Source organism: Nicotiana tomentosiformis, chromosome 7, assembly GCF_000390325.3.
Source record: "Nicotiana tomentosiformis chromosome 7, ASM39032v3, whole genome shotgun sequence".
Lineage (NCBI taxonomy): Eukaryota > Viridiplantae > Streptophyta > Magnoliopsida > Solanales > Solanaceae > Nicotiana > Nicotiana tomentosiformis.
Window position 1 is genome coordinate 40809662 of NC_090818.1, and position 72089 is coordinate 40881750.

The window sequence follows — 72089 nt, forward strand, 5'->3', positions numbered from 1 at the left end:
CCAAGGGGGAGTGTTATAAGAAAAATCAAGTTATGGTGGATGTCTACTCTTCCTCCATGATCTTCTCAAATGCTTAATGACATATTCAATGACATATTTTTCTTCAAAATTCATGCCTATATAAAGGCCTTGTAATAGATAGGAAAAAACACACAATTGAAGAAGAAATAAGAATCCCTCCTCTCTTTCTCTCTATATCTCTTAGCTTATTTTTCCTTGTTCTATATTGTTACTTTGAGTTATATTTCATAACAATTAGTACTATTTTAGTGGAGAAGAGTAAATGGGTTAGTCCATTAACCATGGAGTTTCGAGCCGTGCTTCACTAATGCTCACTAATTTCTAACTTCTCCAAAAAGAAATATTTTTTTGCAAGTTTCAAGAATTGAATCTATCAAATTAAAAAAACATTGAAATGATACTGTTTTGTTAACACTTTTTCAAGTATTTCATTTCTAATCTCTTCAAATACTAATCATATATTATAAAGTGAAACTAGCATATTAATGAATTCCAAGTATGGTCGGAAAAAAAGTAGTCCATGCATCACCACAAAAATAAACCTTCCAATATGCTCTTTGAGTTTATTATTTTTTTAAAATATAATTATATTGAAAGCGTTCTATCATTATTATTTTTTCAATCTGGTAATCTCTTATGAATATTAACTTGAGCATAAGAATAAACTCCGATTTGGAGGCTTATTGCTAATGATGTGATGACCCAAAATGTCATCTTAAAAATTTAATAAGTAATTCTATGTTCTAAGACCTCGAAAATTACCATTTATCATTTCTCGACTTGCGTGCACAGTCCGTAAAAATTTTCGGAAAGTATTCATGTGAAAAATGGAATAAAATGTGAAATAGAGCTTAAAAACTCAACTGAGTTGACTTTGGTCAACATTTTTAGCAAACGGACTCGGACTAGTATTTTGACAGTTCCGGTAGCTCCGTATCGTGATTTGGGACTTGAGCGTATGCCCGAAATTTAATTTGGAGGCCCCTAGCTCAAGTTATGACCATTTAACGGAACTAGCAATTTAAAGGCTAAAGACTTCCAAGTTTGACCACGGGGTTGACTTTTTGATATCGGAGCCGGAATCCGATTCTGGAAATTTGAATAGCTCTGTTATGTCATTTATGACTTGTGTGCCAAATTTGAAGTCATTCCGGATTCATTTAATATATTTTGGCAAAAGATTTGCAAATTAAAAAGTTTAAAACTTAAAAGTTTGAATCGAGGTGTGAATTATAATTTTGATGTTGTTTGACGGGAATTGAAACCCCGAGTAAGTCCGTATTATGTTTCTTGACTTGTTGGTATATTCAGACGGGGTCTCGAGTACCCCGAGTGTGATTCAGATCGAAATCGGATCGAATTGTGAACTTAAGCCAATTCTGGAAATTTCTGCTTCAGATGTAATCGCACCTGCGAGGGTCTTGGCTGCAGGTGCGGTGGAATTGAGCAGATGTGGGACTGGGCTGGCCTGGGGTCTTCGCAGGTGCGGCTATTTTGCGCAGAAGCGGATGTCGCAGGTGCGACAGGAATGTCCGCAGATGCGGAACTTCACCTGGTAGCCTGGCATTGCAAATGCGAGCCTTGTCTCGCAAATGCGAGTCCGCAAATACGGAATTTTTGCCCGCATATGCGAAAATGACTGTGCAGAGCCCATAAATTCGGAAGTCGCTTTTTTTACTCATTTTTGAGTTTCAAGTCTCGGATTTAGGCAATTTCAAGGTGGATTTTCACAACTTTGAATTGGGTAAGTATTCTATAATCAAAAGTGATTATATTTCACAAATCCATGTCTATATTCATCATTTATTTTGGATTTAGATGGAAGAAATTGAAATTTTTGTAAAACTTTCCAAAAAACGAAAATGTAGATTTGAAGGTACATTTGACATCGGAATTGGATAATTTTTGTATGGTTGAACTCGTAGAGGAACGCGTGTTCAGATTTCGCGAGTTTTTCCAAGATTTGAGGTGTGGGTCCCACAGTCGAATATTTTAATAAATTTCAAATTTTTATCCGAAAAATTAGTAAATTCATATGGAATTAATTCCTATGATTCGTATTGAGTATATTAAATTGTTTATGAATAGATTTGAAGCTTTTGGAGACGAATTTAAAAGGAAAAGCTGTGGTTGAGTAAGTGATTGGAATTTGCAAAGCGAGGTAAGTGTCGTGGTTAACCTTGACTTGAGGGAATAGAACCCTTAAATTATTTATTTTGTGAAATGCATGTGAACAACGTATAGGCGGGGTGACGAGTGTCTATACGTCGTCAAATTAATTGTTTGCCTGCTTACTTGAAAAATCATAAATTATTTTAAATCATAAATTAATTATTATAATAATTATTTCTCTCCTATTCTTTGTCAAATATTAATTCTTGAATTTCTGCATTAATTGTTACATGCTATTTGAATTAGGTGTTTTAATTGTTATTTGACATTTAGCATATTAAATATTAAACTGCCTATTTTCTCCCTGATTTCCATAATAATTTGTTATTTGTCATTGTTTGTTTCATAATTAAATCATAATTATTATATGCTTATTGTCTTATAATTTTATATTAATTGTTGCATTTATTGAAAAAGTTTCTTCTATAAGAATTGGTAAATGGATATATTAGAGGATCGGGTTACACGCCGCAACAGACTTATTAAAAGTCAATATTGGGGGATCGGATTGCATGCCGCAACAGACTTATTAAAAAGTCTATATATACTTGATTGAAATAAATATACAACAGACTTATTAAAAGTCAATATTGGGGGATCGGATTGCACGCCGCAACAGACTTATTAAAAAGTCTATATATACTTGATTGAAATAAATATACAACAGACTTATTAAAAGTCAATATTGGGGGATCGGATTGCACACCGCAACAGAATTGATGGAAATGATAATTGGTTATGACTGCTGAGTTGGCTTCAATTATTATAAATGAGTTATCTGATTTATTTCTATTATTGTTGTTGTTACTAATATTGCGTACAGGTAATGTAAGTGACCCGCCTTAGCCTCGTCACTACTTCGTCGAAGTTATGCTCAGCACTTACCAGTACATGGGGTCGGTTGTACTGATACTACACTCTGCACTTCTTGTGCAGATTTCAGAGTTGATCCCAGCGGCGTGCCATAGACTTGCTCGGATTTCAGGTACTCGGAGGAGACTTGAGGTATAACTGCATGGCGTCCGCAGTTCTGAAGTCCCTATCTATTTTACTTTAGCTGTGTGTTTATTTCCAAATAACTTTATTTTATTCAGACCTTTATTTGTATAATTCTAGAAGCTCGTGCACGTGTGACACCAATTCTGGGATGGTATTTAGACATCGTTATTTTTATGGATTATTCACTATATTTCAGACTTTACTTCCGCATTTGTTCTTTGATTAATAATAAATTTAAAAATTATTTTAAAAATAGATAATATTATTCTAATGTTGGCTTGCTTAGCAAGTGAAATGTTAGGCTCTATCACGGTCCGAAGGTGGGAATTTTGGATCGTGACAAATGATTATTTCTATTTTGCAATGGACATTTCATTTGATATATATCTTCACCGTTCAAGAAGGGGAATGAGATATTCATTTGGGATCTTTACGTATGTTTACCCCCAAAATCGGATAATAATTGAATTTATACGCAGTTTTAAGGATATGTAATATAATTTGATACAAAGCGGGAAATCATATTTAATATGGAAGAATAAGTAGAAAAATAAATGCAAACCATGCAGATTGAACAACTTAAAACTCGCAAGGTTAACTTCCTTCGAATTTAGATGTGATCTTATTGAAGCCAGAATAATATGAACAAAGCTGGAAAAAAATAGTATCTTGTTCTTTTAAGTATGTTACAATGTGTCTAATGAATTACTCAGTTCCCTTTATATATCCACGGAGATGAAGCCTTTAAGACATTATTTTATAAGAAATTATGCTGACCGTTGATTCCCTTTTTGACTTAATCCCGTGATTTCTGCCATAATGATAGGTTAATGGCGAGAATCACGGATCTTTGTCGGATAAGTTGGCAAAGCTTTTCTTCGAGGCCGTTAGAAGCAGAGTCGGTCGTTCCCTCGATAAACTCGAGGGCAAATCTGATGATCCTGTTCAAACTTCGATCCTTGATATCGAGCTCGGTTACATCTGTAACTTCGATCTCTTACGTATGTGCCGAACCTTGACCTATTGTTCCAGATGCTCGATCAAGTGTCAAGCTCGGTTCTACCCGTATACAGATAGTCCCCTTATTTTTTGGAGAGTAAGCGATGGAAAATGATATGAACCTTCGGTCCTCACTTCAATAAATCATGATGATGGGTACATGACGTAGGTGATAAGAATAGTGGAAATGTCCCGTCAGTCCGGTCTTCGAAGCATTAAATGCGTGTCAGTTGACGGTCGGCTACCTCGGGAGATGAACCGTTGTTTGAGAAACCTATAAATACCCTTTAATCCATTTGTTAGAACTTTTACGCTTAAATCCCATTGTGTTCTAAGAAAACTTCACCTTCTTCATCTTTTGGTTTTCTCATTGTTAACCTCAAAGCTTCCCTTTATCAACTATTTCTTTCCTTCGTTTTTTTATAAAAATAGCAAAGACTTCAAAGTCTGTTCCTAAAAAAGAAGCACCTTCTTCTTTAAAGCCTTCTGAAAACGTTTCTCATGCTGCTACTAAAGAACCTCCTCTGAGATCATATATCCCTACTGGATGCCCTACTGTGGCTGACTTCAAGGTTGAGAATACGCACATGGTACCGGTTCGATGTGAACCGGTCTCGAGGTACATATGTACGATTACGAACAACGTCCTCGATAAAGTTAAAGAGGACTGCAACTGGGTAGGCAAACTCGTAGTGGTTCCTACCCCTGAAGAATCAATCACCACATATGTGGAGGGTTTCTTAAGTGTTTACACTTACCCTTTCACGATGGGTCCTCTAGACCCGGTCATCATAGTCTTTTGCAAAAGGTATGATGTAACGCTCGAGCAGATACATCCTTCATTTTGGAGGATCGTTATTCTGCTTTGATTCTTTGTGAGCAAGGTCGAAGGATGTCCATTCACCATCGACCATCTCATGCGCCTATACACCCCTCGACTTTACCGAGGAGGGTTGATTAAGCTTGTACGCCGAGCCACCAAAACCTTGTTCTCGAGTGTCGACGAGGATCGAGACCGGGGCTGGTTCGGTCGATTTGTTCGAGTGAGGACCTCGGACTTAATCCCGGTTGCGGACATGCCATTTCCTGAGAAATGGAACATGAAACGTAAGTTTAGCTTTGCCTTCGGTATACCTTTTATTGCTTTTCATTCAGTTGATTTCTCCTCGATGTTATGTGATACAGTTGTCGCCCAAATGGCGAACCCCATTTCTGGACTTAAAGAGTGGGTCGAGGGCATCGCGACACATAGATCTTACTCCGAGCGTTTATAGCGTGAGCTCTCGAAGGGCCGATGGGAGGCACGTAATCATGGTAAGAGTTTTTCCCTAATAATATATCTGATCTCATTTTTTCATCATCGGTCTCTGATCCATTGTATTTTTATTTTGCAAGTTTACCAAAGGACGTTGAGATGAGGCCTGCATCAGCTGATGATGATATACACACTGATTTCCTTGCTTCGAAATAGGTCAAAGAGAAGAAGAAGAAGAAGAAGAAAAGAAAAGACTCGAGTCCCTCGGACCCTGAAAAGAAAAAACCGAGGAAGCGGCCGGCGTATAAACCTAAGAAAGCTGGAGCCTGAGAACTCTCATCGCACTTACTCAACCGGTTGGGGATGAGTCCGGGGAAGAAGAAAATTCTGAGTTGGTGGCTCGCGTGAGAAGCGGCTCCGAAATGCCTCGAGCCATGGAGGTCGTAGAAGAAACAGTGGTTGAAGTCTCTGAAAGGGTCGAGACCAATTTGGCCCGAGCCGATGAGGTCGAAAAAGAAAATGTGACAGGTACATCTCGGTCAGAATATAATGTACCCAAAGAGGCTCTTGGGGTGATTGACCTTTCTGGGTCGCCTTCATTTACAAATTCTATGATAAACGAGGCTCGGGCGTTAAAAAGGTAACTTCTGTAAAGGGGCCCAAGGAGCAGCCGATTCTTTCCATAATTTTTTTGATGGCCAGGACTCTACTGCTTCGGAGGATGTTACCGGTTTGGGAGACTTACCGGTGCCAAGGAAGACCCAGTCCCTGGGAGCTGGCGGGTCCTCCTCGAGCCCGACCGAAATTAGTGAACCGGTTCCCTGCTCCAAGTGTTGATCCTACTAGGAGACGTACAGTTTTTATGTCCATTCCGGAAGATGCCCGGGTTCTTTCTGCCCCGGTGGGAATTGCTAGTTACCTTCGGTGCTTGGTGACCGAAGAGGATTAAATCAAAATGAACAAGGTAGAGGCGACCTGCCTTTTCAACGAAGCTCAACATGCGTTGAATTGGGTAATTTCGCATATCCCTTCACTATATACTTAGATTCAATAGTGAATAATCGTAATATCTTCTTTTGTGTTTGCAGGCCTTGGTGCTTCATCACGAGGCCTTTCTCCGATACCGAGAGGAGTCCAAGCATTATGAGGTTGAGACTCGGGAGCCTGCCGAGAAGAAAGATACTTACAAGCTTCTTAGTGAGAAACTCCAGGTCGAGTTAGAAGCGGCTCGGAAGGAGCATGCCGGTTTGGTCGAGTAGGTAATACGAATATTCAATCTTAGTGATGACGATTTAGACACTTTGGCTAATGACCCGAAACTACAGGCTCAAAAGAGACTTGACCAGGTCGGGAAGCTCCAGGTAGAGGTGAACGCGGTGAAGGCTGAGGCCAAATAATGGAAGAAAAATATGGATCGTCTGGCCTCAGAAAAAAAAAATTGCCCAGACACAGTTGGCTTCTGCTAAGGTTCAGCTTTGGGTTGCAAAGGAGAAGAACTTGGCGCAAAAGTCGAGGTGCGGAAAAGGTTCGAACCTTGCCTTTAACGAACTTTTCCTTTGCTTTATTATTTGTTCTTGCAAAAGGTCGAGATGCCTTAGCATGAGATGCCTTAGCATGAGATAATTAGGTTGTGTTCGAAGGTTCGAACAAACCTTACTTTTATCACCTTTCTGGGTTAAGGCTTTGTAGGGGTTCGGTGTTACCGATAATTTTCTCAAAATATATTAGGTTTATAGCTTTGTCGAGGGCAGCCTTTAGAACCGGTTATAAGAGTTTTAAAGGCCTTGTTTTTGTTATGAGCCTCAGACGTCTCCGAGTCGTGTTAATATGGCCATGGCCTTTACAGTTCGGGCGCTGCAAAATAAGCTTTTATGCCCTCGAGTGTTTATAACTCAGAGCGGCCTTAGCCTTTAAATTCGGGAAATGCCAAATAAGCTTTTATGCCCTCCAGTTATTTTAACTCGGAATGGCCTTAGCCTTTAAATTTGGGCAATGCCAATTAAGCTTTATGCCCTCAAGTTTTATTAACTTGGAGCGGCCTTAGCCTTAAACCTCTGCAATTTCAGAATCTCCCTGTTGAATGGCCTGTTCTCCCCGGCCGGAATAGGTAGTTCAATTCCTTCCCTTAGAACCGTACTTGAGAATTTCTTACCTCATACGGCTCAGCAGTCAATTCTTTTGGTGTCCCATTTTGATCTATACCATATCTAATAAAATCTAATGAGATTTCTCATGGATCTATCCCAGTTTTAAGGTTAACCAAAAGAAAAATAGGTTAATTACACTTTTTTATGGAGATTTACCCATCACAGAGATGCACAGAGGAAGAGAACGAACTTCATATATCCCTTTTCTACTCAATCCAGAAACAAGATCGGACGTTATCCCGGTTCGTCTCCATTTTTGTGAAACTATTCCTCAAGCAAGGCTTTAACTCGGAGTGGCCTTAGCCTTTAAATTAGGGCAATGCCAAATAAGTTTTATACCCTCGAGTTTTATTAGCTCGGAGCGGCCTTAGCCTTTAAATTCGGGCAATGCCAAATAAGTTTTATGCCCTCGAATTTTATTAACTCGGAGCGGCCTTAGCCTTAAAATTCGGGCAATGCCAACTAAGCTTTATGCCCTCGAATTTTATTAACTTGGAGTGGCCTTAGACTTTAGATTCGGGCAATGCCAGATAAGCTTTTATGCCCTCTAGTGTTTTTAACTTGGAACGGCCTTAGCCTTTAAATTCGGGCAATGACAATTAAGCTTTATGCCCTCGAGTTTTATTAACTCGGAGCGGCCTTAGCCTTTAAATTCGGGCAATACCAAATAAGCTTTATTCCCTCGAATTTTATTAACTCGAAGCGGCCTTAGCTTTAAAATTCGAGCAATGCCAAATAAGCTTTATGCCCTCAAATTTTATTAACTCGAAGCGGCCTTAGCCTTAAAATTTGGGCAATGCCAAATAAGCTTTATTCCCTCAAATTTTATTAACTCGGAGCGGCCTTAGACTTTAGATTCGGGCAATGCCATATAAGATTTTATGCCCTCGAGTGTTTTTAACTCGGAACGACCTTAGCCTTTAAATTCGGGCAATGCCAAATAAGCTTTATGCCCTCGAGTTTTATTAACTCGGAGTGGCCTTAGCCTTTAAATTCGGGCAATGCCAAATAAGCTTTATGCCTTTGTAATCTGGTATTTCGGAACGTCCGAGATTGTTTTTTGATCGGCAATCCCAGAGTGAATGTTCGAACTCGGATTTTAAGATTGCCCTTAGGCTCGATGTCTAGTCCCCGAGTGAATGTTCGAACTCGGATTAAGGTTGCCCTTAGGCTTGATATCTTTAGCTGTAAGGAATTCCTTGAAAATGCAAGAAACATTTTTTGAGAACGAGATATTTATATGCAAAGGAGGCTCTTATATTCTTGCACATAATAGTTGTACATGTATATATGTTTAGTGCCAAGGGTCGATTGCTTTGAGCGGCCACGGTTCTTTTGACTGTTTGGCCCTTACAATAAATCCTGTTGATCGAGCCCCTTTAATCTCGAAATTGAAATGCCATGTTAAATTCGATATCCCCGAGGATCTTGCCCCCCAGTGTTTGAGGTTGACCGAAGAAAGGCCTCGAATGTTGTTATGATCATTGCAACCGGTTCATAGCTGGCCTTCGATTCTAAGTTAGCACGATTTACTAGTTGCCTCGTTAAAACCCTTGCCAAAAAACCTATTTAGGACAAAATCAGTCACAGGAAAAAAGAGTGCAACGCATGCTTTCAGACCCAGTATCTTGTATTATCCTTTATAGGTTGCCTGCAAGTGTCAGTTTGGAATGTAAACAAAATGGAAAAAAGAATTGGGGTCGTACCTTAGCAATAATATCGATTTAAGTTAGTTATATTCCAGTTGTTCTATAATTGGTCGCCGTTCATTGTTCCGAGCTTGTAGGATCCCTTTCCGGTGATCTTGATAATTTGGTACGGTCCTTCCCAATTTGGGCCCAATTTCCCTTCGTTCAGGGTTCAGGTGCTTAGCGTGACTTTTCTTAGTACCAAATCCCCGACATTAAAGTATAGAAGGTTAGACCTTCGATTGTAATACCTCTCGATCCGCTACTTTTGGGCAGCCAATCGAACAAGGGTGACTTCACGCCTTTCATCCAATAGCTCCAGGTTTGTATTCATGGCCTCGTCATTTGATTCTTTTGTTGCATATCAGAATCTGATACTTGGCTCCCCGAGCTCGATCGGTATTAAAGCTTCGGTGCCATAAACTAAAGAGAACGGGGTGGCCCCGCTACTAGATTTCGAAGTTGTGCGGTATGCCCATAGGACCTCAGGTAGCATTTCCTTCTATTTTCCTTTTGCGTCGATTAACCTCTTTTTAAGGCTTTGGAGTATGGTTTTGTTGGTAGACTCAGCTTGTCCATTCCCACTAGGATGATAGGGAGTGGATAATATTCTTTTGATCTTATGATCTTCGAGAAACTTACTTACTTTGCTGCCAATAAATTATTTCCCAGTGTCGCACACAATCTCAGCCGATATCCCAAATCGGCATACGATGTGGTCCTAGATAAAATCAATGACTTCTTTTTTCTTGATTTTCTCATATGCATATGCTTCCACCCATTTAGAAAAATAGTCAATCATAAATAAAATAAACTGAACCTTACCAGGTGCCCGAGGGAGGGGACCGGCGATGTCCATCCCCCATTTCATTAAAGGCCATGGTGACAAAACCGAATGCAGCGGCTCCCCAGGTCGATGGATCATCGAAGCGTGCCTTTGGCATTCATCACATCTTCGAACGAACTCCTTTGCATCTTTTTCCATGTCGATCAAGTAATAACCGACTCTAGTTATTTTTTGAACCAGTGATTCGACGTCCAAATGATTTCCACAAGTACCCTCATGGATTTCCCTCAGAATGTACTCAGTATCCCCCGACCCTAGACATTTTGCAAGTGGACCATCGAATGTTCTTCTGAATAAGGTTTCGTCTTCGGCCAGGCTAAATCGGGCTGCTTTTGTACGCAGGGCCCTCGATTCTTTTAGGTCCGATGGCAAACTTTCGGTCCTGAGATACTCCACGTACTTGTTCCTCCAGTCCCAATTTAGGCTCATCGAGTTGATCTCAGCATGGCCTTCTTTCACCACCGATCTCATAAGTTACATGACTTCTCCTGAATTGAACTCGTTATCTTGGACCGATGATCCCAAGTTAGCGAGGGCATTGGCTTCGCTGTTTTGATCCCGAGGTACGTGTTGCAAAGTCCATTCTTTGAACCGATGTAATGTTACCTGTAACTTGTCTAAGTATCTCTACATTTGCTCTTCTCTGACCTCAAATATTCCGTTAACTTGGTTTACCACAAGGAGGGAGTCGCACTTGGCTTCGATCACCTCTGCTCCCAAGCTTTTGGCTAATTCAAGGCCTGCAATCATGGCCTCATATTTGGCCTCGTTGTTAGTCAATTTCACAATCTTAATAGATTGTCTAATTATATTACCTGTTGATGGCTTTAGTACGATACCAAGTCTGGAACCTTTGGCGTTCGAGGCCCCGTCTGTAAAGAGGGTCTAGATTCCCGAAGATGTCCCTGAGTTAACCAATAACTCTTTTTCGACCTCAGGTATTAGGGCCGGTGTAAAGTCGGCCATGAAGTATGCCACTATTTAGGACTTAATGGCGGTCCAAGGTCGATATTCAATATCGTACCCACTTACTTCCACGGCCCATTTGGCCAATCGTCCCGAGAGTTCGGGTTTATGCATAACGTTCCTTAACGGGTAAGTATTTACGACACATATGGGGTGACATTGGAAGTATGGTTTTAGCTTCCTCGAGGCACTTAGCAAAGAGAGCGCCAATTTTTCTAGGTGGGGGTATCTAGTTTCGGCCTCACCCAAGGTCTGGCTAACATAATAAATCGGAAGTTGCGTACCTTGTTCTTTCCGGACTAGGACTCCACTTACCGCTATCTCCGATACTTCCAAATACAAGTATAGTTGTTTGTCTGCCCTTGGTGTGTGAAGCAGTGGCGTGCTCGATAAATACCGCTTAAATTCTTCTAGGGCCCGTTGGCACTCCGGGGTCCATGTGAAGTTGTTTTTCTTCTTCAGCAACGAGAAAAATTGATGACTCTTATCGAAGGACCTTGAGATGAATCACCCTAGGGCGGCAATGCGCTCGGTTAGCCTTTGTACGGCCTTCAGGTTGTCCACTATTGTGATATCTTCGATAGCTTTGATCTTGTCGGGGTTGATCTCGATTCCTCGGTTGGATACCATGAACCTGAGAAATTTTCCTGATCCGACTCCGAACGTGCATTTTTTTGGATTCAGCTTCATGTTGTATTTCTTCAATATACTGAAAGTTTCCTGCAAATGCTTTAAATGGTCCTCTGCTCGCAGGGATTTAATCAACATATCGTCAATGTAAACTTTCATCGATTTTCCTATTTGTTCTTCGAACATCCGATTTACTAGGCGTTGGTATGTGGCACCAGTATTTTTTAATCCAAACGGCATTACATTATAATAATATGTGCCGTTTTTAGTGATGAATGAGGTTTTTTCCTGATCACCCCGGGTCCATCTGTATTTGGTTGTACCCGGAATAGGCATTGACAAAACTGAGGGTCTCGTGGTCGGCCGTGGCATCGATCATATGATCGATGTTGGGCAAAGGAAAAGAGTCTTTGGGGTATACTTTATTCAAATCTTTATAATCTACACACATTCTTACTTTATTCCCTTTTTTAGGGACTACCACTACGTTTGCTAACAAATCCGGGTATTTAACCTCTCGAATGGACCCTATTTTTAGGAGTTTAGATACCTCGTCCTTGATGAAGGCATGTTTGACCTCGGACTAGGGCCTCCTCTTCTGCTTGACCGTATTAAGTTTTGGGTCCATGCTTAGTTTGTGAGTGGTTACTTCTGGTGGGATCCTTGTCATATCAAGATGGGACCAAGCAAAAGAATCTATGTTAACTATAAGAAATTGAATAAATTTTTTTCTGACCTCGGGAGTTAGTCCCATGCCCAAGTATACCTTTCGATCGGACAAATGCTCGATTAATACAACCTGTTCCAGCTCTTCGACCGTCGATTTGGTCGCGTCAGAGTAATCGGGGATTATAAAAGATCGGGGAATCCCGTAATCATCATCTTCGTAGGTCTTTTGCTCATATGATTGGATCGTTACCGGAATCGGTAATTGCTATTTGGCCTCTGGGTCAGCTCTAAAATTCGGTTCCTTCGGTGTTGTGAACGTTGATACCGGAACCACTTCTTCGATGTCAAATATCTCTTTTGCGGCCGGTTGTTCCCCGTAGATTGTCTTGATTCCCCCGGGACTGGGAATTTTAACACTTGGTGAAGAGTTGAGGGTACTGCCCTTATGTGGTTGATCCATGGCCTTCCGAGAAGGGCATTTTACCTCATGTCCCCCTCGATTACATAAAACTTGGCCTCTCGTACGATTCCGACGGTATTGACCGGTAATGTTATTTCCCCTTTGGTGGTTTCACATGCCTTGTTGAACCCGTTTAGGATTCGGACTGCTAGCACGATCCTGTCTTGTAGACTGAGCTGTTCTACGACCTTCGATCGAATAATGTTGGCCGAGCTACCTGGATCAATTAACACACGTTTGATTATAGTTTTATTTATGAGTACATATATTACCAGTGCATCATTGTGAGGTTGTATGATCCCTTTCGTGTCCTCGTCGTTGAAGGATAAGGCTCCTTCAGGTATGTAGTCTCGAGTTCGTTTCTCCCTGGTGACAGAGATTTTGGTGCGTTTCAACATTAGCCCTTGTGGGATGTCGACTCCACCGATGATCATATTTATGACGTGTTGAGGTTCGGTATCTTCTTGTCCTGTCTGTTTATTAAAATCCCTGTTTCTAAAGTGGTTCTTGGCTCGTTCGCTCAAGAATTCTCGAAGGTGCCCATTGTTGAATAAGCGGGCTACTTCTTCTCTTAGCTGTCGACAATATTTCGTTCTATGACCGTGAGTGCCATGATATTTGCACATATGGTTAGGGTCCCTTTGCGCTGGATCGAATTGTAAAGGTCGAGGACATTTTGTATCACTGATGGCGGTATCATTGATATTAAAGTTGTATTTTGATAGCCTCGGTGCTTCTTTAGGCCCGATGGACCTGTCGAAGCCATTTTTGGTCATGAGTCCCCGGTTGCTTCGACCTTGATCACTTCTCCTGTCATTTCTTACGGGGTTCCGCCCCAACCCACTGCTCTTTTGATCTCTATTATAGGGCCTATATCGATCCCCGTTTGATCCTGGTTCATGATCGATGCCCCTCTTGGCTCTATCGAGAGTCCTGGCAGGATATATAAACTTCGAAGGTGCCTCGCGTTGATCATCTTCGACTCTGATTTTCGATTAATACCGATTGTGTACATCGGTCCAGGTAATGGCAAGGGATTCTATCAGGCTTTGCTTTAATTGTTGTGAAGCCACCGGGCTTTGAATATTGAGTCCTTGAGTGAAAGCCTGAATAACTCAATCATCAGCGACCGGCGGCAGATCCATTCATTCCATTTGAAAACGGGACACGAACTCCCTGAGCATCTCGTTCTCATTCTGTTTGACTTTGAAAAGGTCTGATTTCCTGGTTTCGACCTTGATGGCGCCGGCATGTGCTAACGAAAGAGTTCGCAAGCATAGCAAATGAGTCAATAGAATTAGCAGGTAAGTTGTGATACCATATCATGACTCCCTTTGATAGGGTCTTCCCAAATTTTTTCAGCAAAACAGACTCGATTTCATCGTCTTCTAATTCGTTCACTTTAATGGCACATGTATAAGAGGTTGCATGCTCGTTTGGATCGGTCGTTCCGTTGTACTTAGGTATTTCGGGCATACAAAATTTCTTGGGGATCAATTTTGGGGCCGCGCTCGGAGGAAAAGGTTTTTGCACGAACTTCTTGGAATCCAGTTCCTTCAATATCGGGGGTGCTCCTGGGATTTGATCTGCCCTAGAATTATAGGTTTCAACCTTTTTATCATTCACTTCGATCTTCTTTTCCCCTGACTCTATCCGCTTTGTCAACTCCTTGAGCATTTTTATAATTTCGGGGTTAGTCCTTGATTCTTGTTCCTTCGACCTTACCACGCCCGATTCCGTTCTGCAGGTGACTTCTTGAGTCGGATCGGGTTTAACCCTACTCGGTGCCTGAGTTTGGCTCTGAACTGAGTTATCGCCACCTGTTGAGCTTGTATCATTTCGAAGATCATGCGCAGGCTAATCCCGTCTTCTTTAATTTTTTGTGTGTTTCGAGCTGTAGATCGGGCTCCACCACGGACGCTATTTTCAGGGTCGGTACGCAAGTTCTCGTCGATGGCCACATGTGAATTTATATCAATTAGATCCGCATTTTGAATTCCAACGACATCAGTGGGTGGCCCCGCATTAGCGGGCACCGTGTTGTTATTCTCACCTTAATGACCGGCCTCGTTGTTGATTTGTAGAGGTGCTAATAGAGAGTTTGTCATTTTTGGCCTGAAATCAAAGATACTTCAAAGAGCAAGTGTAAAGTAGTGTGTGTTATGAAAATTTGTATCAAATAACCACTATTGTCCTTAGCCCTATGGTGGGCGTCAAACTGTTTACCCCAAAATCGGATAACAATTGAATTTATACGCGGTTTTAAGGATATGTGATCTAATTTGATACAAAACGAGAAATCGGATTTAATATGGAAGAATAAGTAGAAAAATAAATGCAAACCATGCAGATTGTATATGGGTAGAGCCGAGCTCGACGCTTGATCGAGCATCTGGAACAATAGGTCAAGGCTCGGCACATACGTAAGAGATCGAAGTTACAGATGTAACAAAGCTCGATATCGAGGATCGAAGTTCGAACAGGATCATCAGATTTGCCCTCGAGTTTATCGAGGACACGACCGACCCTACTTCTAATGGCCTCAAAAAAAAGCTTTGCCAACTCATCCGACAAGGATACGTGATTCTCGCCATTAACCTATCATTATGGCAAGAATCACAAGATTAAGTAAAAAAGGGAGCCAACGGTCTGCATAATTTCTTATAAAATAATATCTTAAAGGCTTCATCTCCCTGGATATATAAAGGGAAATGAGTAATTCATTAGACACATTGTAACATACTTAAAAGAACAAGATACTATTTTTTCCAACTTTGTTCATATTATTCTGGTTTCAATAAGATCACATCTAAATTCGAAGGAAGTTAACCTTGCGAGTCTTAAGTTGTTCAATCTGCATGGTTTGCATTTATTTTTCTACTTATTCTTCCATACTAAATCTGATTTTCCGCTTTGTATCAAATTAGATCACATATCCTTAAAACCGCGTACAAATTCAATTGTTATCCGATTTTGGGGTAAACAACATAAATAGCCGATCATATTCATTATTTACTTTTTCTAGCCATATACATAGTTTATACATTGATTATACATAATTATACATATATAATACATAAATTATGCATATATTATACCTCCACCGGCTATTTTTAGTTTAAGCGATTGTGTGCGCTGCTATTTAGGTTAATTCTTTTATTCATTTTTTGTTCCACTATTTTTGACTAGTCTAGAATTTCAATTCAAGTATCACCTTTTTCCTTTTCTTTTTTTCAATAAATTTTAATATCATTTTGAAATTATCATAATTACTTGCAATGATAATGCATTGTGTGTTCCTCCTTTAATGAAACTTTAAAAAAGAAAAGTTCAATGCTTAAGGTTTTTCGCGTTTATACAATATTCAGGAAAGAAACGCTCCCTAAAAAAATAATGTAAATAATCTATCCTAATACAAATATTAATGACTGACTTATCGTACCGTGTGAATCTTATGCAACACTATCCCAAATTATTTAATGTTCCACTACAAATATTAAACACAACAAAAATACAATGCATTGTCTTGTCACGTGACACGCGCCGTGGAAAACGTTTGTTGGAAGAACAGGCAGTTTGAGATGAGATGATGCAAATAGGCGCATGAATAATGTGCCTTTTTTAAAGTAGATTCCTTTTATATGCCTAACTAGTAACCACCTACCATTCCTTTATTTGAATTTGGGCAATTTTATTGCACAAAATTCAGATTCCATACATTAATAAACCCTAATCATAGTGTTAATTATTTTATCCTCCCATTTATACGGTACTAATGTCAGTTACATTTGACTTAATAATGAAGTTAAATTTGATTAGATTTTTTTAATAATATATTAATTTATAAATCAACTTCATATTTACGCAAGTGAACACAGATCATCATATCAATTTCATTTTCCTAGTATTTATTTTTGGAAACAAATATCAAATTACGGAGGTACTCCCTATTTCTATGTTACTTGAATCATTAATTTTATTTATTTCACTTAGAACCGTAACATTTTAATAATTGAGTCATTAATTATTTCTCTAGTAATACTACATAAAGCAACACGAGTGAAAGCTTCAGCATCCCAATTGACTATGAGCGGAGCTCTGAAAATGGCGACTGACTCTCAAGCATACTTAGAAGGTGACAAGGTTAAAGAAACCAAGTCCTTAATCGCCGAACTCTGCCGTCATTTTTACAACCAGGGCTGGGTTGGGGGCACCGGCGGCAGCATCACCATTAAAGTCCACGATGAATCTATTCCCAAAGCCCAACAACTTATCGTCATGTCCCCTTCCGGTAAGAACCCATTTATTTACGATTTAACCTTACTTTCTATCTATTTTTGTGTTCTATTTTTTTCTCGTTTGTTTGATTTTTTTTAAAAATGGTTTTGATTAGGGGTGCAAAAGGAAAGGATGGTGGAAGAGGATATGTATGTGATGTCATCAGATGGGTCTATTTTAACTGCGCCGGTGGCTAAACCTCCTCCCCACAAATTTCCCAAGTGTTCTGATTGTGCTCCTCTTTTTATGAAGGTACAATAGGTCATCAGTGTTATAGTTATAGTTGAAGAGGAAAATAGGTTGTTGTTTTTATCATGGGACAATTGTTTTGCAATCATGTCTATTTGAAATACTGGAATTGATTGTAGTATGTTCTTTGATAGTCTAATCGTTTTGTTGTAATTAAGTAAATACAAGTGTACTCTCTCTAATAGCTTAAGCTTTTAGATGAGATAAGCTTTTAGATGAGATGCTCAAACATTTCAACAATCCAAGCCTGTAGTCTCTTCTTTGTTTCTGGTCAAATTAGCAAACTTTTGCATATTTCATTTCTATCGGGTTCACCTCAGGATCGTTTACTATTTCTCTGCTGCTATCTGTTAAATTTGTTCTCTCTCTCTCTCTTCCTCTCTCAATATTCTAGTAACAGCCAGGATTGTTAGTTGTACACTGTTGTCAAAGGTGCGCGTAAGTCCTGAAGCGAGCCGTAAAACATGTTGAGAGCTTCGCCTCGCTTAGCGGACGCGTCAGTGTCGTCATCAAGGTTCTAAGCATACTTTTTCTTGCCAATGAGCGTAATCGTGAAGAGGCGGCATTAAACAATTGAGATTTCACTTTGTCTTTTTTTTTTTTTTTTTTAATTTCTTTGTCCATCTATTTGTTATTCTAGCTTATAATTATATAGTCTTGGACTATACATACATATTAATATGTATTTTTTCTCCATTTGCGCCTTTCTTCATTAAACTTCGCATTGCGCTTTGCACTTAAAGCTCTAATGGACCTTAGAGCTTTTTTTGCGCTTTTCGCCTTTGATAACACTGATTTATACTTGAATTCTCTTAGTTCTTTTTGATTCTGTATTCTATTTTGGGGATTGTAAGTTATTTCCTTTTTGTTTTTCCTTAGGCATATGAGATGCGTAATGCTGGTGCCGTTATCCACAGTCATGGAATGGAATCCTGCCTTGTAACAATGCTTAATCCACTAGCAAAAGAATTTCGGGTAAATATTGCTACAAGCTTTTGTAAAGTTACCACCATCTTGGTGTGCATTAAAACAAAAAAGGGGAACTTGGTAATGCTGAGGTCCAAACATTCGACATAGTCCGTATAATGCTGACTATAGATTTGTTTCCCCATTGACTATAGATATTTTGGATTTTTATTTGAGAATCAATTTTCCTTCTAATAAAGATACTTGTACTTTTCCTATATTATATGAAGTCCAATCCTAACGCTTCTTCTCTTTGCCCATAATTGTATATAGGCTAGTTATTTCATATAGCAGAGACAATTAGTTTTGGACTGAGGCATAGTTGATTGATCTCTGAAGAGTATATGCATTTGAAACTTTCTATTTTACCAATGTAATAAGTTACTACTTTCTCTATCTCCTCTGCCAAATTGCCCTAGCCCAACTGATAAAATTTTAAAACACATCTAATTCCGCATTGTAAAATACTGAAACCTATTGTTCTTTTTCATCTCATCTACTATTCGTTGTTGCTTTGATTGACAGATCACTCATATGGAAATGATAAAAGGAATTCAAGGGCATGGTTACTATGACGAACTTGTGGTTCCTATCATAGAGAACACTGCATATGAGAGAGAACTCACAGAATCTCTTACTGAAGCTGTATGCATCTCCATCTTCTAAAAGTCACACCCTTCCTTTGCATGATCTCATGTCTACCACGATCTGTTCGTTTGTGTATCTGCACTTATTTTGTTCTTTTTTCTTCTCTGCTTTAAGTCATTAGTTTTAGATGGTTTAACTGGAACTGCTATAATCAAATTATTGTTAAGTAAGTCAATGTTATTCCTGTTTTTTCTTGGCTGTGACCACCAAACAGGGTGACAGTTTTTCACTTGCAAAGTAACAAAAATACATTGCTGTTGCTCAATCATTCAACTGCTAAATTTGTTTGTTACAACTTGCTGTTGCTGTCGGCAATTCTGCTTCACTGCTGAATTTGTTCAGCAGTTATAACAATACATGGAAGAAAGTAGACTGGTTTGTTTTATTTTTTTTAAGTAAAATTTTGCTTAAAGCATTGATTGCACTTGATACCCTGTCCCTTGAAGAAGGGAAAATCATGGAATAGTTTGTCGCATTCATAGAGCAGTTCTAAATTCTAATAATACATGAAAAATTGACTAGGTTCCTTTGTTATCATTTTGGCCAGTCTCACAAAATGGGTAGCCATTAAGGGAAGCGGCTGGCAGATATTTATTTTTAACAAGTGATGTCGAGCTAAATAGAATTGACTGCACGACGTACCCTATCCATAAAAGACAAGATGAAGTTATAAACTACTACTTCTTCCATTCATCTTTGGAAACTAACGGTTGATAAGCAGATTGGGAACACTTCTTGCATGATGATGCTTTTATATTTCCACTTTACTGTAGTCTTTTATCTGCTCTGACAAGTTACTTTTTTCTTTTGGTGGATTACATGCTATTATGTCTCTCTAGCTGGTAAACGAAGTGTAAAGCTATCTTGTTAGCTGGTAAACGAAGTGTAAAGCTATCTTGTTACGGTAAGCAAATATAAACTAAACTAATCACATGTGTAAAGAGATGTTTACCTCGCACAGAGAGCTCATGCCTACTGGCTCTGCCCTTGAGGTGCTACCCACTACTTTGGGTCAGTAGGAGCACCCTGAGCTAGTTTCAAATTCCTGGTTTCCAATGGAAATTCTAGATGGTTTTTACTGGCTTCAGTGTCATGTCTGTCCTTAACTAATCATTTCTGCCTTTAACATTGACCTGGCATTGTGCTTTGCTATCGTAGCCATACAGGTTAATAATTAACCAACAAGAAATGGTTCTAGTAACAATTTGTTGAGAATTGAAGTGGATCTTTTGTAGTAAGAAGAATTACATAGCTCAAGTCACAAGATGTATGCTACAGCTCCCTTAATTACCACGAAGGAGTCTGCTATAGCAGTTTAAATTTTAGAAGTCAAGATTTACTCTATATCACATACAGAATAAACTACGCACATGTGAAGCTAGGTACCAAGAAACATAAAAAACTGTTTCCAGGTCCATTGAAGGAACTAGAGGAGTGATGCAAGTCAACCTCCCCCCTCTCTCGTGGATGAGTGGGGGGTTATGCAGGAGAAATTCTATATCAGCTCTAATATAGAAGATCGAAATAAATTTAGTTGTATAAATGGTTTTCCTCAAAAGATAAAAGCTAGAGCATAAGGATGACATTCCACCCAAAATTATTTGTCACGAAAGTCGAAACACAAAGTTCTATAATTACTCACTCTTTCGAGTAACCAAATTTGAGTAGCCCAGTGTTTTACAGTAAACTTGATAGGTTATATTTTATGCAGGGATTAGGGTATAGAAGTCTTGCCTGTAGGTTGGCTGTTAGCATAAAAATAGTCAAACTAGGATGTATTCTCCGAATGACAATAGAAGGGTTCGTATAGCCGGCCACCTAGTTTAGAATTGATGCCTAATTTGTTACAGTATTGTTTATAGCTTAATTGTTGGAAGGGAATAGGGAATTTTTTACCATTTAAGGATAGAGGTCCAGATTTTGCAACGGAAGAGAGGAGAAATAAGTCATTTATGAAATATGAGGATAGAGGGAATATTCTCAAAGAGTCATCTGCATATTATGAAGACTAACTGTATATCAAGGTTAGGTATCCAATAATATCCATAGCTGTCTCCTAAATTAGTACACTTCTTATTATGCTTCCCCAAGGTTTAGGATCATATTTAATGCTCTACTATTTACACGAAGCTTGATAATCTGCCTAAACAAGGTTTTTATTTGATTCATGCATATTTGGAGACATCTGTTTTTGGTTTGAGTAGCATGTAAATTTTTTCCGTTATTTTCTCGTGAGAAAAATATAGTAGATGCCTGATGCCATTACTCACCTTTGAAAGAAGACTTAACTGAAGAAGTGAAGATTTTCAGCCTTTTTCTAGTGATGGTCCTATCTATTGAGTGACACAGTATTAAATTTTTTTCCATGTTGAACAGATCAAAGCTTACCCAAAAGCAACAGCCGTGCTGGTCCGCAACCATGGTATATATGTGTGGGGAGATTCTTGGATCAGTGCTAAAACACAGGTTTGCATCATGAACCATATGGTCTAGTACTTCCAATATGGGTTTAGTAGCTACTAATAGTTATCTTGCTTCTAGTGTATTTTGTTACACCCTACTCTGCAAAAATCATTGATTGATTTAACACTATCCTTTTTTGTTTGGGGTGACATGGTTAGGTAGAAGATAGATTTAATAATATTGATTTAATATGTGCTAGTAAGTTAAGGATGACCTCTGTAGGATTTTCTATGTACATCTTTTAATCTATTTAAGAATGTAAGTATCGAAACAGTCCTCAGATCAATAAGTTTGATGTATCTGAGAATTTACGTTTCATTTGGCACTCTTCTAATTGACATGCTATCTTCCAGGCTGAGTGCTACCACTACCTCTTTGATGCTGCTATTAAACTTCATCAATTAGGACTTGACTGGACAACACCAGCTCATGGTCCCATTCATAACCCCAATGGTCCTTTTGTTGGCATCCAGAATGCCAAAATATCTGCAAAAGCAGGTACTCTTGCTTCAAATGGCAGCAGCATTGAACCATCAAGGGTAAGCATTTGAAAATTTTAGACCATCCTCTGATTTGAAATTCAACGGTTTAGGTCTTTGTCTTAGGTATTTCCATTGAGTTGTTATTGTTGTCTCCATTGTGATATTTATAATTTTTCGCAGCGGTGCATCATTTTGGATATAGAAGGAACCACTACCCCAATAACATTTGTTACTGATGTTCTGTTCCCTTATGCACGTGATAATGTGGGGAGACATTTGGATGCTACATATGGCTCAGCAGAAACTCAACAGGATATTAAGTTATTACGTGCTCAAGTAAGTAAACTTACTGAGAAATAGCTTTGTGAAAAAGGTCTTCAAAAGAGTTGAGCCTTTTTCTTGGAAAGATTTGTGGTGAGGTGATATTATTGTCATAATGGTGTTTTGCATGTCAGTTTCTGGAGGACACTTGGGAAAAATTAACAAAACTTTTGGGTGTAACTAACTTGAAAAGTTAATGAGAAATCCAAACCTGGATTGACTAAAAGTTATGCCAAACTCTCATTACAACTTTGTCACGACCCAAAGTACCTCCTAGCCATGATTGACACCTAATGAGCACCTACCAGCTAGGCGAACCAGATTTCTATCACATGTATTCCAACCGCTAACCAAACAGCAAAACGTTAAGTATAAAGTAGGGCAATCTCCAATATCAGCACAAACAGAAATACAAAGTGTAACTCGCAATACAACCCATAATCTAAGTCATGGAGTGTCTAAGACACAAATCCAAATACCAAATGCCTGGTCTGAGCCCTACAAATGTTGTAAAAGCATAAACCAAATGATAGGCGGCAACCTTCATAGACTGCATATATCGAGAAGCCATGGCCGTCCCTGCTCAAATTCTCGACATTCCCCACTTGCTGAAAGTAATATTGAAAAGTGTAAACAAATGTGCTGATTTTTGAATCTTGCCTCTGCCATCTTCTTTCAGGTGCAACAAGACCTAGAAAATGGTGTTGCTGGTGCTGTGCATATCCCGTCTGAAGATGCTGGGAAGATGGAAGTACTTGCAGCTTTGGTTGCTAATGTAGAGGCAATGATTAAAGCGGACCGAAAGATTATTGCATTGAAGGAGTTACAGGTGAGAACAGTGGTACCTAGGTCCCTCAAATATTATAAAGTTTCATAATTTAGTTGCTTACAACTTGTGCTTTTTTTTTTTTTTCATATTCTCATACTCAGGGACATATATGGCAAACTGGGTTTGAGAATAATGAGTTAGAGGGACTTGTTTTTGATGATGTGCCTCAAGCTCTTGAGAAATGGACCTCTTTAGGCTTCAAGGTTTCTTTCATCTTTCCTTGTTTCAGTACTCTCTGCATTCCTCCCTTTTCCGTAAGCTCTAGTGCTATCCAAATTTTGTTGCAAATGCAAACCATTATGACCATCAAAGAAGTTGCTCTGATTCTTTTTGAAAGGCTTCAGCATGCTGCATGGTTTAAGTGTGTTCTTGTTCATTATCATGACGAGGTAATGCCTTGGTCTATAATCTCCATCTGCTAGTCATATTAATTAGTTTTTGTACCTTAGGTATACATATACTCAAGTGGCAGCAGATTGGCACAGAGACTTTTGTTTGGTCACACAAAACATGGAGACCTGAGAAATTATCTCTGTGGATTTTTCGATACAACAGTGGGGTAAATTTCTACCTTTCAGCGGGTTTTCATATTTTGATACTTTTGTCAGTTGAAGTAATTCATCTTTCTCCTTTTCTGCTGTAGAAACAAGAGAGAAACAAAAAGTTACCAAGAAATTACAGCATCGTTGGGAGTAGATAATCCATCAGAGATATTGTTTTTGACAGATGTCTATCAAGAAGCAACAGCTGCAAAGGCAGCAGGTAATGTCCTGCTCATTTTGTATGAAACAACTCTGTGAATTTGCTAGCTCTTCCGCTCTTCCTTGAAAGCAGATACTAGCTGAAAAAGTAGCTTGGTCAACAATTGTGTTGCCTATTTAGGATGTTAGTACTTTTATTGTTGGTGTGATTCCTCTTTTAACTCCAACAGCTAGCAGTTTATCTAGACACGACTTGTGTGAGCCTGTGGGATGTCACTTATATAAGCTATACTTCAACGAAAAAGAACTTATGCATATGCTTCACTGACGTTGCTGCCCTTTTGGCTCCTTCAGGTTTGGAAGTGATAATCTCTGTCAGACCAGGAAACGGACCTCTCCCGGATAATCACGGGTTCAGGACAATCCGATCATTTTCAGAGATCTGAAGATGGAATGTGTCATCCTGTAACATTTTCCATGTATGGTGTAACATATCATAATAAAAGAAAGTTGGGGGTAGGTCCATGTTTCTCTAGCAAAAATTAATAGAGTTGCTTGAGTCATACTGCTGCTCTTACCTTTCACAAATGGGGTGGGGGTGGGGGGTGGGGGTGTCCATTTGCGTGTTGCAACCTTAGGATTAGTGTCAATTAGTTTCCTCTTTTCTGTTGTATTGAGATGGTATTAAGTTAACTTATGAGAACAATTTCCGGAGATCGACGTTTTTAGTTCCATTTCCAAAGAGATGGCTGGAGTGGAACCTCGCTCCTCATTTCTAAATAAGGTAGCTTGCTGGTTTTTCCCTCGGTTAATGTATAGAAAATTGAATGAAAACTGGCGAAAAAGAAGTATGCTGAGGAACAAAATTCTCAATCCGCTCTTCCTCTACAAAATAGTCTCAAAACGGTCTTAAGTTGATCTTTTTGACAGTTCTTGTACCCTTGGCTTGGCAGCCCGATCTGAAGAATTCAAGATTTATGTCCGATTCAGGTTGGTAAGAGACAGTACAAAAGTTTTCACTGTATTCGTCGTAGCTTACTCTATCTATTTGGTATGAGGTCAATTGTTGCTTCCTCTCGCGAGATTGCACGCCTGTACAGTTGGGAAAGAATGAGCGATGAATTGTTCCTTTTTTTTTTCCTTTAAATGATGCCTCTTCGTGGTTTTGTTTGGGGAAAAAGATGTGCATGCTATTTTAATGAGATGAGAAGTTTATTTATAAATGGAGAGACTACTCTATAAGGTAACGCAAATTATAATAGTAGTTTTGGAGCTGAGTGATTTTACGGTGCCTCACACAACTGACATTATTTGTGTTCAGTTGTTTGAAGCTTCTTTTTATCACACATATTTGTGGACCCATATCTTACACATCTAGGTCCATAAAATTTTGAGGCTAAAAAGAGTCCTCATACAACTACAACAAGTGAATAAAATTTTTCGCAAAGGAATCTCTTGCTCCAAGGGCAGAGAAATAAAAAGTTGAAAAGAAATCACATATTGTATTGACATATAACTTGTGGTACATATAGTGGACATATGACAGTCCTAGTCATACTGTTATCCCTTCATTTGTCTAACTTTTCAATCATAATTGGTTCTCACTTTCTCTTCCTGCAATTTCCTTTTCATTGTGTATGTCGTCATTCCCTAACAGCTGGTCTTTTCTATGTCAAAAGACAACCTTATAGAAGAAGGCTTTATATGTGGAGTCCAGAAACAAAGTGCACATCTTTTGTACTCAAACGCCACAAATAGTAAAAAATAAATTTGTGTACCATTTTATATATAACGTAGTTATTCACCGCGCTATACCTTAACAATACGTTTGTCCGTTAAGATATAGCGCGGTGAATAACCGCGCTAGATTTGAACTCAAAAAGGGTAGGATATATAGCGCACATATAGGACGCGCTATAGTATAGCACATTCTATATATGCGCTATATCTACTTTTAAAAGCGGGCATCTATCTTCCCTGACCAGAATACCAGTTACCCCCTTTCCTTTTCCAGCTCCCCCCCCCCCCCCCATTTTTAAAGCAAAAAACCTCCCATTGAAATTTATCCGTCCCACAAAAAGTGTATCTTCTCCGTATTGTAACAAGCTATCACCGGATTTTAGTGGTTATCGCGTAGTGGATTGCTCGTTTCTGCCCCCAAATCATTAAATCTTCACCTTTCAAAAATATTTAAATCGAGATATTCCGACTTACTTTTTGGTAAAACTCATGTATAAAAAATACGTATTAGTTATTTTTTTTAACTGTGGTCTATGTTTTTTCGTGATTGCTTTGTTATTTAATTAATTTATTATTTTTATCTGAATTAGATTATTTATGTGCTAAAAAATTAGTAAAATAGATAAATTATTATTTTATAAATAATTAATGTTATTAGTTGTTTTAAAAAATGTTTATTATGTTTTTTAGTGTGCTATATGTTTTTTCGTGATTTTTTTGTGATTAAATTAATTTGTTGTTTTAAAATGTTTATTAAAATTTCATCGTCTTCGATGTTAAACTTAGCATAACAAGCAACCTCTTGCGGAGTAACAGAATACAGATATCTTCCGATTACTTTAATATTCACCGAACGTTTGCCCGCGCTCATTTTTTTTACATAACAATGATACCAATCTATCGTACTCCATTGTAATTGGCAACTTAACATGACACTGTGGAAAATAACTATAGCGTACTGAGTTATTCTCCACCACAACCTCATTCCTCCCAATATAATGAAACCCCTAATTTTTCGCTCTTCAGATATTATGACAAAATACAAAATAACTTAAAGAACAAATATCTCGGAAGACTTGAAGGATCCTGAATGGATTTTTACCAAATTCTGAAACTCCTTAAATAAGGAAAAACCTAGTCCAGGGCGTACAATTATTTGATGTATAGCGCATACATAATAGGCGTTATACCCATATGAATTATTGGTGAGTCAGTTAAGTGTAGATGAATTATTGGTTGGGCCACATTTTATATATAGCGCGGTTATTCACCGTGCTATACCTTAACGGACAAACGTGCTATTAAGGTATAGTGCGATGAATAACCGCGCTGTATATACACTACTAGAAATCCGGTAAAAATTGACCAAAAAAACCGACCAACGTTGGTCGGTAATGGCCAAAAACTGACCAAAACGCGACCATTTACGTGTGGACGATATTTTTGTGGTCGGAGGAATACCGACCAACTTTGGTCGGTCAATTAAATTCAAAAAAAAATAATGCAAAAAAAAAAACTGACCAAAGTTGGTCGGTATTTTAATTATGTAATAAAAAGATTCACCATCTGGGAATCGAATCGGGGTCTATACTGTGGCAGAATACATTTTTTTTTACCTATTTGTGTCGTTTGATTCCAAAAGAACCACACTTTGGTTCCGGACTCTTATATTTGTGTTGTACATCTAAGGTGTCATTTGGTAGGATGTATAAAAATATTGCTGAATAATGTGTATTAGTAATACATGGGTTAGTAATGCAAGCATTAGTTATGCAGGGATTATATTTTATTCACTGTTTGGTGTGGTATATTAAAAATTAAAATGTATTGCATAATTTTTAAGAAATTTTATTTACAAAAATGCCTTTCATATTTTGTAGCTTCAAAGGAATTTAAGGATAATTTTATCTTTAACTGTGGTAATGCATGCATTAATAGCCTTGGTATTACTAACATCATCGTTTGCTACTAATACCATCTTGAAGAAATGCAGGGTAAGGTTGCGTACAATAGACCCTTGTGATCCGGCTATTCCTCCAACCCCATGTACAACAGGAGGTTAGTGCACCAGGTTGCCCGCTATATATTAGTTATACATAGGATAATACTAAATAGATTTTATAACTAATACTTACATAATAATACATAGGTTGAAAAAATATGTCAAACAAAAGATTAGTAATACCAAAAGCTAATGCATGCATTATTTTTACTAATACATCCTACCCTAAGATCCCTAACATGTTTGCTTAATGAGTTTCTTGTGCATCGCCAAAAGTTCAGAAATTAATTATTTCTTTGCTTTCCATTGTTTAATGGATCTTGGAACAATCAAAATATCATAGAAAATAATCTCTTAATAAAAAATCCTTTTAGTAGACTTGTTCATAATCTAATATATCTAGGATCTAGAAAACCAGAAGTCCTAGGAACACTATTTACGAAGGGTGTGAGATCAAAACTCAAGTTATTTGCAGGTCAGAAAGTTTACCAATAGAAAGAAACGAAGAAAAGGACATGGTGAAAACTCATAAAAATCTTTGGAACACTAAAAATGAAAATATCTAAGCAAGTGGGACCAACATTATGTCAAAGATTGGTACCTTATGGTTTAATGTGAATCAAACATCCAATCATCTCAGCACAAAAGGATTGTCCTAATATTTTTGATTTGATTACTTCATCTTAGGAATATAGCTGCAGACCTCATTGGAAAGCTTGAGACTATTATGTCCTTTTCTTTGTTTCTTTCTTAAGAAGCACAAGCAATTGGAGTAATGCAATGTGCCATTGTTGGGTTTTTTGTTTTTTCGCCACTAAATCGAATTTTTGTCGCGTAAGCCCTACTAAAGGAAAAAAAACTTCCCACTAGACATTTCTTTATTCGAAATGAAGACCCCAACTTTATCTGATATATTCATTTAAGTTACAAAACTATTTTTGTCGCATTAAAAAAACTTAACTTTAGCCAGTAAAGACACAAAAATAAATTATTGTCCGTCCATTAAAATAGTTAGAACTTAAACTCATAAAATTATTTTTGTCACATTAATAATAATTATACTTTACCCACTATAACATCAAATTCACTATACAAAAAATAGTTTTATAACTACTATATTGTTATAATAGGGTGGTGCTTGCTTCTCATTTTCAATCATCGGCTAATATCAGTTTGTGCTGAAAAGCCCTTTTCTTCTATTCTCATGCCTTAAAAATATGGTGACTTTGATAAGTGAATCTAAGTATCAAACTTATTAACATATGCATATGGTCCTAAACTCATACAACACTTTTTCTTAGTGTGTATGTGCATATATGCTTGATAAGATAGTGCAGAATGTGAATTTGATCCTACACCATTACGCATTATTTAATTTCACTTGTTCCCACTGTTTGTATAAATAGTGGCAAAGAATATGAATTTGATCCCAACACTAGTAGCACTTAATTTTGACAAAGACAATAGCTACACTTGTTATTCCAAACCTAATTTTATTCTGCTAAATGACGATACCCTTTACAGGATTCTCCTTCCACTGTAAAAGTCATTTAAAAAAAAAACCACTTCTCAATCCATTTTGCCCCGGCTTTCCACCACAAGAGATTGAATCTCTTTTAACATGCAAAAGGTTTAAGTGGGCGAAACCAGCAAAAGATATTCAAGATTAATATATATATTTATAAAAAATAATTTTTGATTTATATACATAATATAATTTTTTTTATATACTCAGTGTAATTTTCCGATGAAAAGTGAGTGTCGGGACAAGGTTCAGTTCAAACTCTGTATTTTTCTTTAAAAAAAAAAATTATACTATTAAATATATATAAACTACAACTCCACTAAGAACCCAATAACTCCGAGTTCACGTACATTGAAATCTTGGCTCTGCCCCTAACTTTTCCCTATGAGATATTAGTTTTGCCTAAGTCACGCTTTGGAGTATATTTCTGTTACACTACGTAAAAACCAACCTATTAAAAGGGGCACCAGAGATTAAAAGGTAAAAATAGAAGGTAAAAGAGCCAAGGGATGAAAAAAATAAAAATGAAGGAAAAAGGAGAATGGAACAAAGTTGTTTATTTCTGTCTTTTAAAGCTCTTTTTGAAACAATGGATAAAGGGAGGAGATCAAATTATACAATTGAAACAATTAAGATCTCTACCTTTTTCTCTTCAAATTAGTTGAAAGACTACTCCTCCAACAAAGTCTCTCAATCCTCGTACTCACATCAGCACAATCACAGAACATTAAAACAAATCCACATAATCCTCAAGAAGAAGAAGACCCTGAAACTCTAGGAGAAGTTACTGGAAACAACGGCAAAAGCTGTGGCTCAGAATCTCTAGGCGTTCTCCTTGGCGAAGGATGCATATAAAACTTCTTCTCAGCAATAGCTTTATCCTCTTCTGAAAGATTACTCAATGGAGATGACTTGTTAAATGTGTCTTCGATCAATGGCGTAACTGGGCTTAAAGCAAGCGAAGGGAAATCAAGAATACTGGGCGATAAAATCTCGGGCTTGTTCCGAGGTGAAAAACTACTTGAATTATGGGCTGAATGAAGCCCAGGAATCAAAGGGCTAATCATTAACCCATTTTTTAAACTGTTTCTTCTTTCGTAGAGCTTGAAACCGGGTTTTTTAGGGGCAGTTCTAATAGGAGGAATGGTCCCTTTATTGGAAGATGAAGATGAAGATGGATCTGCTTGTTTTGCAGTTTCAGCGGAACCAGTGAGCATTTGAACAACTTGTTTAAAGGAAGAAGTATCAGCTTGTACAAAAGTTGTTGGGTAAGGGTTGTTTATTTCAGATCTAGAGATTGTTTTTGGGGTCAGTGGTGGGGTTGGATTTTGGATTACTGATCCATTGCTGTTGCTGTTTGGACTTGTTCCATTGCTTCTTGGTGAGTTTATTGAAGATGGGTTCTCTCTATCTTGAATTCTTGAGGTCATTTCCATTGTATCTCAAATGCTCTCTTTTTTTGGCAAATAGATGAAGAAGAATTGAGAGAAAGAATGTTGGAGTGAAAAATAAGGCTATGGTGAGAGGAATTTGCTTTTGTATTTGTGCAAAGTGCATTTGCTTCAAAGTCTTTCTTTTTGTCTTTAAGACTAATTTTCTCACCTCAGCAACAAAAGAGAGTGAAAGACTCTTTCTTTTTCTCTATTTCTCTTTGTTATATTGGGTTTGCTTTTGCTTTATGGTGGGAGGTGGTGGGGGTGAAAAAAAAAAGGGATGGTTGATTGGGTAGAGAGAAAATGCAACCCACAATGGTCAATATAGATAAGAAAAAGGAAAGAAAAGAAAAGAAAAGAAAAGGTAGGGGGGTATTGGTGTAGTTTGGAATTTAGGGCGTCAGCGTCAGAAGTGGCCAAAGAGTGGGAATTTCAATTTCAAAGTATTTGAGCTGTACATTGACTTCAGAGCCCTGACCCTGACCCCTTCTCTGGCCCTCTGTACTCTAAAACTAAGAGAAAGCCTACACACTACACTCACTGCTGTTTTGATTGGGTGTGTGAAGGATGCTAACATGTCATCTGTATACATGACATCTTTATCAACTTCAACATATGTGAATGAAAAACTTTCGATAAGGGATATTTTTGCCTTAAGATGAGCACCATGTGATAAGAATTTAAATTAGTAGGCAGATCCAGAAATTTCATCAAGGGGTATCAAAATATAAATAATTAGATATATCAAAAAGTGAAAGCGAGTCAACGTATAGTAAATATACATAAAATAAAAAAATTATCTAGTAGAATAGTGTAATTTTTCGGCGAAGGAGTATCACTTGACACCCCTTACTTCAATGTGGCTCCACCACTGCTAGTAGGATATTCGCTCTTTTCTTTATCCGGTGTAGCTGAACTTTTTTGTTTATGCGATGAGAAACTTACTGAGTATTAAAATGAGTTGGTAGAAAGTAAGTCAGTCGCCCAACGATTACTAGCAATTCCGGCTCGTATACTAGATAGTTATACAAAAGAAATATCTTTATGAACAAAATAATACACATGGTCAGTTGATTTCTAAATTGAGAGATATTTATTCTAAAAAATATACTTCCATTATTATTTATATTTATTTTTCATATATAATTGTTGGAGTTTAAAACACTGAATTTTGTTGTATCCGCCGTACTTACCACTTTCGAAAAGGTCCAAGTGTCCGTAAATTTTAATGAAGGAAAAGAGGAAAGTTGTGAGAAACAGCGTCCGTGACTTGGGCACTTTGAGCCGCTTGTCTTGTTTTTCTTCCTTCAAATCATTGAGGAGACATTTTCGTGATTGAACCTACAAATTTTCTCCTCTCTCTTCTGTTTTATCTTGTCTTTACTTTTATTTCTTTTTCTTTTTTGTATATTTAAATCTTAGATTAATACTGTTTACAAGGATTAAAATCAAAAAAATACTACTTCTATTCTATTATAAAGTATTGGTTTTACCTGGTGGGGCTACAATGCAAGGTCCTTTTTCTTTAAAAATTTCAGGTACTTATTGTTTATAAATGTCTTGTCATACCAAATAGTAGCAAAAGATATTGGTCCCAAAGTTTCAGCGATCAATATTGCCTAATAAGTTCAGTCAACCACTTAACGCATCGGATATGTTAGAATATGATAACAAAAACAAAAAAACATACATTAAACACAAAGCAATTTCAATAATTGAATGATTAATTTTCTATGTGGAAGTTTGTTTATAGCCTGTACACAAATTTTGCTTCCACAACAAATTATTTGCTTTACAAAGTCGTAATTAATGAGAGATATTTAGTCAATAGTTAACGATTAGTGGGTATTAAAAGTTATATCCCTTCCTATAAACACTTATTTGAAGTAATGGGAAATCATTTTTGAGCACTTGAAAAAGGTATGATCAAATTCCCATTCAATTGGAATTGAAAATACTGATAATTAAAGGATTAGAATTTAGAAACGAGGTGGAGCACTAAATAAAATAGCACTAAGTACTGCAATTATTTTCAAGAACAGACACGTACACCTCTCTTTGAATTTTTCATTTAATTATTCAATATAATTATTAATTTGTTGAATAAATGGAGTTTCCAAGCCCTTATGAAAAAGCAATTGTTAACTTCTATAAGTGTTCAAGTAGTAAAGTTAAACGAGCAATCAACGTGCTTAGTCTTATTGGTTTAACTCCGATGCTGACTAAGTTTGAAATTAATTACTAATTCTATGATCTTAATAATATTTACTTCGGCCGGCTTGACTTAAATTGTTAGACAATGTTTTCACAGTAGGTGGGCTGTAATTATTATTATAATTATTATTTGGGTGCTTTATATGTTTGGATTGAATAGTGACAAGATTAAGTGAATCCTACTCTGATAATTGCTGGCCTAGCTACTCCTAGTAGGGTCCGAATTTCCATTGGTTTAATCTCTAAGTCACATGATTTTAAAATATCTTAACAATTATGATTATTATAATTAGCATCTTAGTAGGTCAGAAATTTAAGGGGGCTAAGTCACATGTGAGTTTTAAGAATATGTCCATTTCTTGAAAGCTGTCAAATTAGGAAATGGTACAACAATCCAAACACTAATTATAATATTAATCTAATTTGACTTTTCTTTACTATTGAGCCATTCTTGCTTAGTTGTTTTCTAGAACTAATAAGCCCGAGAAGATTTATTTATTAAATTTCCTATTAACTTCAAATTACTGTAACTATGATACGATGAACTATTCAGCTTCGACTTGACAAGATATGCAGTTACTTTCACCATAAATTATATGCAGATAATATAATTTAAATCGTGGGCAAAGGCAGTGCAAACGACAAAAAGTGTAGTAAGGTGTGGAGTCATTACTTGTTTAATTTGTTGAGAATATTGGATGAGAAATAGTTGGGAGAAAAAATGGAATCATATGTCAACTGATGAAAAGATAGAAAATCCACTTAGAGATTTTTGATGGACACTTTTGAAAATATTTCATATCTCCTTTTTATTTTTTTCCAGGCAAGGAGTAGGAAATGTCTAATTGTTTATCAGTAATAAGGATGTCTTCTTTTTTTTTTTTAATAAAAAAAAGTTCCCAGCCATCTTATTAGTAGGATGTCTTGAAATTCAAACTACTAGTAATACTATCGTTCGAATTATAACCTTCTGACTACTAAATTATTCTAGTTGAAGGAACAATAATACCTATACCTATTTTGGTGAACAGTATTATCCGATATATGTATTGATGAACGTAGTAGCATTAGTCGAGACTCGAGACGCACACAAGCTGACCTGAATACTATGATTATTGAAAAAAATACACTATACCTAATGTAAGTGAACTTCAATTAGTGGAATATGGAGATATCTAATTAATGGAGTATTTAAATGCTGAAAAAGCTTTGATCGACGTTGTAATTATTTTTAAAGTGGGAACTAAGCTTAGATCTTTGCTCTTCCAGAAAATCTAATGGGAATCAATATTATTTGTCTGGTTTTGGCAACAGGACTGTCGGATCCTGAAAACGCAGAAACTAAAAAACAAAAGTGAGTTTCTTGGTTGGTTTCACAACCGCGTTGCTGCACCAGCTCAGATTATTTTAGAGGGGCAAGTCATTTTTCCACAAGATATGTAGTGAAAATTTAAGAAATTTGTTGATCGGATTAACAAGATTTTAGAACTTTTCATCGCACTTATGTAGTAAACGAAAGAAGATAAACAAATTAAAGACAAACATGAGAACATATCCTCCGAGGTTTATGATACCTCAATCGTCATACAAAGATTGTGTAAACGGTACATGAAAGACTTATCGCTTCTCCTACTGAAATATTAAATTGTTGTTCTTGGTTTTGTCTTCGTAATTTATTTTTATTTTATTTTATCTAGCAGTAGGTAAAGTAATAAATCAAAATTAAGGAAATAAGAAAACTCTATAAGAAAATGAGACGATTCTCTTTTGAGCTATATCATAAAGATATATTTTCCTCTACACCAAACAAAAGTATTTTCACAAATGTCTATAATTGGTTTGTTGAAGGCTTAATCTTAAGTGAACTTAATAACATGGTTATTTAGGAAAAAGAATAGTAATGCATTTTCTTTTTAAATTATTTTGTGAGTTTCCTAGCCCGTGAATAGTGGAAGAAGAAATAAGAGAAGAGGATTTTTGTGAGATTGAAACTATGAACTTAAATTGTGTAAGATGGTGTTGATGGTACATAATTAAAACCATTAGAAAAGCAGTAATGCTTTGGATTCCCGTTTAAGACTTCAAAATCAAACAAGTACATATATATAATTAAATAATATAAATGTTATATTACCTATTACGTGTGCTTTGACTACTGTTAATCATTAGGATATTTTCATCTGAATAATCAACGAAAGAAATTTCTTCCCTTCTTCAAAGTCAGGGAAATCGTAGTACGCTAGACTATTCAAATTCAAACTAGCTGGCGAAGTGACTTAGAGAAAGTCCTTTGCCGAATTTGTCGTTCCTTATTAGGGTTCCTAAGAATATTTCCATCTTATTTGTAGCTCAGAATTATAGGGCGGCTCATTAACTTTGATGTCTAACTATCTGTTAGTTTTCCCTTTCTTGCACGCAAGAGTTTGACTTAAGTGTCAATAAATTGGATTAAAATCATGAGAAATTAAAGTTCACATTCCAATAAATTCAAGACCATACTTCTTTTTTTCATCCTGTCTTTGTGCAGAATTACTCAATACAATACCATTATGAAAGACAAAAATCATCTATCTAAATTTTGGTGGCAGAGTTAGTTTCCCTTTTGACCTTTGCATCGCTGTAATGAAAAGGAAAAAAATTGAATAATATCTTAGTTTTAAGCAACGACAGATAGGGGTGTACAAATAAAACCAACAAATCGCACAAACCGATAATTTGAGTCAAACTGAGAAAAAAAAACCCGCCTATGATTTGGTTTGGTGTGGGGGAAAAAACCCGATCATATTTAATTTGGTTTTAACTAAAAAAGGTCAAACCGAAACCAAACCAACCCGACATTATATGTATCGATGTATTAAATGTATTTAATACATAAAAATATTTATGGTAGTGTAGTTTATAAATATTTCTTAAGTTTTTTCATAATTTTATCTTTTAATTAACGTATTATTTCAAGCTTGGGCTTATAATTTTTAGATGCTCCAATAAGTTTTATAGTCCATAAATGTTAGTAAATCAAATAAATCCTAAACCAAAATCAAATCAATACTAATGCTAATAAAAGACATTCAATTCAATTATACTATGAATGAAAATCGTGTTGGATATCTATTTTTAGTTTTTCCAAGGTTTAGATAAAATGAATAACTTTTTTTTCTTTTAGTGGTTAGTCATGTAAATAATAGTAGTACTTATTAATCATAATTTTAAATTATGTTTGTTTTCATTATGACTTATTAATAATATTTATTTTATGCGATTTTATTATCTTTATTGTTGAATATTTTAGTACAATGTCATGACTCATCTCATATTTATGTTATTTTATTAAAAAATACCTTATATAGTTTTGTCTTACTAGGATTAAAAAAATATTTGGAGCACAAATTTTACGTTTTGTGCTATGAAGACTTATAAAAAAAAAAACGAAAACCTGAAAAACCCGAGAAAAATCGAGATTAAAAAATTTGACTTTTATTGGTTTGGTTTTGTATTTAGATTTAATAATCCGATACAATTGATTTGATTTGATAATTAGAAAATCCGAACTAACCCGACCCATGTACACCCTAGCGACAGACAACGACAGATGCACACCAACGACAGTAGAATGAGCTCGATTCATTGTCACAAAATAATCGTAGTAAATATTGTGGTATATGATTTAAATTTTTGATTTCAACTTTGGTTTTAAATCTCAACGGGAGAATGAGTTGGACACGTAAAAGGAGCAAGCAAATGGCTATATTTCATTGTGTAATCTATTAGTAGATGTAGATATTAAGTTATTTCCCTTTATACCAAATCATACAAATTTATCATGATTAAATAAACTAAGGTGAAAATATATATTAATTAACTATAAATTAATAGAAGGTAGCCTTGAAACAATGATCAAGTTGTTTTCGTGTGATCTATAGGTCATGAGTTCGAGTCGTGAAATCAATGAAGCCTTCCTCGAATCTTGTATGAACGCATGATAATGGGATAGCCTCTAACTATAATTTAATGATAATCATATTTTTGGAGACATGTGGTGTATTTATATTTAACGGAATGAAACATTTACCTACTAAAGTCTGAGTCCTTAGTTTAAAAGATATACCAAAGGATGGGATAAAGGGGACCACTTCAAAACTACAACTATATTTATATTTTTCTTATAAGGTTCATGAATAGTAGACAAATTTGTGCTACTATCTAGCTGTCATAATCTTGTTTATGTTTTCTGGTCTTCTTTACATTCTGAAAGCAATGCCCTTCAGTATTTTAAGTAGGAATTTATTTTATCAGAGTCATTTCAGGAAGTTTCGTACTCTCAAACTGTACTTTCTTTTTTCTTAATAATTTATTACCCTTTTTTAGCGTTCTGCTACTGTGATAGTGGGGAGGTGGAAAACCAGATTATATATTTGTTCAAAGTAAACTTCATAGAAACTTCAGATTATATCATGACGTTCACAAGGAAGGATTTCAATGCTTATTTTATTCGTCGTACTATCCAACCTAGTGCCGTGAACTTACGAATGCTTTTATTTGTTTGGGGTATTGACATACCAACAATCATTATAATGACAAAACAGTGTCATTTCTTATAATGACAAAACAGTGTCATTACTTTGTACTACTATCCAAACAGTGTCATTGACATACCAACAATCATTATAAGGAAGTAGTACAATGTTGAAAAGTTTCCAATACATCCGCAGTTTACTTCAATCATTAAAGGACCTAATACATGAGCTTAACAGAACTTAGAGCAAGATAATCAGAAAGAACCTGAGGTTAAAAAGAGAATAAAATGCAGACAAGTTATCTTGATGAAACTGTTGCTGAGCCGTTTGCCGCGCATGAGTTGGATTCACTAGATGTGAAGCCAAATAAGCTGTCAGCCAACCATGACAAACAAGTGAAAATTGTGTCTGTCAAAGTGCTCTAGCCACGCTTTTGAACTCATTCAAGCAAGAATGCAGAATTTTCTGTCGTTTTTGAAGTGATTGCCGTTCGTTCTCTAGAGTATCTATGGCTCCAGGTGCAACAAACATGTCCATGAATTTTTCATCATTTACAGCAAACAAATCCAGCCCAAGTGCTACAAGAAGCCGTTCTCGACTGTCCACAAATAGGAAATACTATTAGTCAGTTTTGTAATTACTGGACACGCCTTTAATAAAACATACTAAGAAATGTTCTACAAAAATGTGTATGAAGACCGTGGTGTCATAAACCAATAGCAAGATGTATACTAATCACTAGAAGTGAAGCTGAAGATGATCATGTCCACAAGGACACATACATATAAAAGTTAACACTCATGTGTTTTACATTTTGGACCTATGTATTATTTTCTTTATGGAAGACTTCTCTAGGAACTCCTCCTAATTTTTATCTGAGATATGACCATCTCGATCAAGACACATCGGCTTGAGGTTGAGCAGTTATCTAGTGAACTATATGCTAACTCACAGTTAGTAAGAATATACACAGTTGATATTTGTACACATAATACAGGAATTCTTCCAATAAATTAATAGAGGCCAGAGAAACTTAGTAGCATACCATGGAGTTAAAAATCCAGAATTTAGTGTTGATGCCACGCTGCGCTCTACCAGAACTTCACGTATTCGAGCAAAATGCTGTGCAGCTGAGGAGCATATCTCTGCATAAGTAGAGCCTGGTCTTGATATGTTGTCCCCATTTCCAAACAAAAGGCTCTCACCATTTTGGCCACAATTTCTAGCATTGCCTGCAATTCTCGGGTGGCGTTTTCTTGCTCCAACCTCGACACAGTTTACAAGTTCTCTTTTGATACCATAATTTCCATCAGAAGGTTGGTCTGGAGATGGGGTCTCGGGCACAGTCATTTGGCATTCTCGTAGGGCTTCTCTATTTTCTGTAACTTTTCCAGGTGTTGTTTCCTGAGCATTTTTTTCAGGGGGCATGTTTTCTTGGTCTTTCATAACTTCTTTGCGCAATGCAGTCCCCCCATCAGATAGCTCGAGACATAATGGACCAGTTGAGGCTTGATTGAATTGGTACATTGAGCTTGCACCAGAGCTAAAACTCCCAATGAAGCTGTTCTCATAGCAGACATGAGAATATGGGCTTGTAACTGAATCAAGATGATGGCGTAGTAGTTGCTTGCACTCTTTGGATAGATCTTTTATGAAATGGTTGTACGATTGCCTTAGAGCAGCGTGAAAACCGACATATCCATCCATATCCGCTGATCTATGTCCGTCTGCATTATAAAAATAACATTCAAATAATCAACCATTATGTAATGTAGAATTGGATTGCATGTCCTATTCTAACATTATAATGCTATTAGTTAAACTGCATAACTGCATCAACAGTTTCTGCTTCAATAAACTGCATAACTTTTTTCAAAACTATTAGTTAATTAAGATTGATTACTGCTTCACACAATCTAAAGAAATGGATGACTGAAACAAGAAAAGAAAATTTGATTAATTTTGCAATAATACTAAATACAGGAGGCTTAGATTCTCCTGAAGGTCAGCTTATTCATTTCGTCAAAGAGAATATCAGCTAAGATGGTAATTAGTCTAAAGAAGCAGGAAGTTGCTCAGACTCGGAACAAAAATAAGACTTAAGTTCTTACGGTTGGAGTCATGTCCGTGATTTTTCTCAATAGAAATCTCGAAGAGATTGCCCAAAACAAAAGCCAAACGATCACAAGCTGTGTCAAGAAGAGGAGCAAGCCAAGATCGAGCTGCAGCTCGTGCAATCTCTGCAGCTGCCTCAGTAATTCCTCTACCCCCACCACGGCCAGTATGAGCAAGCAAAATGTTAGCCACCTGTCACCAACTCCATTAAATTAAATTCCCTATTTCTAACAAGAAAGCGTTTTTATTTTAAGGAAAATACCTTCTCCCTTGACACAGGGGGGCATTTAATTGAATATGTTGCGCATCGAAATTCATGCATCACCCTCTCAAAGGCAGCACCACCATAAAGGCGAAGGGTCGCATTTGGAGGTTTAATATCAACTGTAACACTTGGCCAACTCCCAATACCACTCTCTGACCGTTCTTCCTCTGTTGTTTTCCCCCATTGCTCGGGTGCTGGATCTGCTGCACCATCAATAAGTGCCTCCTTTATCAAACACAAGAAACACCAAATCAGAAATATATTCGTCCCTCAAAGATACATTATACTTAGCACTGCAAAAAGATAGTGCCAAGTTCTTGCCCATTCCAGATACTCTGGAAGTAACACCTTAAACAATAAAGCTAATGAGGAGTGCAGATATTACGTAGATTTTAGAAACAATACTGACCACATGATTGCATAAAGCGGCAGTGTGCAACATGGCAGATTTCCGAAGATGTGCAACATCAGATGTTGCCTTTATCTTGCACTCCGTTCTAGCTATTTCAGCACTGACTTCGCCACATCGTTGTTCAAGCAGAGCAAGTGTTGCCGGTGCAGCTTCTTTGTATCTTCTCTGGAGCTCCGCCTCCAAATAATCTCTGAGACAACCGAACCCAACATAGGACCTGTATTTGTCTTCATCAAACCCACCTTTAACACTATCACGCAAATAGTGTAACATCTCTGCATCCACTTGAGATATTTGACGGCGAAACTCATCATTGGAAATTGTGCCTCGATCCTTAGGCAGTGCCACAAAAAAGGGACGAGTATTCTCCCCTAGATAACCACTTGCACTCAAATACCGATCTACTTCCCAGCGGTCAGTGAACTCCTGAACACGGATTATGTCACAATTATAGCCAGTACATGAGAGGAAAAGTAATACCAAACAACTCATTGAAGAGGAAAAAGAAGGCAAATATGTATCAGTATGGTTTTCAAAGGAACATCGTTGATGATTAGTCCCCATACAGGCATACTTGTCTAATAATCAAGGAGATAACTTACCCCAGCTTCCTTTATTTTAACCCCCAAAAAAAAAAAGCAATGATTTTGAATTTGCATTTTAGAAATCTCAGCACTCATCACATAATTTAGTTATTTATCTGTTAAAGGTAACACCTACTGATACACTAGAGCATATGCATAAACTTCTTATCATCAATATTAAAAACAACATTTCACATGTTCAAGCGCATGCCAGGAAAACTTGGTGTTGATACCTTGAGCCGGTTATCAAATTTGGAGACAACAATCACTGTCCTCCTAAAGGTTGGATCAATCTCTCGAATAGTGTCCAGCCATAAAGACGAGCACCATTCTACACTGCTCTGCTGAAGGAACAGAATAATTCGATGGGGTGGACTGGCTAGTGACTTCACCATGGATAGAATCTCATCTGGCGTTCTCTCCGGTTCGCCCTTCTTCGCCTGCCAGAAGAATATAATGAGTCACTCCAACATGTGTGCTACTATTTGATTAGTTGTATATTCAATGACACATAACTTACTTTTAGAACAAAGCCAGGTGTATCGATAATGGTAAGATTAGGACAATGGGCATATTCTGCTCTCATGACAATCGGCTTTGAAGAGACTGCAGCTCTTGTCCTTTTCAAAAGTGATTCAGTCCGAAACTTTATGGTATCTACAATTGCAGAGGCCAGCACAATAGGGCTTCCATATTCTTCTGAATCCTCCTCCTGCATCAAAATTTAAAAGCCATGTTCCAAATATCAGCATTTCCTCCATTTTTAAAGTCAGCACACAACAATTAACTCATTTTGAACAGATACAGGAATTCTAAAGCCAATCTTGATTAGTTGGGATTGAGGCATAGTGAATTGAGGTCAACTATATGAATTCTCTATCCCATTTCACTCTATTGATAATTCATGGTACTATGTTAACTTACTGCACCCCCTCCTCATTACCTATTTGAGACCGACTATAATTTGCTAACAGTTTAAGTTCTATGTACAGCGTAAAACATATTTACAAAATCAGGTAACCTATTAGGTAATTACAAAGAATCTCTTGATGAGCATTAACTGTAATCAAGTAAAATTGGTAACAGACCTACTATCACAAGTTTAAATTCACCAATAGTATAAAAATAATATACAGTGTCATTATATATAACTTAAATGCATTTGTCAAACTCTTGCAGAGCGAAGTTCAAGAATGACATAGATTAAAAGACAAAAGGAGTATAGCAGACCTGAAAGCGGCAACGGGGCTCTAGAGCGGTGGGGTCGTGGACCATTTGCAAGATGAGAGGGCGTCGGGTACCCATCTCAACTTCTCGGACATTAAACCGGAATCCCAATAGGGCTTCGAGGAGAGAGCTCTTTCCATCGGACTGTCCACCAATGGCTACTATTTCAGGAATCGGAAGTTTCTCACCGAAGGCCACAGCCGCTGCTTGGAGCCGATTGTAAGCCTCAAATCGGTCCTTGAATTCAGAACCCGAATCCGAAGCATGCTGCTTGTGGTGTTTCTTGGAAATGGAAGTACTGTTTGGGGTTTTGGTTGGTGTGTTGAGGAAGGTATTGGTCGTAGACATTGTTAATGGAGCGGAACAATGGAGGAGTTAGGAGCCTATGACCCAAATAGGGGATTCAATTTCATCAATTTTGAATTTGAATTGACCGGGGGGGGGGGGGGGGATATAGACGTTGAGATTGTGGGGGCTTAACTGTTGATTTTAGACCAAAGTGAGGGCGCAGTCAATATCAACGGCCTGATGTTTGAGGCCGATTTGTTGCTTGTGTGTGTGTGTGAGCAGAGGAAGCCCAATAAGATAATTTTGCGTCTTCTTTATTATTTGAGATTTTTACCTATCCATACTACATTATAAACTTATGTACTCCTCATAGAGAGGTTATTATCTAATTACATTAGCATATACAATTTACCATTCATATACAAATCAATATATTAGACTCCAATCTTACCCATTTTAGGCTCCATTCTTCTCTATTTTTCTTCTTCGTATATTACTCCCTTTTCGTTCCTCTCGATTCAGCTTTTGCAGATGAACATGCTTGGAACTTTGAAGAATGGTGAATAAAAATGATTCAACTAGTTAAAATCCATCGGATACATACATAAAGCACAAATATAAATGGGTTATCAGAACTTTTTTTTAGATGAATAAACAAGAAATTGTCAACATGAATGGCGTTTGGAACTAAACTGAAAATAATTGACGGTGTAATTGAAACTAAACTGAAGTTGGTCATATATACATGAGCTTAAACTCCATTGATAACCATTAGAAAGCTTTGAATTCGAAAATCAAAATTTGCAAAATTATTATTTATTTGGATTTGGTGTTGTTGCAAATGTTTGGGAATATCATTTGGAGTTTATATCTCAATTTTGAGAGAAGTTGGTAAAGATTCAAGTTTTTTTGGTTGGAATTTTATATTGATACTCGAAAAAGAAGACATATATATATTATATATATTTTGTATATTGAGTGTAGAAACGGTATATAAAATATCTACAACTTACATAACTGTATACAAGTTGTATATAAATTATATGTAATTTGTAGTTTTTGACTGGATTCAGTACAAAAAATTTATATTTAATTTGTAGATAAATTGAAGATAAATTGTAGATTTTGACCAGATTTATATACATTTTGTAAAAACCTTTAGTTACTTTCTGTAAATATAAAAACTTAGACAAATCGGGTAAATAAGTTTAAAATCTCATATATATACGAAAAATTCCCTTATTATTTATTACACATTAATTTGTGAAAATAGCACATGTTAGCTACTTTCCGGACTGGTAATTAAAAAATTACCAGTGTTTGCAAAGTCATTAAAATATAGTCACTATTTTGCTGAAACATGAAAAGTTCCAGCATAATAGACTGGATTATGGAGCTCTTACGTATAAACTTCCAGCATATTATGTTGAAACTCCAGCACACGAAAAGTTCCATCATAATATGATGGATTATGGAGCTCCTGCGTATAAACTTTCAACATATTATGCTGAAATTTTTTCGGATTTTTAAGGGTATTTTTGTTTAGATTTTATTTTTATATGAAAAAGTGGCTAAATTTCGATTGCTTTTGAAACTGTGGCTATTTTTCAGTTATCAGTTGTAAATTTAGTTATTTCTGATTTTTTTTTTCCCATTAATTTTGAAGCCTTATCTTTTCCTTCAAAAAAAATGTATTAGACGCAAACAAATTTTATTTTCATAAAATAAAGGATTATAGGCATGCAAAATGATTCTACTAGTGCACTCTAATAGTTTGGTTCATGAGAAACACTTAACTGAATAAATAGCTTGAAGAAGGAAGGATAGAGAAGCAAAATAATCATGAGACAGTAATAAAGTTAAAGTTCAAGATCGAGCAACAAGAGCACAAGTAGAATAAGGGAGGCCCAATAGTCATTCCCAACATATGGGAACATACTCAATATAGTATTAAGCCATCGTTCAAACACACAAACTTATTGTGAGTTCGTAGATTTTAATTATTTTTCCATGCCTTCTCTTTATTACTTGTGCTTCAATTATTTTTTTTCTGAAGAACAATATTAGCTTCAATATTGGAGTGCTAGATTTTAACCGATATTCTGTTTTATTTTTTTTCTTTTGGGCCTTCTGTTTTTCTGCAAAGAAAGTCTGCAAATTGACAGATCCAAAAATTCGTGCTTCTTTTCCATAATCGGTAAATCGGAAAGAATGAGGTTTTGAGAGTAATGGTGAAGAAGGGAGACGACCTCTGTGTGAGAAATGGAAGAAAACAAGCTTTAATGAAGGATTCAATCGCGGGAAATGGGAATTGGGACGTTGCTGAAATGCAAGAATCAGATGAGGGTTTTTGGGTTTTTTCTTTTTTGAATTTCCGGCAATATTACATTTATATATGTTGGGGCCAAAATATAATAATTGAATATTGATGATAAAGTATGAATTTCCCCCCTTCACTTTATAATTAGACCAAATTCTATTTAAGCACTAATTAAGCAAGAAGGTCAATTCTGCAATAATTAAAACTTGAAGGTCAATTTACAATATAAGTTTGAAAAAGGGTCATATGGCCAAGAGTCCCCAAGTAACTGCATAGTTAGTAAAGTCGAATGAAAAACTTGGTTATTTGAATTTAAGAAGTTCCCTAGCTCATAGAATTCAGTGATTTAAGATAGTGGTTTTCGTTCCATAAGTCAATTAGTGGTAAATTTTCAGTATTCTAACTACTTGATTTACCAGTTTGCTCTTTCCCTGTATATTTTTAAAAATCCGAGATCCTCTTTTCCCTAAATCACTTACCCCCTTTCAACTGTGTGTGCTTTACTTGATTTAAACTAAAGGTTAGTTAACTAACTAGCTGGATTTAAAGCATGTACATAGGCTCGATAATATATGGTCTACAGGACCACATCAAGCTAGATTTTTACGCAGTAATAAACAAAATAATTAGTCAACACGCAAACTAGACTTTGATCCTATGGGTATTTGCTCTTCCAAAAGCAAATATTATTAGAGGATGGAGAGTAAGGAAAAATCGTATTCGTGCATGATGTTTACAATAACTCTATAAAGGCTATGCTGATACTTACTATATACCCTCAAAATCGAATAACAATTGAATTTGTAAGTGGTTTTAAGGATATGTGGACTAACTTGACACAAAAAGATAAATTAGATTGCAACTAAAATAAATAATGATAAAGTAAATGTAAACCACACGAATTGAAGAGTCTTAGCCTTGGAAGGTTAATCACCTTCGAGCAAGGTACACTTCGATCGATGTCAGGACACAGAAGCACAAGATCTTAAAGAGAAAATAATAATGATGTATTGCTTTGGAATTCGTGTTACAATGTTCAATGGATTATCAGACCCCCCTTTATATAGTAGAGGATTCCTACTTTAGGTACAATTCTATAAAAGGTAAAAATTCCTTGATTTGCTGATCGTCGGTTCCTTACTGATACGCGCCGAGATTCCCGCCGCAACATCTGCCCGGTTACAGATATTTCGGTCTTCTATTGGTTAGGATAACAATGTTTCTTAGAGCTCGTTCGAGGCTGGGGTCGACTCAGGGGTCTCAGACTCAATGTTCTCGAAGGCAGGTATCCTGACTCCGGGTTCTAGCCCGGTGTGACTTAGGGCCGATCTTTAGTCTCGCATTGTCATGTTCTGAGCCCGTCCTTTCATGTCGTAGGCGAACTCGATCTCGACCGTATACAGATAGTCCCCTCGATTTTCGAATAGTAGACGACGAGAAATGACATGAGCTTCCGATTCTTTCTTCGACACCACACGACAGAAACGAAAAAACATTCATAACGTCTCGTCAATTAAGTCTTAATGACATTAAATGTTTGTCAGTTGATGGTCGACCACTCCTGGATGCGAACCGTCATTGAAAAACTATAAATACCTCATCATTTGCTCATTCAAACTTTACATTCAAACTTTCTGCCCTCGTAACTTAGCAATCTTAATATTTTGGGCACTTATATTTCGGTTATTTGAGATCTTTTTATAAGAACTTCTATTCCGTCTTCATCCCAAATCATCAAGTGTACACTTTTAACTTCCTATTCTTCCTCCTTTTTTCTTTATTTTCAAAGAAATGGCGAAGACTTCAAAAATCGTTCCCCAAAAAGAAACTCCTTCTACCTCGCAACCGGCTACCGAAGATATTGTTTCGCGTACTGCTATAGAGGAACCAGTACCGGAACCTCTTCTGAAAATGTTCATCCCGGGGGGTGCCCGGTCAATGCTAATTTTAAGGTCGAAAAGCCATCCTCCGTATCAGGCCGGTGCGAGGAGGTCTCGAGGTACATCTGCTCGATCACCGAGGATATTCTTTCCGAAGTAAAAAAAGATTGTAACTGGGTTGACAAACATGTGGTGGTTCCCAAACCTAACGAGGCCATCACCACCCACGTCGAGGGATTTCTAAGTGTTTACACTTATCCCTTCACGCTGGACCCCTTGGACCCGGTTATCATCGACTTTTGCAAAAGATACGAGGTAATCCTCGGTCAAATTCACCCTTATTTCTAGAGGATCGTAATCCTCCTCCGTTTTTCTGTAAGCAAGATCGAAGGGTGCCCTTTCACTATCGACCACCTTATGCGTTTATACAGTCCCCGAATCTACCGGGGGGGACTAATCAAGCTCGCCCGCTGGGCCAGTAAAACCCCGTTCTCGAGCATCGATAAAGATAAGGATCGAGGTTGGCTAGGCCATTTTGTCTGAGTGAGGACTTCGGACTTCATCCCGGCCGAGCACATACCGTTCCCTAAGAAATGGAACATGTCACATAAGTATAATTTTGCTTCCAAAATTTAATTTATCGCTTTTTTACTTCCTTCTTATCGGTGTTCTGTGGTGGTGCAGCTGTTGCTCAGGTCCCGAATGTAGGTCCTCGACTCAAGGAGTGGGTCGAGGGCATCGTATTACAAAGGCCTTATTCCGAGCGTTCATGGCGCGAGCTTTCAAAGGGCCAATGGGAGGCCCGTTCGCACTGTGAGATATCTTTCATGAGTAATATTTAGTTTCCCTTTTGCATCATTAAGTCCTCACTTGTCTTATTTTCATTTGCAGGTTTATCCAAGGATATCAAAATGAGGCCCCCATATGGTAGCGATGATTTGCCCACCAAGTCCCCTGCTCCGAGACAGGGTGAGGAGAAGAAAATAAAACGGGCTTCGAGTTCTCCGAGCTCGGAGAAGAAGAAGCCAAGAAGAAGGCTGGTGCGTAAATCCAAAGAAAGCACAAGTGCTCGAGCATCATCTTCGGATTCTTTCTATTGGCTGAGAGATGAATCCGAAGAAGAAGAAGAAGAAGACTTCAATCTGGTGGCCCGAATGTCGTCACGACTCAAAGGGCAAGGGGCATCCGAACCAGAGAGAGATGAGGCCGATCTGCCTCACGTTAGGGGGGCCGATGAGGAGGCCATGGCCGAAGCTTCTCAGGATGTGGGCGACGCCCTAAAGGAAGCACATTGTATGATCGACATCACCGAGTTGCCTTCGTTTACTGAGTCTAAGTACAACGAGGCTCAGACGGTGAAGGAACGTCCCAACGAGGGTGTCCTTGGAAAGGACAACCACTTCTGCGGCTTTTTTGATGGCGTGGATTCTACCGCCACGGAGGATGTCACCGGGTTGGGTGACTTGGAGGTGACAAAGAAAAGTCCATCTTCAGGAACAAGCGGGCCTTCTTCAAGATCGAATCTAGTTAATCAGTTTCTAGCTCCGAGTGTGGATCCCAATCGGAAGTGGTCGATCGTCATCTCCGTTCCGGAGGATTCCTAGATCCTTTCCGCCCCCGTAAGGGTGGCCAGCTATCTTTGACGCTTAGTGATCGAGGAGGACCAAGCTAAGATGAATGAGTTAGATGCGCCATGCCTGTTCAATGAAGCACAAAAGGCACTAAACGGGGTAACTTCAAATATCTCTTGATGATTTCAGTTCATACTTAGACTATTTTGTAGATAATCTTAACATTTTTCTTTGTGTCTGCAGGCCTCGGTGCTTCATCATGAGACCTTTCTCTGATATCGGAACGAGCTAAACTAGCTTGAGGCCGAGGTCTGAGGGCTCATTGAGAAGAAAGATTCTTACAAACTTCTCAGTGAGCAGCGTGAGAGGGAGGCTAAGAGCCTCCAAGCTGAGCTGGAGGTGGCTCGGAAGGAGCATGCCGATTTGGTCGAGCAGGTAAAAATATTTGAGGATAGTGACGATGAGCTAGGCTCGGTGACTAATGGTCGGAATGCGCAGGTCCAACAAAAAATCGATCGGATCGATCAACTGCAAGCTTAGATGGACACTGTCAAGGCCGAGACCGATGAATAGAGGGGCATGACGAATAGCCTGGTCTCGAAAAAAGAGACTACTCGGGCGCAACTGGCTTCGGCAGAGGCCTAGCTTCGAGCGGCAAAAGAAAAGGTCGATGTTGAGGCCAAAAGAATTGGGGAGCTCCAGTCTCAGCCGACGAAATGTCTCCGATCGAGGAAATCTTGCTAAGGAGCTAGAAATGACCAAGTCGGTGGCCGTTGTTGTTAAAGCCAATGCCGATGAAATGGTGGCCCAATACAAGGCCGATGCCGAGGCAACCCAGGTCCGAACGAAAGATATCGTCGATCATGCGAAGCGGCAATCTCGAAGAGAGGCCCTCGAGGAGATTCATGCTCGGGGTTCGACTTGTCGGCCGAAATCTAGAGTGCTAAGGGGATCGAAGTAGAGGCCAAGAGGTTGGCTTAGCCCGAGGAAGAATCCGAGGGTTCGAGCGGAATCGAGGGTGGAGGAGACTCCGAAGACCCTGGCGACGAGGCGGGCTCCGGTGAAGACTAGGTCATTTAAGTGTCTTGTATATTTTTTTGTATTTTTGTACTTGTGTACTTTTTGTCAAGCCTGTTTGGCCTTTGTAAAGAATTTACGTATATATATATAAATATAATATAAAGCTTGTTTTTCCCTTTGGCAATCTCTAAGTTTTGTTGTGTACTTTGCTTTATTATTTATATTTGCAAAGATCGAAATGCCTTAGCATGAGCTAGTTAGGTCATGTTCAGAGATTCAAACAGGCCTTGACTTTGACATTATTTTATTTAAGGCATCGTGGGGGTTTGGTATGACCGGAAACTTTTCCCCAAAGTACTTATAATTTTTAGATTATAGTTTGCCGAGGGTAGCCTTTAGAACCGGTTTTGAAATTTTTCAAGGCCTGGTTTTTTATTACGGGTCACGGACATCTCCGAGCCATTTTAATATGGTCATAGACTTCTTATTTCGGGTGTCGTCCAGTGGGCTTGTCACCTCGAGTTATCCGGGCTTGCCTAAGATAACAATCCCCGAATGGGGATGGCCGTAGCCTTTAAGGTTCGGGCGCTGCCTAATAGGTCTTGTGCCCCCGGGCTCCGATAGCCCAAGCCATACGAGTTTGTTTTTGGATGGCAGTCCCCGATTGGGAGTGATCGTTTGAACCCGGATAAGGCGGCCCTTGGGCTCGATACCTTTTAGGGGATCGTATGTAGGAAATTCCTTAAGAAAGAAAAGAATTTTTTAAGGGACAAGATATTTATCCGCAAGGTAGAGACTTCTTTTTATTCTTGTGCATAATAGTTACACATGTGTACAAGCTTTGTGCTAGGGCTCGAGTAGTCTATGCAGGCACAGTTCATTTGACGGTTTGGCCCTTACAGTAAATCCTATCGATCGAGCCGTGACCATAATCATAAAGTTTATTTCTTTGCTAAAATCATTATCTAAGGGTAATGCCCCCCAGTGTTCGGGGTCGATCGTATATAGGCCTCAAATACTGTTGTCGTGATCTTCGATATCGGTTCGTAACCGACCTTCAATTCTAGGTTAGCACGATTTACTGTTGCCTCATTAAAAACCTTGCCGGAAAACCCATTTGGGACAAAACCGGTTCAAGGAAAAAAGAGTGCAATACGTGCTTTCAGGCCTAAAGATGGTATCGTACTTTGATGATCGCCTGCAAGTGTTAGTTCGGAATGCAAATAAATAAAAGGAAATGAATGAGGTCATACCTTAACAGTAGTATCGCTTCAAGTGAGCTATGTTCCAGTTGTTCGGTAGTTGCTCACCGTTCATTGTTCCGAGGTTGTACGATTCTTTTTCGGTGATCTTGATAATTTGATAAGGTCCTTCCCAGTTTGGTCCCAACTTCCCTTCATTCTGGTTTCGGGTATTTAGCATGACCTTCCTTAACACCAAGTCCCTGATATTAAAATGTCGAAGGTTGTCCCTTCGATTTTAATATCTCTTGATCCGCTCTTTTTGGGTGGCCAACTGGACAAGGGTTGCTTCGCGCCTTTCGTCTAATAGATCTAGGCTCGTATTCATAGCCTCGTCGTTTGATTCCTTGGTTGCATATCGGAACCTAAGACTTGGTTCTCCGACTTCTACCAGTATCAGAGCTTCGATGTCGTAAACTAGTGAGAACTAGGTGGCCCCGATACTGGACTTCGATGTCGTACAGTATGCCCATAATACTTCTGGCAGGATTTCTTTCCATTTTCTTTTGGCGTCGGTCAACCTCTTTTTGAGGTTTTGGAGTATGGTTTTGTTGGTCGATTCTGCTTGTCCAATCCCACTAGGGTGGTAGGGTGTCAATAAGATCCTTTTGATCTTATGATTTTCGAGAAACTTGCTTACTTTGCTATCGATGAATTGTTTCCCGTTGTCGCATACGATCTCGGTCGGCATCCCGAACCGGTATATGATGTGGTCGCAAATGAAATCGATGACTTCTTTAGCCCTGACCTTTTCGTATGCCTGGGCTTCCACCCACTTAGAAAAATATCTAGTCATAAAGAATATAAATTGAGCCTTACCGGGTGCCAACGGAAGGGGGCCGACGATATCCATTCCCCACTTCATGAGCGACCATGGTGACAAAACCGAATGTAGTAACTCCCTGGGCTGATGAATCATCGGAGCGTGTCTTTGACATTCATCACATTTTCGTACAAACTCCTTCGCGTCCTTTTTCATATCGGTCCAGTAGTAGCCGGCTCTGATTATTTTTAGAACCAATGATTTGGCGCCTAAGTGATTTCCACAGGTGCCTTCGCGGATTTACCTCAAAACGTACTCGGTATCCCCTGGTCCTAAACATATCGCGAGTGGGCCATCGAATGTTCTTCTGAATAGGGTTCCGTCTTCGGACAGGCTAAACCGGGCTGCCTTTGTATGTAGGGCCCTCGATTCTTTTGTATCCGAGGGCAGTTTTTCTGTCTTCAGGTATTCTATATATTTATTTATCCAGTCCAAGTTAGGCTCGTTAAGTTAATCTCGACATGGCCCTCTTCCACTACCGATCTCATAAGTTGTTTTACTGCCCCCGAGTTAAATTTGTTGTCCTCGACTGATGATCCTAAGTTAGCAAGGGCATCGGATTCACTGTTTTAATCCCGAGGTACGTGTTGCAAAGTCCATTCCTTGAACCGATGTAATGTTACCTACAACTTATCCAGGTACCTTTGCATTTGTTCTTCTCTTACCTCGAACATCCCATTAACTTGATTTACCACGAGGAGGGAGTCGCACTTAGCTTTGATCACCTCTGCCCCCAAGCTTTTGGCTTGTTCGAGACCTACAATCATGGCCTCGTATTCGGCCTCGTTGTTAGTCAAGTTCATAGTTCTAATAGATTGTCTAACTACATTGCCTGTTGGTGGCTTCAATACGATGCCAAGTCCGGACCCTTTTGCGTTCGAGGCGCTGTCGTAAAGAGGGTCCAGATCCCCGAGGAGGTCCCTGAGTTGATTCATAACTCTCTTTTGACCTCAGGTATTAGGGCCGGCATAAAGTCGGCCACAAAGTCTACCAAAATTTGAGATTTAATGGCGGTCCAAGGTCGATATTCAATATCATATCCACTGATTTCCATGACCCATTTGGCCAATCGTCCCGAGAGCTTGGGTTTATGCATTATATTTCGCAATGGGTAAGTAGTCACAACACATATAGGATGACATTGAAAATATGGTTTTAGCTTCTTAGAGGCGCTTAGCAAAGCGAGCGCCAGTTTTTCTAGGAGAGGGTACCTAGTTTCGGCCTCACCTAGAGTCCTGCTAACATAGTAAATAGGAAATTACGTACCTTGCACTTCCCGGACTAGGACTTTACTTACCGCTATCTCTGATACAACCAAGTACATGTATAGTTGTTCATCTGTCTTCGGCGTGTGAAACAGCGGCGTGATCGATAAATACCACTTGAGTTCTTCCAAGGCCCGCTGGCACTTCGGGGTCCATGAGAAGTTATTCTTTTTCTTCAATAGTGTGAAGAACCAGTAGCTCTTGTTGGAGGACCTCGAAATGAATTGACCCAGGGCGATTATGCGCCAGTTAATCTTTGCACGGTTTTCACGTTGTCCACAACTGTGATATCTTCGATGGCTTTGATCTTGTCGGGTTTGATCTCGATTTCTCGGTTGAATACCATGAACCCGAGGAATTTACCTGATCTAACTCCAAACGCACATTTCTCCGGGTTCAGCTTCATATTGTATTTTTTCAATATGCAGAAGGTTTCCTGCAGATGTTTTAAATGGTCCTCTGCTCGCAGGGACTTAACCAACATATCGTCAATGTAAACTTTCATTGATTTTCTTATTTGTTCCTCGAACATCCGATTTACTAGGCGTTGGTAAGTGGCACCAGTATTTTTTTAATCCGAATTGCATCACGTTATAGCAATATGTGCCGTACTTAGTGATGAAGGAGGTTTTTTCCTGATCATCCGTGTTCATCCGTATTTGGTTGTACCCGGAGTAGGCATCGTCGATCATGCGATCGATGTTGGGTAAAGGGAATGAGTCCTTGGGACATGCCTTATTCAAATCCTTATAATCTATGCACATTCTTAATTTATTCCCTTTTTAGGGACTACCACTACATTTGCTAATCAATTCGGTATTTGACCTCCCGAATAGACCCTATTTTAAGGAGTTTACATACCTCGTCCTTGATGAAAGCATGTTTGACCTCGGACTGGGGTCTCCTTTTCTGCTTGACCAGTATCCAGGCTCAGTTTGTGAGTGGTTATCTCAGGCAGGATCCCTGTCATATCAAGGTGGGACCAAGCAAAACAATCTTCATTAGCTATAAAAAATTGAATGAGTTTTTTCCTGAGCTCGGGGCTTAACCCCGTGCCCAGGTATACCTTTCAATCGGGCAAATGTTCACTAAATGTGACTTGTTCTAGTTCATTTATCGTTGATTTTGTAGCGTCAGAGTCATCGGGGGCTATGAAAGATCTGGGGACCCCGTAATCATCATCTTCACCAGTCCCCTATTTATTCGGTTGAGTCGGGACTGATGTCGGCAATTGCTATTTAGCTTCTTGCTTTACGACCGACCCCTTTGTCATTGCAAGTGCGGATATCAGAATCGCCTCTTCGACCGCAAACAACTCATTTGTGGCTGGCTGTTCTCCGCAAATTATTTTAATCCTACCTGGTGTTGGGAATTTTAACACTTGATGTAGAGTCGAGGGCACTGCCCTCATGTCTCCTTCGATCACATAAAACTTAGCTTCCTGGATGGTCACAGCGGTGTTCACTGGTAATGTTATCTCCCCCTTAGTGGTTTCACATGTCATGTTGAATCCGTTTAGTACTCGGACTGCAGGCATGATTTGATCTTGTAGACCGAATTGCTCCATGACCCTCGATCGGATATGTTGGCCGAGCTACCTGGATCAATTAACACACGCTTAACTCGAAATTTATTTACGGGCACAGATATTACCAGTGCATCATTATGGGGCTGCACGATCCCTTTCGCGTCCTCATCGTTGAAAGACAAGGTTCCTTCCGGTATGTAGTCTCGAGTCTTTTTTTCCCTCGTGATGGACACTTTGGTGCGCTTCAACATCGCCCCCTAAGGGACATCGACCCCATCAATGATCATGTTAATGACGTGTTGAGGTTCTTCTTGTTCGGTCTGTTTGTTAGAATCCCTATTCCTGAAATGATTCTTGGCTCGGTCACTCAAGAATTCACGAAGATGCCTGTTGTTGAATAGTCAAGCTATTTCCTCTCTCAACTGTCGGCAATCCTCCGTTTTGTGGCCGTGAGTGCCGTGATATTTACATATATGGTTAGGATCCCTTTGGGTTGGATCGGATTATAGAGGTCGAGGCCATTTCGTATATTTGATGCGTCCGATAGCTGATATAATGGCGGCAGCATCGATGTTAAAGTTGTATTCCGATAATCTTGGTGCTTCTTTAGGACCGATGGGCCCGTCGAATCTGTTTTTGCTCATGAGTCCCTGCTTGCTCTGACCTCGATCACTTCTCCTTTCAGTTCTCATAGAGTTCCGCTCAGACCCACTACTTCTTCGGTCTCCATTATACGACTGATACTGATCCCTGTTTGATCTCAATTCATGATCGATGTCTCTCTTGACTCTATCGATAATTCTGACGAGATAAACGGACCCCGACTGGGCCCTGAGTTGATCATCTTCGACTCTGATTTTTGATTGATACCGGTTATGTATGTTGGCCCAAGTAACAGCCAAATATTCTATCAGGTTTTGTTTCAACTATTGTGAAGCCACCGAGCTTCGAATATTGAGCCCTTGGGTAAAAGCCTGAACGGCCCAATCATCAGCGACCGGTGGCAGGTCCATTCGTTCCATTTGAAACCGGGAGACGAACTCTCTGAGCATCTTGTTATCCTTTTATTTTACTTTAAAAAGTTCTAATTTCTTGGTCTCGACCTTGATGGCCCCGGCGTGCGCTTTCATGAAAGAATCCGCAAGCATGGCAAATGAGTCAATAGAATTAGGAGGTAAGTTGTGATACCATATCATAGCTCCTTTAGACATGGTCTCTATGAACTTCTTCAACAGGACAGACACGACCTCATCATCCTCCAAGCCGTTTACTTTGATGGCACATGTGTAAGAGGTTACATACTTATTTGGGTCGGTCGTTCCGTTATACTTAGCAATCTCAGGCATGCGTAATTTCTTAGGGATCGGCTTTGGAGCCGCGCTCGGAGAAAAAGGTTTTTGCACGAGCTTCTTGGAATCCAGGCCTTTCAATATCGGCGGTGCTCCTGGGATTTGGTCTACCCTGGAATTGTAGGTTTCCACCTTTTTATCATTAGCTTCGATTTTTTTCTCCCCTGATTCTACCCATTTTTTCAGTTCTTCGAGCATCTTTATGATCTCGGGGTTAGCCCCCGATTCGTTTTCGTTTGACCTTTCTGCGACTGGTTCATCAATTTAACCAAAAAATAGAATTTTCAGTCAACGCCTATATTTAGAAAAAAATGGGTTACTGGTAAAATAATAAAAGTAATAGCGTAAATTGACAGAAAGAAATAAGGAATGAAACGACGATCAATCCCTAAAATCAAGGTAGAAAACTTTGATAAAGCAAGAAATTAGAGAGTATATTTCAGTAGTCCTTGGAACTCCTTTACAACTAAAATTATGTATCCTTATATAGGAATGTACAATCATAATGGTTTTCTCACTTAATTTGATTTCATTATGGGCATTAATTATATAATTTTCCATTACAATAGATAACCGTAACTGGCATATTTATAGCTATAAATGCCTTATAACTGCTCTGATTCCCTTTCTTTATTTACTTCTGGTTCGTGTATCTTCCCTTCTTTTTGATCCTTATTCATTCCGTCATCGCCTCTTCTTTGACAACTGTCAGGCCCGGTTCTCTTCTCTGTACTGTCTCATGGGTGTTTCTCCCGTGCCTTTCTCGTATTCTTAATTCTATTAATTGAGAATGCCACTTGTCACTATATCATTGCTCCCCGCGTCGTGCTTCGTCAGCATACCAACATTCCACGTGTAATGCCTTATTTTCACTAATACAGCTAGTGCCCCCACTTTCTTAATATTCTCAACTGAATATTCAGGAAGTGGTAAGCTTTTATGGCGGGAATTCTTTGCCGCCGTTTTTCGAGTGTCATCATGTCTTCTTCAGAATCAATGCGACGTACATCACATCTATTTAATGCCCATGTCACGTGGCTTCCAACGATTGGCTCTGTAGTTTTTCAGCACTTTTTAGGATTTTTCTGTGGCTGCGTCAGTCACGAAGTGACGGTTCCATTATGAAAAGATTCATAATGACAAACTTTAACAATGGTCGTGCCTCCTTATAAATACTTCATTCTTTTTTTTTGATTTCTTAGAGTCTTCCTTTTTCAATATCCATCATGTCATTCCTTCTTTGCATTTTCTGCATCCCTCCTTCCGTATTTCTTTGGACAATCATGTCTTCACCAGACCCTCGCAAGGTTGTGATTGTTGACGAACTTGTTCCTTCTAATGCTCCTACTAGAAGTAGGAGGGGTGGTAGGCTTCGTAGTCTTGGTTCAATATCTAACTGTGGTTCTTCTTCCCAGAGTAGTGCTGCTAAGCCATCTTCTTCTATGCCTAGGGTTCCTTTAACTCCTAGATCTTCTTCTAGGAATATAGATTTAAATGATCCTGTGCGTGAACCCATAGTTGCAGAGATTGTTCCTCAAATATTTTCTCTTATAGTTGATCGTGAAACCATAAGGAATCAAGTTTCTTCTTTGGCCTCCCTCAATCTTGTTGACCTTTACCCGAGTTTAATCACTATTGGTCTTCTTTCCCTAGTTCGAAGAGAGTATTACTGGAAACAAGATTTCCCAGTTTTAGTCCCTGGTGCCAACCAGAGAATCACTTCCTATCATGCCGGTTATTCTTTTGTTTATACCTACCCCTTCACTTTAGGGTTCAAACCTCCTATTGATCCAGTGATCATTGAATTCTGCCATTACTTCACGTGTGTCTTGGCCAGATTGGCCCCATAGTATGGAGGGCTGTTGCATGCCTTCTTTATTTAGCAAATCTGGTTTCCATGCCTTTCACTTTTCGGCACTTGCTTTATTTGTACTCTCCCAAACTGTTTCGTGAAGGGGTCTTTACTCTCGTGGCTAGAAGTAAGAGAGTATTGGTTAGCCCTGAAGATGATCAGGACAGTGGCTGGTATGCCCGTTTTGTTGCTGCTCCCACTAGTGGATTAGTGGGTGAATAAAACATGCATTTCCCGGAGAAATGGAACTTTGCACGTACTCTTTCTTTCTTTTTTTAAAAATATCTCAAAGGACTTCATGTAATTATATACCCAATTTTTCAGCAACCATGGAAGTTTTTGATGAAATTCCCAACTTCCGTGCTTGGGTAATAAGATGTTAACAGCTGCACCTATGGAGAAAAGGTCCTGGAAGTACCTTTCTCAAAAATTCGGTTGGAAAGTAAAGACGCACGGTAATTTTTACCTTAACTATTATTCCTTTTCTATTCCTTGTTTGTCCAAGAATTTCTTATCCTTCCCTTTTTTATTAGGGTTTCCTATTCGTGGCATTAGTCCCGCGTCTGTTCCATCAACCAGGCTTTCCGTGAGTCTTGCCCAGGAAAGAATTTTAAGTGCTTCTTCTTCAAAAAAAAAACTAACGGTGCCCGTGGCTTTGATGATGAAAAAGAAAAAGATGAGGGTTCTTTGGTGCGAAGGCCACGCATCAGGAGACGTGTAATTTCTTATGATGAAACTACTCCTTCTCATGACCTTTCATCAAATTCAATCCCTTTTAGACTCACGGATGAGCCAGAGAGTGCCCCTTTAGTGATTTCTGATGAAGATGCTGTTGATCCTCCCCCAGGTTCTGTTGATAGATTATTTGCTCATGGCTTCGAGGGTGATGAACCTTTTGGGCCTATTTTTGAAGAATTACCTCTTGTTTCCCTTCCAATTTCAGTTTCCATTAACCCTCCCATGTCTTTACCTGATGCTACTCTTGCTGTTATTCCCGTGACTGCTTTTGATGCAGAGGCCGAACCTTCTAGCAGCAGGAGGGCAATAAAAAGAGTTGTTGTTGAGGTTCCTAAAGGTGGGAATTTATTAAGAAAATCTGGTCAAGCCGACGTGTGGTTGAAACCTCTGCTAGGCCCCGCAGAGAAGAAGAAGTTAGAAAGCCATAGCTCACTGACTTTAATGAATGATATCGTTCATTCTTCCTTGAAGGTACAAGATTAATTAGATTCCCTTCCTTTTCTCTTTATTATTCATAACTCTTCCTCTTTTTTTGCAGATCAACTTGATTGGAACATAGCTCATGAAAAAAGTTTCTCAAGTGGACCAGCAAGTTATAGATTTGCGCACCGAAGCTGATAACTGGAAGGAACAATTCGAAGGTCTTAAACTGGAAAAAGAAGTTCTTGCGGAAGAGAAGAATGCTTTGGAACAACAGATGAGAGTGATTGCCGTTGAATTAGCAGTTGAAAAAGCTTCCTCTTGCCAGGTTGGAAAGGATAAGGATATACTTGAATCCTCCTTTGCTGAACAACTTTCCAAAGCAACTGAAGAAATAAGGAGTTTGAAGGAACTCCTTAATGAAAAAGAGATTTATGCGGGAGGATTGGTTCAAACACTTACTCAAGTTCAGAAAGATCTCCGCGCCTCTACTGATAAGATCTGGTTCTTAGAAAGTTCTCTCACTCCTTTGAAGATGGCTTATGACGCTACTGAAGCAGAAAAAGAAGAGCTAAGAGCTGAGATTGACCAGTGGGGGAGGGTTACGAAATTCTCGAGGATAAGCTATCTTTGGGTGTGAGCTGAGCTTTCTTAAACACTCGCCTCGAGACTCTTATTGAAGCTAACCAGGAATTCATAAAATTTAGCAACGTCAAAGATTTTCCTCACCTGAAGACGAAGGTCCCGAGGGTGATGGAGATGGACTTTCTTCTGGTGAGGCTGATGTTCAAGCCTCTTCTTCTCAAGTTAATCCTTCTTCTCCCGTTGGTGATACTCCCGTGGATGATTCTTCCATTGATGATGCCCCTTAGTGTTTTCATGCTTTTTGTTAACTTTTATTTTGTTGCTTTTCCCTTAGCTTAACAACTTTTTGGAATGTTGTTTTTGGGAAGGTTGTTTTTTGGTTACCCCTGTCTTCTTTTGGGGTTTAAATGACAAATTAATACCTCTGGGTCCCAAAGCTTAATATATATATGTTTCGGTTACTTTTACCGCTTATTCTGCTCTTTGATATTTGAGCTTTTTCCTTGCATTTAAAAATGCTTCAACAGTCCGTGACTTTAATAACTACGGTTTTCTTTTATAAAAAAAGACCCTTTTATGTTAACAACACTGATGAAGATGACGTCTCATCTTCATATTGGTGTAAATATATGAAAGACGAAGTAGACATGAAATAAATAATTTGAGGAAGTTTTATGCTTTGAACTTTCAAATAAATTTCGTACAACATTTTCATAACTGCTTTTTTGTAGCAGATTTTAAGATACAAAATCAGGTCTACTATCCCGTGACTAAATTTTGGCCTTAACCTAAAACTCATAGGAACAAGGAACGTATCTTGTATCCTTTTTGCGAGTTCACACCTTCTTAAGGTTTCTTCAATGTTTTTTATTCAGGCATTTTGGCTCTTTTGCTTTCTTGTCTATGTGCATAGTCCCCCCAGTGTTAGAGCTTTGAATTATGGAATCTCGAACACTGGATTACTCCTTCTTTTTGGTGTATTCCCGGAAAAAGAAAATACAAACGGGACTAGGAGATATATATTTAGATGATGATTGCATAAACCGTTTTTCCATCAGAAAGGTTGCAACCTAGATCGGGAATAATTCAGTATTTTGCATGTCTTTTGGGTTTAATATCATCATTTGGTACGGGCTAGCTTTTTGCCTATCATCTAAAATTGTTAGTAAAATTCAAAAGAACAAAATAAAATTATATCTGAGTGATACCTACCCAAGGGTACTTCCTTTGTCTAGAAGTAATACTTTTTCAGATGAACAACTTTCTAGTTTGATGGTAGTATTTTTCCATCCATGGTCTCCAACTCATATTCTCCCTTTCCAGCGATACCTCGAACCCTGTAAGGGCCTTCCCAATTTGGACTTAACTTTCCCGAATTAGCCGTTTTTGTTGATTGAAACACCTTTTTGAGGACGAAGTCCCCAATCTTGAAGTATCTCAGATTAGCTTTCATGTTGTAATATCGCTCAATCATCTATTTTTGAGCCGCCACCCTTATTAATGATGTTTCTCTTCTTTCTTCTAGTAAATCCGAATTCATACGCATTTCTTCCTTATTTGACTCCTCAGTAGCATATCTGTATCTCGTACTTGGTTCACCTATTTCTACTGGAATTAAGGCTTTAGTTCCATAGACAAGTGAAAATGGAGTCTCGCCCGTACTTGTTTTTGCTGTCGTTCGATAAGCCCACAATACCCCTGGTAACACTTCTAGCCATTTACCTTTTGATTCCTCTAATCTCTTCTTCAAGTTATTAATAATAACTTTGTTTGTTGACTCAGCTTGCCCATTGGCTATAGGACGGTAAGGTGCAGATGTAATCCGTTTAATCTGCCAACTCTGAAAGAATTCTGTGATTTTCGTGCTTATGAACTGTGGGCCATTGTCACACACGATTTCCTTTGGAACTCCAAACCGGCAGATAATGTTTCACCAAATAAAGTCCCTGACTTCCTTTTCTCGCACCTGTTTGAAAGCTCCTGCTTCTACCCATTTTGAAAAATAATCTGTTAAAACTAATAGAAATCGTACTTTTCCTCTAGCTTGAGGTAACTGACCTACGATATCCATGCCCCATTTCATGAAAGGCCATGGCAAAATAATTGGATGTAACAGTTCTGCTAGGCGGTGCCTGTTATTAGCATATTGTTGACACTTATCACACCTGGCTACAAAGTTTTCCGCTTCTTCTTCCATTTTTGGCCAGTAATATCCTGCTCTTATTAAAGTTTTTACCAATGATCTTCCCCCGGCGTGATTGCCGTAGTGGCCCTCAAGTACTTCCCTCATCACATATTTCGTTTGTGAAGGTCCGAGATATCGTGCTAAAGGTCCACCAAACATCTTTCGGTATAAGTTTCCACGAATTAAACAATACCGGGCGGCCTTTTGGTGAAGTAATTGTGACTTCTTCTTGTCTTCAGGTAAAATTACGTACTGCAAAAAGTTAACAAATTCGTTTCTCCAATCCCAAATTAGATTATTAAAATTTACCTCATTCTTGTCTTGGTCGAGTGCCGAATGAAACAAATGTATTACAATTGCATTTTCTGCATTTGTTATTTCCGCAACAAACGCGAGATTGGCCAACGCATTTGCTTCTGCATTCTCCTCCCTAGGTATTTGTATGGATTTCCACGACTGAAATTGTCTGACTAATTCCCATACCTTTTCCAGATATTGTTGCATTCGTGCCTCTCTTGCTATGTAAGTCCCCTGTACCTGGTTAACTACTAGTTGCGAGTCACTTTTGATCACAATCTATTCTATACCAAGTTCTCGTACTAGTTCCAAACCTGCAATCACAGCTTCGTACTCTGCTTCATTGTTAGTTCTGGGCTGATATATGATATCATACTCACTGAGTTATATTTCTCACTTAGCTAACCTTCCGGATAGTTCTTATTTATGCAATATATTTCTCAGGGGAAAAGCAGTTATTACAGAGATAGGATGACATTGAAAATAAGGTCTCATTTTTCTAGATGCCATAATTAATGCTAAAGCAAGTTTTTCTAAGTGAGGATATCGAGTCTCAGCATCTAATAAAGATTTATTAACATAATAAATTGGAGATTGTTTACCTTTATCTTCTCGTACCAACACCGCACTTACCGCCACTTCCGACACGGCAAGATAAATAAGCAACCTTTCTCCATCTTTTGGTTTGGCTAGCAAGGGCAGATTTGACAAATATGATTTGAGGTCCTTGAGGGCTTGATGGCATTCGTCAGTCCATTCAAATTGATTTTGCTTTTTCAATACTAAAAAGAATTTAAAACTCTTTTCTGATAATTTTGAAATAAACCTCCCTAAGGTCGTTATTCTTCCTGTTAATCTATGCACTTCTTTTTTGCTTGTGAGAACATCTGGTATTTCCTCAATAGCTTTGATTTATGCAGGATTTACTTCAATACCCTTGTTAGAAATAAGAAAACCTAAAAACTTACCCGAAGCCACACCAAAAGCATATTTTTCTGGATTTAGCTTCATATTGTATTTGTGGAGAATTTTGAAAGTGTCTGACAGGTGTTGAAAATGATCTCCTGCTTGTGCTGACTTGACTAGCATATCATCAATATAAACTTCCATAATTTTTCCCATATGTTCTTGGAACATCTTAGTAACCAATCTTTGGTACGTGTCTCCAGTATTTTTTGGACCAAATGGCATGACTTTGTAACAATAAGTCCCCCTGTCTGTGATAAACGAGGTTTCCTCATTATCTAGAGGATCCATCTTTATTTGATTATAACTTGAATATGTATCTAAAAAACTTAACAGCTCATGTCCTGCGGTAGAATCAATTAGTTGATCTATATGTGGTAAAGGAAACGAATCTTTAGGACAAGCTTTATTTAAATCAGTATAATCTACGCAAACTCGCCATTTCTCATTCTTTTTTGGAACTACCACAGTATTAGCTAACCAGTCTGGGTATTTTACCTCTCGTATTAACCCAATTTTCAAAAGCTTTTGTACCTCATCTTGGATCACTTGATTTTTGAAAGATCCTTGCTTCCTCTTCTTCTGCTTGACAGGTGGGTATGATGGGTCCTCATTCAGTTTGTGGGTCATCACCTCCGGTGGTATACCTGTCATATCTGAATGCGACCAAGCAACGCAATCTGCGTTAGCTTTTAAAAATTCAATTAACTTACCTTTCATTTCTGGGCTTAGATTTGCTCCGATGTAAACTTTTCTGTCTGGATAGTGTATAAATAGCCCTACATCTTCCAGTTCTTCAATAGTTATTTTGATGTTTTCATTTTCTTCTGGCTCTTGAATAACATCGGGTCTTAAATCAACATTCGTCTGTCCTGGAATGCCTCCAGTTGAGGTTAGTATTACCACATCCTCAACTTAATTCTATAGTTGCTATTCCCCGTCTGCAACATCGTTCATCGTGCTTGTAACCACCATTGAATTGATACTTCTAGAAGCTTGTTGATCTCCACGGATTTGTCGAATTCCCCATTGCGAAGGAAACTTAATAACTTGATGTAATGCGGATGGTACAACACCCATATCATGAAACCATGGTCTTCCTAGAATTATATTATAAGCCATGTCTGCATCTATCACCTGGAACTTTGTATCCTTGATAACTCCCTCTGTAAACGTGGTAAGCACTACTTCCCCTTTTGTGATAACACTTGAATTATCAAATCCAGACAAAGACCGTGCCTTTGGTATCACCTTATCGTTAGCTTGCATTTCATTCACCACCCTTAGTAGAATGATATTTATAGAGCTACCTGGGTCAATCAAAACTCGTTTAACATTGGTATCGTGTACAAGTAGAGATATTACCAGTGCATCATTATGAGGAATTATCAAGCCATCCGCATTTTCATCAACAAATGTTATACTGTCTTCATCCAAGACTTAGCGAACTCTCTTCCCATGAGTGACCGTGACTTTTGACGTCTTTTTTGCAACTGTATATGTCACACCATTGACCTCATCTCCCCCCGGTTATTACATTAACTGTTCTTGTTGGAGACGGGGGTTTCAGAGGCTCTTGTCTATTCTTCATTTATGACTGTCTATATTTTTCGCTGAACAGGTCAGTTAGATAACCTTGCTTCAACAAATGCTCGACTTCTCCCTGAAGTAATCTGTAATCTGTTGTTTTATGGCCATGATCGTTATAAAATTCACACCAGAAATATGGATTTATTTTGCTTGTGTCTGATCTCATTTATTTAGGCCACCGTACCTTATCTCCCATACCTCTTAAAACAACAACTAACTCGGAGGTACTGACATTAAAACTGTAATCTCCAATCCTCGCATGTGTATTGGAGTCGTTGTTTCGTGCATCCCGTTCCTTTCTGAATCTAGATGAAGAACCCGCATCTTTTTGCCTTGATCTCGATTCATATTGAATGTTTTCTTGTTTAGACCGAGAATCTCGCCCTGCAGGTCCCATGTAGGGTTCGTACCTATTTTTCCGGTCCTTTTTCCCAATTCTGAACGTCTTGATCCTACTCTTTCATCAACCCTTGGCCGTGCAACCGTATCTTCTTCTATCCGTAGATTCGTGTTGTACATGTTGTACACGTCATTCTATGTTGTTGCTGGAAATTCTCGCAAACTTTCCTTCAGTCTCCTCGTGGCTTCTGAACTTCTCTCGTTTAGATTGCTTGCGAATGCCATAGCTGCCCAGTTGTCAGGTACTTGTGGTAGCATCATCCTCTCCCATTGGAATCTATGCACAAACTCCCTGAGTAATTCTGTATTTCCTTGTTTTACCTTAAAGATGTCTTCCATCCTCTTTTCAACTTTCTGAGCTCCTGAATATGCTTTTATGAATGAATATGACCTTCTTTCACGAGATTCATTGGGAGTTCCTCCACTACCAGAATTGTCGAGCCCCGAGCGTGGGTTTTCTAGGGTTGCGGTATTGACTGGTGGAGGAGTTGGTGGCGCAGTTGGCAATCCTCTAACAAAGGTTTGAAGAGCACTGTTCACATGTTCTGCAATCAATTGCTTTAGAGCGTCTTGTTTGACAGTTTGTTCGCCCCCTTGTTGATCATTCACATGTGACGTAGATCTTTCAGATGATCCATCATGGGACAGTTGAGGAGATCATTGCGGAGAGGGGAGTGGTGGAGTTGCTCCTTCATGTGGGTTCAGCTGGTTATTATCGTTAACAGTTGACATAGTTGGTTGTCAGGAAAAAGAATTAGGAAAGTGAAAAAATTATCAGATTCCCGGTAACGGAACCAATCTGTTTAACCAAAAAATAGAATTTCAGTCAAAGCCTATATTTAGAAGAAAACGGGTTACTGATAAACAAGTTTTACTTCACTTTCTCAACAACCTCTTTGGGAAAATAATAAAAGTAATAGCGTAAATTGACAGAAAGAAATAAGGAATAAAACGACGATCAATCCCTAAAATCAAGGTAGAAAACTTTGATAAAGCAAGAAATTAGAGAGTATATTTCAGTAGTCCTTGGAACTCCTTTACAAATAAAATTTTGTATCCTTATATAGGAATGTACAATCATAACGGCTTTCTCACTTAATTTGAATTCATTATGGGCATTAATTGTATTGATTGCTCATTACCATAGATAACCGTAACTGGCATATTTATAACTATAAATGCCTTATAATTGCTCTGATTCCCCTTCCTTATTTACTTCTGGTTCGTGTATCTTCCTTTCTTTTTGATCCTTATTCATTCTGTCCTCGCCTCTTCTTTGATAACTGTGAGGCTCGGTCCTCTTCTCTGTACTATCTCGTGGGTGTTTCTCCCGTGCCTTCCTCGTATTCTTAATTCTATTAATTGAGAATGCCATTTGCCGCTATATTGTTGCTCCACGCGTCATGCTTCGTCAGCATACCAACATTCCACGTGTAATGATTTTTTTCCCACCAATACATCATCCTTGCTGGTGACTTTCCGGGGCGGATCGGGTTCAACTCGGTTCTGTAACTGAGCTATCGCCGCATGTTGAGCCTGCACCATTTCGAAGATCACCCGTAAATTGATCCCGTCTCCTCCAATATTTTGTATATTTTGAGCTGCCGATCGGGCTCCACCATAGACGCTATTCTCGGGGTCGGTAGGCAGGTTGGTGTCGATAGCCACATGTGAATTAGCGTCAATCGGGTCTGCAGCCAGAATTCCGATAGGATCAACGGGCGGTACCTCGTCACCGGGCGCTATGTTGTTATTTTCACTGTGATGACCAGACTCATTGTCAACATGTAGGGGGTGCTGATTGAGAGTTCGACATTTTGAATTTTAACCTGCAATTAGAGGCACTTCAAAGAACAAGTATAAAGTAGTGTGTGTTATGGAGATTTATATCAAATAACCACTATTATCCTTAGCCCCATGGTGGGCGCCAAACTGTTTACCCTTAAAATTGGATAACAATTGAATTTGTAAATGGTTTTAAGGATATTGGACTAATTTAACACAAAAGATAAATTAGATTGCAATTGAAATAAATAATGGTAAAGTAAATGCAAACCACACGAATTGAACAGTCTTAGCCTTGGAAGGTTAATCACGCTCGAGCCAGGTACGCTTCGATCGGTGTCAGGACACAGAAGAACAAGAGCTTAAAGAGAAAATAATAATGATGTATTGCTTTGGAATGTGTGTTACAATGTTCAATGGATTATCAGACCCCCTTTATATAGTAGAGGATTCCTACTTTAGGTACAATCTATAAAAGGTAAAAATCCTTTGATTTGCTAATCGTCGATTCCTTACTAATACGCGCCGAGATTCCCGCCGCAACATCTGCCCGGTTATGGATATTTCTGTCTTCTGTTGGTTATGCTAACAATGTTTCTTAGGGCTCGTTCGGGGCTAGGGTCGACTCCGGGTTCTCGGACTCAATGTTCTCGAAGGCAGGTATCCTGACCCCGGGTTCTAGCCCGATGTGACTCGGGGCCGATCTTCAGTCTCGCATTGTCATGTTTCGAGCCCGTCCTTTCATGTCGTAGGCGAACTCGATCTCGACCGTATACACTTACAATTGACATAATTTTTCATTTAGAAACTGAAATTAAGCCTTGTTCCGATTGAATATTTGTAGTTGGCCTAACGTGTACCAATCAAACACATTTTGCACTGGCTTGGAAATACATCAAGTGAGTGTCTGCAAGCGTTCCTTAAGTGGAACAATTAGCCAATTAACTTGTTAATTTCACTTGTAACAAATCATTTTCACACTCTGTTGGACAGCTCTTCATACTTCTTCTTAGGCTCATCTTTCACACCAAAGTAATTTACTCGGTTAATTATTCCTTGTAAGGAACATTTGCAGACATGAGCTTGAGGTATTTCCAAGTCAATGAGAAATGTATGATTGGTACATTTTGGATCTACTACAACTATTCAATCGGAACAAGGACTGGTTAAGATGTCTAAAAAAAGTCTGTGACAAATTTAAGTGTCTTCTTATGTATTTAGCCTTCTATAATACTTGATAACATTATAAACTGTAATTTTATATATAATTAATATTAATCAGTATTCATTTGTACCTTTTTCGTAATACTAATTATAACAACCAAATGCTGCTGGGTGTAAACAGCGAATGTTAAATAGTTTTCAAAACCAAAGTAGAATATATAGTATAAAATGGGGCGGCAGAGGCATGTGCATAAGTTGAGGAAAAGAAGTCAACCATGTGATGGCTCCATTTTCAGCAGTGTTTACGGTCCAAATTTGATAATGGAAACCACCTATCACATGAATTACTTAAACCGGGGTCGCCGGGACGCCTAGGATCTAGCATGAGAGGCCGTGAGGAAAAAAGGCATAATCTCGCGTTTTGCCCGCCGGGAAATCGGATCTATTCAACGTGGTATATGGGTGCCATCAGTCTTATGGTTCAAGCAAAAATTAAACTCGATCCTAAATTACTCTTCACTCTACCCCTCCTTTTCCATCTTAATGACCAATTAATACTTAGTAATGAGGTGTTAGTATATACTACTGGGATATTTAGTTTTATATTCCATTACAAGACACTTGTCACTTAAAAAAACTAAGAAAACATTTATTGTTTTTTTAACTACTCACCCTTAATAGTCCAAAAAGGCATACATCATTACTTATTTATTAAAGGAAGAAATTAGAGTGATTTAGTATTAAAAAAAAAACTTCGACAATTATGATGTCGGGTACGCTTGTGCACATCTCGACTAATTTCACTGAATATCTACTAGCTCTTATCCAGTACAAGTATTATGTAACTTTATCTATCAAGTCTTAAATAGATGATAAAAAAATATCTAATGTTTTTGCCTTCATTGTGTTGGGATTAAACCACTACAAAAATAATATTCACAGTAATAAAAGTGGAATAATAACGTAGTACCGAGATACGGTAATTAACAAGAATTAAAAGAGTGACAACGACACCAAGATTTTTACATGAAAACCCCTTTTGAATAAGGGGAAAAAAACTACGTCCCCGAGACGAGCAACTGATATCACAATAGCAAGGAATTTTACACTTTGTAAGTCTGAGTAAAATACTCCAAAGACCACTACAACACTCAAAAGAAATAACCCTCTTTTGATATTCCTACCTCACTACAATATCGCTCACTCTCTATTTTTCTTACGGACTATTTTCTTATACCTTGTCTGTGAAACCTCATCTTTTCTTTCTCTCTTTTTTGGTGTGTAGAAATGAGAGCCGAAACTCTCCTTTTGTAGCTGAAGCCTCACTCTCTAAAGCCTACTATATTTGACAATTTGCACACATTTTCCTTCTTTTTCTTCAATGTCGACAATTCAACAAAGTTGGTTACCAAACTAAAGAAATTCAACAAAGTTGGCTACCTAACCAAATCAATACTCAGCCAAATATCTTCCTTAGGCACATGCATATTACTTTGACTTTTGAATGAGATAGACCCCATTACATTAAAATTTGAACTTAAGACCTTATGGCTCTCAACTAAATTATAAGAGTAGTAATTAATTTATTCTTCGTTTTGGGTATGTCAAAAGTCAAAACCCTATATGATAAATAAGAAAGACCAGTGAGTAATATCAAAATAATTTTAGTTAATATTGAATCTAATTTGTATGTATGGCTCAAGGTTAATACTTTCCAGCTCTCTTTTAGTGGTTGGACATATCAACCTATTCGGCAAAATGTGCACGCGCTTTTACTGTTTATCATTCATCGTAACAGTGTAGTGTTACTCTATGCGTATTGACATAAAATTTTGAATTCATAGACAATATTTTTAATCCACATCTATAGTTAGTACGTTTGTTTGAACAATCTTTTCAAAAAGTTGTCGAGGAAAAGTAGTTCCAAGTATTGCTTTTGTTTCATGGGCATAACATCCTTTCGTGCATGAAAATTACTGTAGGTATAAATGTATACTTACATATTAGATCGTCGTATTAGATTTTAGATTTTTCAAACAATGTTTTAATTATTCCACTAGCTAGCTATTAATGTCTTTACTTCTATTATAGAAGTCAAGCTTGCTTCCGGAGTTCGCTATAGCTATGGTTATAGGATCCAGAGCTTTGGACTAATTAAACAAATAATGATTCCCCATCTAATAAATTCTGGGCACAAGCAGAGAACAATCCCTCCCTTAAAATAAGGAATATTTTATCAAACAATCTTCAACTTTTAAATGATATATGACCCCTTTGCCTCTCTTAGCTTTCACTCTTGTAAGAGACATCGATCACATACTTCGACTTGACTCAGAGAGAATGGCAACAATCAACTCCATCTTAGTACTCAAACTCACTGCCATTTTCTGTCTCATTATTTTCCCACTTCTCCTATCTTCAATTAACGCTGATCAAAACTCTAATTTTCTCTATGATAATGACGCCGAAGATCAAGACGAAGAATGGATTCTTGATACAGCATTTTCTTATGATAATTCAAGAGGCAAGTCCTTATACGTTAAAAAAATCAAGAAAGGTACGAGTTGTGACGCGAAAAAATACAATATTTGCAATGGGGTGCCAGCAAATAATGGAACGAGCATGCTTTATTGCTGCAAGAAGCATTGCAGAAATGTACTAGGAGACATGAACAACTGCGGTGTATGTGGGAAAAAATGTAAGTTTGGACAACGTTGTTGTGGTGGGGTTTGTACTGATGTCGTATATAATCCTATGCATTGTGGCAAATGTAACAAAGCTTGCTTGCCTGGAGTTCCATGTGATTATGGATATTGTGGCTATGCTTAGGGAAATATATTCAAAGTTATTATACCGGAGAATATACAAGCTAGTTAGATAGCACGAGCTCCATATTTATTATTCTCACTTTGTGATTCTACGGGATGCTGATTACATTGGAAAATAAGTTTAGTAGGTCCAGTTCATAGTTTATATTACTATTACTGAGTTTCTTTTTATTCTCTTTTTCCTGCTTTTGCATATAGGAGGAAGAGGAGGACAAGTTTTTGTACGTAATATTACACATTTCAAACTCCATTTCATACACGGAGAAACACTATTGACTATGTTGTCATTAATAAAAGTATGTGATTTGTTCTTGGTATTTTGTTGACATTTGTATCAATTAATTAGTAGCAACATTTTTTGCAACATTAATGTATCCATTGACGGTAATCATGGCAAGGTAATTAACTTGCCATTAACGCTGAAATACCAGAGTTTGGTTCAGATGAATCCAGAATCTAGAGTTGGTGGTTTTAGAATGAGCGTAGTTTTATTATATGTAGATATATGTACATTTATTTTTTATACAGTTCAAGCAGAAAATAATGAATTTAGTTAAACCAATAGAAGCGGCCCAAGATTCTCTTCTGATTTGGTCTTCTTTTTACTACACCTTATTTAATAAAACCCTGTTATGAGTTAGATCTACGGCTGCATTGTTAGAATAAAATAACTAGGCTAACTTGTGTCGGTGGAGAAGGCAAATGCAGGCTTGTTAAGAAATCACTGTTCTTTTCTACGAAGTGTTATTAATCAGAATGATGTTCAGTTATTAAGTGTGAGAATCAATTCTTTAATTTTAACCAACACGCCTACATATTTTAGCAGGAAAAGTGGTTTGTTATGTATTCGATCGAATAATTTTTTATTTATATAACAAAAATCAGTTTGATATTCAAACCAAACAGGCTTATTTTGACTTTCGAGATTTCGAAGCTTAGTATTTTAGATGCATAAATAATTACTACTACTACTTTAATTGCGTCTCTACAAAAACTTGTACACAAGTATATGATATTACCACCCACTCCCTTGCCTGCACAAAGATTGACTTGAGAAGTATAAATGTCAAATAAAACCAGGTTAAATACTTTAAGGACTGGTAATTTTCAATTATGTGACAACAAAGGAAAAGGTCAAATGCATAATTAAAGTTAATACAAATGTTTACTTTAACACCTCAACTAATCCTTATACCTATTAGACACTTTAATACCCATAAAAATTAATGTGTACTTTCAATAAAGCACTTGTTATGAAGGACACAATAGATTGACAAGTTAATAAGGTTTTTGCTACCTAAAGTCCAAATTTTCATCGTCCTAACCTAAGATAATACGCAGAAAACTTGAAACTTGAAAGAGACTTTCCAGTTCCTACAGGACATATATATGTTCTGTGGCAAAGAGGATTAATAACATATCCGACAATTCATTTAGTAAACTAATTAAGGATTTAAATTATGTGCAACATAGTGTTAATATCTTTTAACATTATCAGTGAAATCACAGGTTTATTCTTTTTATCAGATTCTAATTAATATTTATCAAAAGATTTATTATGCAGTGAATAGTCAGATCGTGTAAATATTTATCAAGGAGGTCTTCCAACTATTGGCACTTTTTGGATCTATCTAAAAGAGAATAAATAATAACTTGGGATAAAATAATGAGTTGGGTAATGACTCCAATGTAGGGATGAGCGGTGCATGTATGGGCGGTGCGGGTTTAAGGTTATGCGGGGTGGTGCAAGTTTAAATAATTATTTAAAAAATTGATGTATGGCAGTACGGGTTGTGGGTCTATGCGGGTTTAACCCAAGTTTTATGCGGTTAAAATTGACAAAAATCAACTGCCTGCTATTCTTTTCTTTGATGATTATATATCCTAGGATCCTAAATAAAACCTTTTTATGTATACTGTTTTTAATCTATTATCTTAATTTCTTTCCCCCCAATATCCTTCAAATATATGTACCTATTGTTGGATTTTTTAAGCTTAAATGTAGCTTAAAAGAGGGTGAATGGGAAATGGAGGAAAATTAAAAATATTTGAGTTTCCCTCCTTGACAAAGGGATATTGTCCCATATTGGAAGAGGAAAAGATTTTGATGGGTATATATACAATTGCACCGTCGTCGTCGTCGAGAAGAAGGCAAGCCTCGCGCCGTCGTCGTC

At 38.1% G+C, this 72089-nt stretch overlaps 4 protein-coding genes across 4 annotated transcripts; 2 read left to right on the forward strand and 2 right to left on the reverse strand.

The window, feature by feature from the left end:
• The first annotated feature begins 16887 nt into the window (after window positions 1–16887).
• On the forward strand, window positions 16888–24504 carry LOC104113164 (probable bifunctional methylthioribulose-1-phosphate dehydratase/enolase-phosphatase E1 1). The gene is made up of 12 exons (XM_009623272.4): window positions 16888–17144; window positions 17247–17383; window positions 18260–18355; window positions 18872–18991; window positions 21371–21460; window positions 21811–21996; window positions 22120–22275; window positions 22940–23089; window positions 23191–23292; window positions 23539–23648; window positions 23733–23851; window positions 24145–24504. The coding sequence occupies exons 1-12, from the start codon at window positions 16940–16942 to the stop codon at window positions 24234–24236; spliced, it is 1563 nt and encodes a 520-aa protein (XP_009621567.3). The 5' UTR covers window positions 16888–16939; the 3' UTR covers window positions 24237–24504.
• Window positions 24505–29596: 5092 nt separating this feature from the next.
• On the reverse strand, window positions 29597–30794 carry LOC104113174 (VQ motif-containing protein 4-like). The gene has a single exon (XM_009623281.4). It carries the CDS (start codon window positions 30491–30493, stop codon window positions 29807–29809), a length of 687 nt encoding a protein of 228 aa, XP_009621576.1. The 5' UTR covers window positions 30494–30794; the 3' UTR covers window positions 29597–29806.
• Window positions 30795–37276: 6482 nt separating this feature from the next.
• On the reverse strand, window positions 37277–42254 carry LOC104113182 (dynamin-related protein 5A). The gene is made up of 8 exons (XM_009623293.4): window positions 41825–42254; window positions 41115–41306; window positions 40828–41034; window positions 40008–40436; window positions 39596–39823; window positions 39330–39525; window positions 38264–38945; window positions 37277–37816 (listed from the first exon to the last, which is right to left on the reverse strand). The coding sequence occupies exons 1-8, from the start codon at window positions 42167–42169 to the stop codon at window positions 37630–37632; spliced, it is 2466 nt and encodes an 821-aa protein (XP_009621588.1). The 5' UTR covers window positions 42170–42254; the 3' UTR covers window positions 37277–37629.
• A 27109-nt stretch (window positions 42255–69363) lies between these two features.
• On the forward strand, window positions 69364–70232 carry LOC104098822 (protein GRIM REAPER). The gene has a single exon (XM_009605652.4). It carries the CDS (start codon window positions 69428–69430, stop codon window positions 69914–69916), a length of 489 nt encoding a protein of 162 aa, XP_009603947.2. The 5' UTR covers window positions 69364–69427; the 3' UTR covers window positions 69917–70232.
• The last annotated feature ends 1857 nt before the right edge of the window (window positions 70233–72089 follow it).

What these genes read in the sequence shown, in the direction of transcription:
- LOC104113174 (XM_009623281.4), bottom strand. Translation starts at nt 30,493, where the DNA reads ATGGAAATGACCTCAAGAATTCAAGATAGAGAGAACCCATCTTCAATA.
- LOC104098822 (XM_009605652.4), top strand. Translation starts at nt 69,428, where the DNA reads ATGGCAACAATCAACTCCATCTTAGTACTCAAACTCACTGCCATTTTC.
- LOC104113164 (XM_009623272.4), top strand. Translation starts at nt 16,940, where the DNA reads ATGAGCGGAGCTCTGAAAATGGCGACTGACTCTCAAGCATACTTAGAA. An exon ending in GTGCTCCTCTTTTTATGAAG is followed by an intron (nt 17,384 to 18,259) that starts GTACAATAGGTC and finishes GTTTTTCCTTAG; the next exon opens with GCATATGAGATGCGTAATGC. An exon ending in GGACCTCTTTAGGCTTCAAG is followed by an intron (nt 23,293 to 23,538) that starts GTTTCTTTCATC and finishes TTTGTACCTTAG; the next exon opens with GTATACATATACTCAAGTGG.
- LOC104113182 (XM_009623293.4), bottom strand. Translation starts at nt 42,169, where the DNA reads ATGTCTACGACCAATACCTTCCTCAACACACCAACCAAAACCCCAAAC. An exon ending in CCGCTTTATGCAATCATGTG is followed by an intron (nt 39,824 to 40,007) that starts GTCAGTATTGTT and finishes TGTTTGATAAAG; the next exon opens with GAGGCACTTATTGATGGTGC. An exon ending in CCCCTGTGTCAAGGGAGAAG is followed by an intron (nt 39,526 to 39,595) that starts GTATTTTCCTTA and finishes AGTTGGTGACAG; the next exon opens with GTGGCTAACATTTTGCTTGC.